The 70,157-nt window shown below is 37.8% G+C and overlaps 3 protein-coding genes and 1 long non-coding RNA gene across 5 annotated transcripts in view; 1 reads left to right on the forward strand and 3 right to left on the reverse strand.

The window, feature by feature from the left end:
- Positions 1-12,393: 12,393 nt before the first annotated feature.
- On the reverse strand, positions 12,394-35,966 carry LOC130235329 (major facilitator superfamily domain-containing protein 8-like). Its single transcript, XM_056465896.1, has 12 exons — positions 35,807-35,966; positions 35,433-35,618; positions 35,287-35,349; positions 31,265-31,384; positions 31,100-31,179; positions 28,501-28,798; positions 28,154-28,227; positions 18,714-18,927; positions 16,627-16,749; positions 16,335-16,465; positions 13,717-13,826; positions 12,394-12,728 (listed from the first exon to the last, which is right to left on the reverse strand). Exons 1-11 carry the CDS (start codon positions 35,880-35,882, stop codon positions 13,746-13,748), a joined length of 1,446 nt encoding a protein of 481 aa, XP_056321871.1. The 5' UTR covers positions 35,883-35,966; the 3' UTR covers positions 12,394-12,728; positions 13,717-13,745.
- A 1,666-nt stretch (positions 35,967-37,632) lies between these two features.
- On the reverse strand, positions 37,633-59,413 carry LOC130240493 (uncharacterized). Of its 2 annotated transcripts, none has more exons than XR_008838773.1 (3): positions 59,126-59,413; positions 38,756-38,851; positions 37,633-38,003 (listed from the first exon to the last, which is right to left on the reverse strand). It is a non-coding gene; the product is annotated as an uncharacterized LOC130240493 (long non-coding RNA). The 2 variants fall into 2 exon arrangements; XR_008838774.1 differs by lacking the exon at positions 59,126-59,413 and adding an exon at positions 40,056-40,110.
- On the forward strand, positions 47,530-59,340 carry LOC130240484 (calcium-activated potassium channel subunit beta-3-like). Its single transcript, XM_056472030.1, has 4 exons — positions 47,530-47,622; positions 50,715-50,927; positions 55,192-55,370; positions 58,932-59,340. The coding sequence occupies exons 1-4, from the start codon at positions 47,540-47,542 to the stop codon at positions 59,330-59,332; spliced, it is 876 nt and encodes a 291-aa protein (XP_056328005.1). The 5' UTR covers positions 47,530-47,539; the 3' UTR covers positions 59,333-59,340.
- A 3,784-nt stretch (positions 59,414-63,197) lies between the features above and the next one.
- Positions 63,198-70,157, reverse strand: part of kcnmb2 (potassium large conductance calcium-activated channel, subfamily M, beta member 2) — a 13,995-nt gene continuing 7,035 nt past the window's right edge. Inside the window, exons 3-5 of the mRNA XM_056472054.1 lie at positions 69,270-69,440; positions 68,553-68,748; positions 63,198-64,774 (exon numbers count right to left, since the gene is read on the reverse strand). Coding sequence (XP_056328029.1) covers positions 64,490-64,774; positions 68,553-68,748; positions 69,270-69,440 — 652 coding nt within the window. The 3' untranslated portion in view covers positions 63,198-64,489. The remainder of the gene's footprint in view (positions 64,775-68,552; positions 68,749-69,269; positions 69,441-70,157) is intronic.

The raw sequence follows: 70,157 nt of genomic DNA on the forward strand, positions 1-70,157 counted from the left end.
AAACATGAAGTGTCCCGAATGGTGGCTGGGCGCCGCGGACAGCCACTGAGTTTAAGCACCGTTGTGTGTACCCTGATAGAAACCTATGTTTAGAATTCTGAAATGCGTGGCGAGACACTCAGCGTCGCGTCTGGTGTGCGACCTGCAGGCAAGTTCGCTATTTACACGTGAGGCAACGCGTTCGCACTTTACAGCTGCACCTAGTTAAGATCACAGGGAGCTTCTGTAACTGCAAGAAATGCAACAGCTGAAGTTTAAGGTAGTGAAAAGTACACATGTATGCAAACCTACCTAAGCGATCATGTGGTGAATGTTGACCTTGTGTTGAGCCCAATTAGCCTTACATCTAAAAATAGAGCAAGGGTGTTCCTTTAGTGACATCGCTTTGACTCACCTGAAAATGGCGGACGTGAAACAACAAACTGAGGATATGGTGATGCGCGCCTGTCAATCAATATTGGTGGGCAGGGGGACCCCACTCCTACGTCAAGCTGCGGTCACTCTGAAAACCGCTCCAATTGGTCCACCGTTTTTATGTTGTTAAAATGAAAAAAAAAGGACTGGGTGTGTTTATATCACCCCAATATGACGGTCTACACACTATACCTACACACATGTCTGTCCAAACAGCTTGAAAATTAGATTTTTCACCATATTTGCCCTTTAAGTTACATTGTATATACATGCCAACTAATTCTCATTAGATTATAAGTAGACTTTTAGGTTAGGGTTAGGGTTAAGTTGACATGTACTTGCAAAGTTTTATGTAGTCAGTTAAACGTCTGTTTAGCAGCAGTATCAACAGATATTAAGCAGACAGTCTACTAATACTCAAATGGCCCATCAAAATAAAGTGTTACCATTATAATATATTATCTTTTTCCCATCACTTCAAACAATACACAGTATTAAAGGGACAGTTCACTCAAAAAGGAAAACTTACTCACTATTTACTCTCCACCAAATGCTTCTAAACCTTTTTTATTATCCTGTTGAACACAAAACAGAAGAAGAAAGCTGGAAACCTGTAACCACTGACTTCCATAGTAGAAAAAACAAATACTATAGAAGTAAACGGTTACAGGTTTCCCGCTTTCTTCAGAATATCTTACTTTGTGTTCAACAGAATAAAGAAAGTCTAACAGGTTTTTGAAAAACGTGAAGGTAGACCAAAAGAATACAATTTTTGGTTGAGCTATCCCTCTCTTATAGTTTTATACCGCACAAATACAGTATTTACTCTTACCGTATCACACCATAACATTCATTTGAGCTTTTATTCAATATAAAACAAAGGATGACTATTATTCTGTTTATTATAAAACCATGCACTTTCTGTCAGCCCTCACTGCAATAAAAACGATCAGTTAATGACTTGCTAATATCATAAAGTGTGCATTTGCCAGCGTTTCATTAAAAAGAGAGTCTGTTGGTCAGTCGAAGGCTTTCTAATATCATCCCACTGGATTTATTTTCGTGATAACATTGGATGAAGGGAAGCGTCTTACTGGTTGACTGGCTCATATTGTCATAATGACTTATCTGGGGTGGATGAAGTCCTGGGCACAAGCCTCGGCAACATGGCTGCTTGGCTCGCAATATGGCAGCGGGGATTATTAAAACTAATAGATTACCTGCCAAACTGAATGAAGACAAATGGAGGCGGCTGCATCACTTCAAGGTTGATTTTTTTGGTAGCGTTTTTCAACTGATGCTGCTGCATAGCTTTTGTGCTCTGCTGTTATCGGTGAGCTAATGAAAGGTCTTGTTTTTCCTCACATGTGAGCGCAGGTAATGTGGTTTAGGATCTCGTTTTTCAAGCCGTCCTCCGTGGGTGTTTGTGTGCCGGTTCTCTGCCCTTCAAAATGGCGCCCTAATACAATTAGTCATCGATCTCTTGTTGACCTCCCATGAAGTCCTTATCAATTTGTAATAACTTCCATGTGCACTTCTAATGCAATCAAGAGGCTCGCTGTGAAAAGCGCAGCGCAGGAACGTCCATCTAAGTTCCCAAGGAAACCAATCAAGGCTAATCAGTAAGAAAAACAACACTGATGACAATTTAGACACAGAAAGCTTGGTTTTCGCTCCAGCTGACTCATCCGTCAGAGGGACCAGACCACACAGCAGAGCTGGACATTAAAAATGAAGATACTTGCTTGAAAAGCATCCTAGAATAGCAAAGACAATTACTGTAGTAAAGATATGATGTATCCCTCTTGAAAAATAGGTTTTGAACAGTTTTGAACAATTTATAGTGTACTTTAAATCTTAAATGTGCATTTAATATATATATATATATATATATATATATATATATATATATATATATATATATATATATATATATATATATATATATATATTGTGACTTGATAGTTGACTTCATTTATCATTAAAGGGCACCTATTTTACCCCCATTCAAGATTTAAAATAAATCTTTTGTGTCTCCAGAATGTGTCTGTAAAGTTTCACCTCAAAACACCCATCAGATTATTTATTATTCACCTTATTCTTCATGTACGAGTGGGCGCAGCCATTGGAATCTTTTTGGCTCGAGACTTCCGGTCTCATTCACTTCCATTCATTTTTAGACGTTAAAAACAGCTCTGTTTGCTGGTTGATGTTGCAAACTGATGTTTTCTTATTATATTATTCTACATTGTCTGTATAGTCATGAAAACACTTGCGTGTAGAGTAAGTAGATTGACCGTTTTGTGCTGTTTATTATTCCTAGTCATTTCTCCCATAGGCAGCTGAGTCGGAAGTTCAAAAACAATCGCAAAAACGAGCGCACTTCCACATTGAAGAATAAGGTCAATACCTTTCAGAAGTTTGGGATTTTCTGCTCTGAATGTAGCTGTTTTTGTTGCCTGTGCCTTTAATGCTAGTTCTCACCCGCCCACTGTTCCCACTTGCCTGTCAGAGTGTTCCTTAATCTCTGCCTAGGCTGCATCAGATAAACTGCACAGTGACAGACATGAAGGAAGCAGATCTCACGTAAAGTCTGTGAGAAATACTACAGTAAGAACTTTACCAATGATTATTTGATTGGGGAGTTAATTCAAGCCTTTCTGCAATGATGAGTCACACACAATGTTGTTACAGAGTTGCACACACACACACGTTTAACTTTGCAGTTTTTGCATGCAAATGTGACAGGATACACGTAAATATCCACTGCTGTATGGATATTCGTTATGTTAATGTACAAATTAACCAGATTTAAGTCCACAAACGGGATTGAAGCATCTTCTTTTATAATTGTAGACACACGGCAGTGGTGATAAAGATGGTAAAATCGCTATAATTTATTACAAACTTGCACTGTTTTCAAAAACGTTGCAAACTTGTAAAACTCATTCTTGATCACATTTGATGATGATTGATGATCACTGAGCGCTGAACAGATCTTTTAATTCCAGTTGCTTTGCGCAAGTTCTGTCTTGTTGATATGATTATTCGCGTTACTATGGAGACATGTTAATATGAGGCTGTCAATCAATTTGGAGGGTGAGGAAATCGCACTCCTACGTCACATTGTGGTTGGCCTCAAAATGGGAGGGATTTGGATCCTATTGTAACATCAGGAAATGTAAAAAAAGAGACTTATTGTGTTTATATCACCCCAATATGACAGTGGACACATTAAACCTAAACATAGTTCCGTCCAAACAGCTTACAAAAGCTTATTTTCATCATAGGTGCCCTTTAAACGAATCAAATAATCAATCAAGCAATCAGTCAATCAAAAAATTGACAAACAAAATTCATGGGAAACATCCCAATTATACAGGGATTGGACAATGAAACCGAAACACCTGATTTTACACCACAATAATTCATTAATATGGTTTAGGGAGGTGGAATTCTTCTTTGGCGCTTCTCCACACCGTAAATCTCCTGGATGCAGGAAAGACAGTGATGGTGGACTCATCAGAGAACAATACATGTTTCACATTGTCACCAACATTTTCACTGCTGGCACTGTTAAAACTGACCTTTAGCATTGGCACATAAGACCAAAGGTTTGGCTAGCCCAGCCCGAGTGGTTCTGAATGGTTGCTAGGTGGCTGAGTTGCTAAGTTGTTGCTAGGCAGTTGGCAAGGTGTTCTGAGTGGTTGCTAGGCAGTTGCTAACATTAATTAGCATGGTTCTAGTATAAATTAGCATTATGCTAGCATGTTTCTAGTATAAATTGGCATGTTGATAGCATGTTTCTAGCATAAACTAACATGTTGTTAGCATGAATTTAGTATGAATTAGCATTTTGCTAGTATTTTTATAGTATGAATTAGCATGTTGCTAGTATAATTAGTATGTTCAATTTATATATATAGTTAGTATGTCCAATATAAAGTCAATGGCAGTTTTTTACAACGGAAGTCTATGGGCCAGTTGCTAGGGTGCTCTAAGTGGTTGCTAGGGGGTAGCTAGCAAGTTAAATTGACATCAGTGATTGGCAGAATGGTAGTCTATATGAAATGAGCTCAACCTTAAGTCTGTATGACAGTCTGGCGCAAAGTTAAAAGGTCACAAAGTTTTGTCCAATGTTAAGTCAATAGGACTTTTCCAAATTTTCCAGGTCAGTTTTTGGATCAGTTGGAATAGATAAAGCAACCCAAGTCAGACCAGTTTGTAGGACTGAGTTATTTTGGTTTTTGTAGCTTGAACAGTCTAGGAGCGCTTCACGGTGGCGCAGTATAGCACAATCGCCTCACAGCAAGAAGGTCGCTGGTTCGAGCCCCGGCTGGGTCAGTTGGCATTTCTGTGTGGAGTTTGCATGTTCTCCCCGTGTTCGCGTTGGGTTTCCCACACAAGTCCAAAAACATGTGGTATAGGAGAATTGGGTATGCTAAAATTGCCCATAGTGTATGTGTGTGAGTGAGTGTGTGTGGATATTTTCCAGTGATGGGTTGCAGCTGGAAGGGCATCCGCTGCGTAAAACACATGCTGGATAAGTTGGCGGTTCATTCCGCTGTGGCGACCCCAGATTAATAAAGGGACTAAGCCAAAAAGAATATGAATGAATGAATGAATGAATGAATTAATTAATTAATGAACAGTCTAGGAGGAGATGCATATAGAAACTAGTCTCAGAAGAAGAAGAAGAAAATTAAGTTTATATAGTATAACAGTATGTTGGCTTTCTTAAGCCGATATAAAAACAATCTCATTTAAAACAGAATGGAGTTACACTAGTTTTTGCCTTGATTTGCTCACCGATGTTTTCTACATAGTCCTCTGTCCATCGAGCGACAGTATTTACATTTCAAAAAATCTGATTCATTTACAACATTTTATAGAATATGTCATTTTAATTACCTTTTTTTGTAGCTCAGCAACAAAACAAACCAAACCTCTGGGCCAAATCAAAGGTTACAATGGGCCAACTTTGGGCATCTCTGCTATACTATTACTAAGCCTCTTCAATCCTTCTTAAATTTTCAGGGATGATTCAATATTTGGACTCTCAGTAGTGATTATTAAACCACACTGAACTGAGCTAAACTGAACTGAACTTAAACACTACAAACTTAACTACACTGTTCCTATTTACTGTGACCTTTTATGTGAAGCTGCTTTGACACAATCTACATTGTATAAGCGCTATACAAATAAAGGTGAATTGAATTGAATTGAATTGATTTTATTGAGCATTTTTCTGTTATTTTGGAATGTAGAACAAAGGCTGCGCTCCACAATGTATTAGCATTATGCTAGCATGTTTCTAGTATAAATTTGCATGTTGCTAACATGTTTCTAGCATAAACTAACATGTTGTTAGCTTGAATTTAGTATGAATTAGCATGTTGCTAGTATGTTTATAATATGAATTAGCATGTTGCTAGTATGTTTATAGTATAAATTAGCATGTTGCTAGTATAATTAGTATGTTCAATATATATATAGTTAGTATGTCCAACCTCTGGGCTAAATCAAAGGTTATAATGAGCCAACTTTGGGCATCTCTGCTACAGTATATACTGTTACTAAGCCTCCTCTATTCCTCTTAATTTTTTAGGGATGATTTCATTGTGCATTTTTCTGTTGTTTTGAAATGTAGAATAAAGGCTGCGCTCCACAATGTCAGTGTAGACTATCTTTTTGTTGTTTTGAGATTAGAGGGTAGAAGCATGTTGGTTTGTATAAGTGTTTGCCAGCGCTGCGCTAGCGCACAGCTAATTGCTCCACCACCCGCTGCAGAAATGTGATTTCATCTCTGATAATTGCTCCAAATGTGCTTCATATACCAATCATAAACCAATTACTAACTATAATTTACCTTAAACTTGATTTTCCTCCTGTACAAACAGGTTTTCACTCATAAGAACGCATCGAGGCTATTTGATGAATGATTTGTTTCCCCTATCTTTTCACTTTGAGGTTTTGGCAACAAATCGGATTTTTCTGTCCAGGCCTCATTTTTCGTGCCTGAACTCTTTCGGGTTACTCTGCGCATTACTCTAAACACGTTTGGCCGACATGTTTAATCCCGAGCCGCTTATGACGTCTGACACATTTGTCAAATAGGATTTGAGAAATGTTATTCTCTGATGTTGCCTTGGCCACAACCTGCTGATTCCCAATGACATTTTCAAATGAAGTGAGAGGAGCTGCGCTGAGATGCCACGTAAGCCTCTTGAACGCAAATGCCAACCCACTGGCAAGCCATTATTCTGATGCCGAACATCCCGCAGGATAAAAGCTGGCATTAATTTACTAAAAAAGCGCTCTCTTTTTCCCTGTCGTTTCTGTCGTTATGTTCTGATGTCCAAGGAATGTGTCTCATTAACATAAAAATCTAGACGGCGCAACCTGGTGTTGTGAAGGAAAAATCACTCATAAACTATTTATAAGCCGTAAACCTATCAGGAAATAAATTCTCCCCTTTAATATTGTCAACAGAGCCAGGCAGCAATCAGAGGACATCACTCAGAATGAGACGGACATCTGACGCCTGACAGATTTATGACAGTGTTATGATTATAACTGTCACGAGTACTCTCAATTACAGTGATTACCACGCCGCCGTCCAGCTCTTCCTGCTTATCATCACTTCTCCACGTATGTGGGATTGGGATTATAATCTTCTTTCACACAAAGCCACCGTGGGATTATGAGATCATCTGGATTGAGGGGTGAATGGTTAAATGCTAATTCTCTGATGCTCAGCAATATAGGTTGATTGGAATGGACCGTTCTTCTATCTTTTGGGATTTGTAAAATGGAGGAGCGTAGGAAATGGAATTGAAGCATTCCCTTCAACAGTAAAATGAATACTGAAGGGGTTGTCCACGAAAAATTTCCACCAAATTTCTATGTTGCCTGTTGTCTCTTTCCCAGTCATCAGCTCTCTCACCATTCCAGTCTCCAATTTTAGGACTCCATTTCCCAACATTCCGCCTAACTAGCTTCACCTAATTGCTATTCAGTACACCTTCCAGTTAGGCTGTATTCGAAATCATCCCCTATACCCTCTCTGCAGGCATAGGACATCAACATGCCATCATATTGACGTTGTCCACCAACATCGTGGGGACTTTTAATTTTGTTTGGAAATGAAAATCAGGTTGACATCAGAACCTAACGTCAGGCTGACATCAGTCCAACGTCCAACCTAAAATGAACCTAAAATCAACTAAATATCAACGTCTATTCATGTTACAACTTGACATTGTGTGGACGTTACCACGATGACGTCTATCAGACGTAAACTTTTGGTCACTTTCCAACATAACCTAAAATCAACCAAAGATCAACGTAATTTGACATTGTTATTGGACTTCAAAATAGCGTTGCCCTTAGACGCTGGCTAGACGTTTAATTTTGGTCACCTAACGTCATGACCTAAATCTTACCAAATAGTAACGTCTTCTGATGTTGTGTGCCTGCTGGGCTCATTCACTGTGCCCTACATTAGTCCACTAATATAGTTATTTTTAAAGGAGTAAAGGAAAATGATGCTGTATTTGCTGGTTGATAAATCCAACAAAGGGATTCGATTTTCAACTGTCTGAAACCTTCTTGATTTTGATTTAGGGGTTAGCACTGTCGCCTCACAGCAAGAAAATCGCTGGTTCGAGTCCTGGCTGGGCCAGTTGGCATTTCTGTGTAGAGATCTGCCCTATAAGTGAATTGGATCAACTTAATTTGCCGTAGTGTATGAGTGTATGTGTTAATAATAGAGTGTATAGGGTGTTTTCCAGTACTGGGTTGTGGCTGGAAGAACATCCTCTGCGTAAAACATATGCCAGCGTAGTTGGCGGTTCATTCCACTGTGATATATCAGGGAATAAGTCGAAGGTGAATGAATAATTCATTTGTTGCTGTTGATGGTTATGTTCGCGTAGTGTTATGTAGTAAAGACAGGAGGGGGGGGGGGGGTGATTATGATAGCGGGAAGTCAAGACTGGAGGGGAGGGGCTGAATCTCGTTGCGGCCAGAGGAAGGAGGAGGGCGGGCCATAAGTGCTTACTAAGTGCTAAACTAAGCGTTTGAGACCCCTGGTATAGGGGGGATTTTGGATATATATATATATATATATATATATATATATATTTATATATATTCACAATTAACTCTGACTTTTGCATCAGCAAACTCCTAGTGTACTGCTTAATTTATAAGGTAGTTGTTTTAGTGGTTAGGAAATTTGGTAGGAGAAAGGGATGCAGGCTCATTCTAAAAACGTACCTCTATATACATTCTCACGCTGTTATTTACTTGTTTATTTTATGTTTTGGATTCTGTTTTTGTCTTACCTGCTTTCTGGAACCGTTCTTCACCAGACTTAAACATCGTAGTTATTGTCATCTCCTCACTGTGTCTCAAGTCCACTAACGTAAATGGTGAGCTAACTGGACAAACTAGTAACAGCAGAAAAGCCGTTCATACGGAGGTAATCAGTCAGCTGGTAAGAGCGAAAAGGGACGGTGTCATACCGCCCTGTAGCATTTGTTTTAACCATACATACTGCATAATTCACAATATCCAGAGTGTGTATAGGGCTATGTATTCAGAATGAGCCTATGTTGGATGCAGTATATGAATAAGGCATTAATATGTAATAATATATGGCCAGTGAGTGTGTATGGGTGTTTCCCAGAACTGGGTTGCAGCTGGAAAGGCATTCGAGGGCGTTCATTCCGCTGAGGTAACCCCAGATGAATAAAGGGACTAAGCCGAGGAAAATGAACGAATATTATTATACATTAAGAATGAACTTTAATCCATTATAGATACATGCTTCATACAATGTGTTACTAAAGTTGTTTCAAATAATTTTGGTAACCAACCTATTTCTAATCCATTTTCATTGGAAGTCAACAGACCCTTTTGGTGTCTGTCAAATCAAATGTGATGATGTGTTTTGTGGACACAGCCTACTTGGTAGCTGAAAGTGATGGTGTAATACTAATAGTCAGATTTAAAGACCAAATATGCGACATCAATCACCCGAATGGCTTTTCCAATTATTTTAATAAGATGGGTTGTCTTGGACTAATAGGCTAGCCAGAGTTTCTTGACCCACACTCACTGTCAGGTCCATGGGTCAAAAACTGAACTAAACCCAGCGCATATAAAAGAAAAGCTCAAGGCATAATAGCCTCTTTATGCTTAATTTCATGCTTTGGGTTCATGGACATTGAATACCAATATTTGTTGAATGATTTTTGTTTATTAAGGATCAACATGCGGCCTAGCCAGCGGCAAGGACACAAAACAGTTGTGTGTGGGCAAGATTATAAACAAGTCAAACAAATATATACTGACACAGAACTGCAATTTCTTTTACATATCTTGGTTAGAATGAACTGTTTTATTATAAAATTACCAGAGAAATGTAAAATATTACAGGTTTAAATTGAAATATTAATACTTTATGCTTTGTATGAATTGCTTATGTATATATATTTATAACATTCATGGTTTTATAGAATAATCATTACAGGTTTAGGGTGATCTGTTCAATCACATGCAACCATGAAAATCAGTGTTTACCCAGCAGACACACAACGTCATAAAATGTTAATATTAGGTTGGATTTAGGTCTAAGGACAATGTTATTTTGACATCCAATAACGATGTGAAATGACGTTGATATTTTGTTGATTTTAGATTGTGTTCGTAAGTCCTACATCCTAAATCTAACGTCGAGCCAACATCTTAAACCAACGTCATATTGATGTCAATTACTGACATTTATTCCTCAGGTATGGCAACCTAAATCCAACATCTGATTGACATAATTTTGGTAACATACACACAACTTCAATCTTTAAAATCATTTGACGTTGAAATTTTGCATTGAAAAGTAACCAAAAAAGTAACCAAAATGTAATGTCTGTCCGATGTTGGACATTGACGTCACCCTGACGTTAGGTTCTCATGTCAACCCAATATTCATTTCCACCCAAAATGCAACGTCCCACGACGTTGGGGTACAACGTCAATCTGACGTCATTTTGACACCCTGTGCAGGCTGGGTAGCTTCAAATAGCATCTTCTAAACTGTTTTTTTTTTTAAGTAAGTGTAACCAACTAAATTAAAGAAGAAAATACTAAATACATGAGTGATTGGAAACTAGTCATCTTTAAAGTTAAAATGGCATTGTAAGAATGAAATCATTTACCTGTTGATAGAGAGTTGACGGTCTGTTTGATTGAATGGTGGCGCTCTAGAAAATCAGTTATGAGGTGCTTGACAGTTACACATTTGAAAAACAAAAAGGCGGGAACTAAAGAACCCTGACACAAAGAATCATTATAAAAAGTGTTCTTGGAACAATGTGATTCTCAATACTAATTAGACTAACATACTATAAAAACACATTTAATAATAAATCATATTTTTATATATGTATGAAAAGGTAGGCTACTCATGTTTGGTATAATGTGAGATCGTAGATGGTGGGGTAACGTACGGTTGGTTATTTTGAAGAATGTTTGTAGCCAAAACGTTTCTATTACCATTCGCTTCTATTAGTATCCAGTATGCTTATATGGAAACATTCTTCAGTAGTCAATTTTTGTATATATCCCCTTTTTCTTTCATTGTAATTTTTTTAAATTATACATATTATTTTGCCGCTTGAATGTTATCATCAACCCATGGGTCATTACATGAAAGTGGTGCTCATTAACCCTACTGAAAAAACCACAGCTTAAACCAGCCTAAGCTGGTCAGGCTGGTTTTAGCTGGTCACCCAATCTGGTTTTAGCTGGTTTCCCAGGTTGGTCATGGTCTGGTTTTAGCTGGTGAAGCTAATCTTAGCTGGTCAGGCTAGTTTTAGAGGGGCTTTGGCCACTTTTTATTTGGTCTTAGTTGGTCAGGTTGGTCTTCGCTGGTTTTAGCGTGTCATTCTGGTCTTAGGTGGTTTTAGCTGGTCAGGGTGGACTTAGCTGGTCAGGCTGGCTGGTCTTAGCTGGTCAGGCTGGCTGGTCTTAGCTGGTCAGGCTGATCTTAGCTGGTAAGGCTGACTGGTTTTAGCTGTTCAGGCTGGTCTTAGCTGGTCAGGCTGGCTGGTCTTAGCTGGTTTTAGATGGACAGGCTGGTCTTAGCTGGTCAGGCTGGCTGGTCTTAGCTGGTTTTAGCTGGTCAGGCTGGGTGTTTTTTTCAGCAGGGAATTGTTTACTTGTTTACTATATTAATTGTAATATTATAAAAAAGAACAGTAAGACATTTAGGTTATACATTAAATGCCCATTAATGGAGAAACAGTTTGCTGGATACTCTGCTATTTCACATGAAACATCACTGAACTGAAAATTGCCCATCATGACAACAATCCAAAATGGCAGTGAAATATTTACGATGCATGAATAAAATATCAACGATAATGTAGCTATTTCTAACATTAAAGAATTGAAGAACAGATTATATAAGGACACCTCAGCAAAAGCAGCTTTACTGAATGACAGAATATGGCACAATGATGTCAGTGTTTATTCATTAATTTAAAGCTCTTGTATGTGGTAAACACAGATTTTAATGAGTTTACAGTAATACTACTGTATTTCAAAACAATCTACAAAAAGCAGATTGCGTGCACCAGAGGAGACATAAATATTCAATTTCCCTCTTAAGATGAATAAATATCCAAAGAAATGACCAATGATCTGTGTAGAATAATTGCATGAATCATTTGCTTTCGAGAAACTCAGTGTCTTTCCCTTTATCATTCTCTCTCTCTCTCTCTCTCTCTCTCTCTCTCTCTCTCTCTCTCTCTCTCTCTCTCTCTCTCTCTCTCTCTCTCTCTCTCTCTCTCTCTCTCTCTCGAGCGCACACACACTTAGACACATACAGAGAAAGTCGTGCAGTTGTTCAGTGTTGATCTCAATAAGTGACAATAGCGCCATCATGTGTTTATTTATTAAAAATATCCATATCAGGGGACCCAATCATATGACATTTACATTAAAAGTGTCACTCAGTAAATACACAATAATTAACAATTAATTCACAAATGATGAGGCATAAATTATAAAATGTTAAAAATATAAATGTGCAACAAAAAATCTAAATATTTGAGAATGAAGGCTATTTATTCCAAGTGGTATGTGTGTGTGTGTTCATGTGTGTGTGTGTTATCTCGCTGTTCGCGGTCTGCTAGCTCTGGCAAGGTCTCTGCTCTCCCACTGCTCCAGCATCTGCTCTGCACAGCCCCACACGAGCGCTAAACTTTGGCAGACACACCGCAGAGAAGAGGGGCTCCTGCTCTGTGCTGAAATATCAAAAATCACACAGATAGATTCATTTAACCAATGACAGCCTTTTTGTCGTGCCGCAGAGAGAATGTGTTGTAATGTTGACTGTCGCTGGCGGATAATAGCATTTCTCATTCAGTGGCCCACTTTTAGCATTCAGCTCCACATTTTGCTCTTTATTTGTTTCATTATTGTGGCTTAAAGCTGCGTAGCAGGAGTCTGTATTAGATTAATTCAGTTGGCTCACACAAAATAAAAGTTATGAGAGGAATTTCAGTCTGTTTTAAAATAACATTATATCACAGTCACGCTAATCCAGACTGAAATGCTAATGAATGCAGTGAGTTTTTCTCTTTAAAGGTGGAACTCATAATACTATTGTGTCTATTTATTTATTTTTTTATTCTTATCCTTGTGAAAAAAGTACACTTTGGTATGGTTTTAAAAATATTAAGGCCTGCTTATGGAAGTATTACTAATATAAAAAGAGAAAGAAATGAGAAAACTGTGATGCGGACACAAAAATGAACATGAATTGTATCTTAAGAGTACTTCAGTTTTAAAGTAGGATGTACATCTTTATATTAAAGCTATCTGTTAGCATAATTGTTATTAGTTTGCACAAGACCCCACAAAGTATGGGATATGAAATAGCCTCTTATTCATTCACTCATTTTCCTTTGGCTTAGTCTCTATTTCAGATGTTGACACAGCAGAATGAACCACCAACTATTCCAGCATATGTTTTATGCAGCGCATGCCCTTCCAGCCGCAACCCATTATTGGGAAACATCCATTCACACTCATTCACACACATACACTAAGGACAATTTCATTTATTCAATTTACCTATAGCGCATGTCTTTAGACTGTGGGGGAAACTGGAGCACCTGGGGGAAACCCACACGAATACGAGGAGAACATGCAAACTCTAAAATTAATTTATTATTCAGTCAGTCATGCAAAAATACATTATACATTTGCCTAATAATTCCAGTGTCTGACCTGGTATCCTGTTGAATGAGGGGTGTTGTTTATCCTCCATTCTCTGAATCCTGCGCGTGCTCCACCCTGGGCGGCTCCACCAGCTTCTCATAGGACAACACCATCATGATCTGACCAGAGCAAGTCAACCATAAGTCTAACTGTTGCAGGATAATTTTACATGTAAATCAAAACAAAGTGTACAGACACCAACCTTTTAAATATGTTTTTTATTTTTCTCTACCCACATTATCCTTTTTTTAAAGGCTATATTTATTGCAAAATCATGAGGTTGATTTTCAGATAATTGAAAAAGTATATTTAGCAAAACTCTAATAAAAAAAACAAAATGGTCACAGTAGCATATTTAAAGGTGCAGTGTGTAATTTTGACACCCAGTGGTTGAACTAGGTGTTGCACCCCTGGTTCAAACACAGGCAAACACAGGTTGCCAGATTGATGACATCAACAGCGTGCCTGACTATTAAGCCTAAAGGCTGATTTAAGTCATGTTCTGAATAAAAGCAACGGCACATGATAGAAGGAATATTTTCCATATTAATAAGAGTTTTTGTTCTTATCAGAACCTGATATGTATATTTTAGAAACGGCTTTTATTTCTTGCAGCTAAACAACAGGATAAACTGACAATGATCACCTTAGGTACACCTCATGAGCTTTATTCAGTGTTAAATGCTAATAATAAGAGTTTGAATGCCATTTTACATGACATTTATTGCCATACTACTAAAAGCAGCAAGAGATAGTTCACCTCAGATCTTGAAAATAAAATAAACTTTACCACTTCATTGGAGTGCAGTGAGTGCACTATTCTATGCTTCTAAATAGCTGTATTTAAATTTCTGTAGTGTTTCGTCTGGTGCAAACAGCCAAATTGCTTATCACTTTAAATCCAATGTAACCTGCTTACCTAATGTTTACGTTCGTAATATTTATATTATTTGATAATTAATAACCACCTCATGTGGAACTCTGAATCTGCATCTCATTTCGGAGGCTGCAACGATTCCCCCAAATGTCGCACCAAGGCAACCCGGGGTGCTGAAATATAATTGGCTAATTTGGCATTGGGCGGGTTAAATGACCTAAATAAAGACAGCGTTACGGCACCTAACACACATTTTTAAAGCAGAATATCTGACAGCATTGTTTTTCAGATAAACAAGAATCAGTGTTGGCAACTATTTTTAATAAAAAGTTGCTAAGCTCTGCCCGAAAAGTCTATGATGCTAGATTGCATCATACGTCAATTTGCATATTACTGACATCCTTACATCCAACCGTTTCTGTTTGTTTAACAGCCAATGGTTAATAAAGGGGAATTTTTATTTGCACAACGCTATGTATGCATGTCAATTGAATTCAATTTATTGCTGTTTGAATACAGTATATCAGATGTGTAGTGATTTTGCAGTAATCTCTCAGACGTAATAAACTCAGACAAGTTCCGATACTGTCACTGTGTCATTGTGAACCAGAAAAGAATAAACAGTCAAATTAAACTGTTAAATTTAAAACAAAGGAGAAGCAGATCGGTTTGACGGTACAAGGGAAATATGTCACGCTTGCATTGTTAATCATTTGCCATCAGTACAAAGGCTGAAAAAGGCCGGCCACTGGCCCTGAGGAAGCCCCGCTTTGGCCCGATCAGGCCCCGGAAGTGACAGTGGAAACTGGCCCTGGCTTGCCCTGGCACGCTCGCTTTAGGCGTGATAGTGGAAACGCGGCTAATGAGAAGAGTAGGAACAGTACAGTATGGACACATGAGAGTCTATAAAAATCTCCATTAACACCAAAAAAAAAAGTCTCTAGATTTGTCGCTAGTTGCTTTTTTGAAAATTTGTTGCTACTGTCTGAAAAGTCGCTAAACGTAACGACAAAGTCGCTAAGTTGGCAACACTGACAGGAATGTTCACTTAGCATGTTTCGTAAATATCTGCAAACATATTATGGTATTTTATGCTTCAAAAGAGTCAAAAACTTACATACAGCACCTTTAAAATTAACATGACCATTTTGTATAGTTAATTTGATGTGATTTAGCAGACGCATATGCAGTGCAATAGGTCCTGAATCATGGTATCAATTTGGCTTCCATTTAGCAATTTTTTGGAAAACCAAATAAGGTTCTGTTTTCAGTAACCAAAATCTAGTTGAAGTTGAAGTTCAAATTGAATGTTGATTAAAGTTCCTTTTAGTTCATTTTGTTTCTTGGACTTATTGGAATACTAGTCTACATAGCGTGACAATGGCATTGTGTAATTAATAATTTAAAATACATTTAAAATGGAAGCTCAAAAGTGCTACTTATGTGAAGTTAATATTACATTTTGAGATTGCACAATTCCTTTTCTTAATACTTGAAAGTAACCTATTCTCTATCTAAAATGTTTAAATCTAACATTTCCAATGTGTCTAAATCACCGTTTCGGAAAAAAAAAGCCACACATCCTAATGGCCAAACAATCGCCTGTAATATCGTTTTTTTTTCAGTTGACTGGATCTATAATAGACATTGTTTGCACAAAGCGATACATGTAACCTTAATTGAGGTGGTCAATGTTGTGTGCTATGATGGCACACCGGAAAAATCTGTCATAACGGGTCTGTTGTCTCACCATGATGAGGGTCAGCAGAAGCATCATCATACCCAACATCACATATAAATTTCCTATTAGACCCCCTGCCCACAGGGGACCAAGAATGGTGGCGAGACCCCCAACTGACCGTCGTACGCCCTGACTAAAGCCTGAAGACACATAAAATACACAATCATTACAATCTGCATGTAGTTTTTAATATTTAAACAGTGACAATATGTAACCCCTACACAAACATGACTGAACTCAAGATCTGTCTTTTTCTTGGGTTTCAGTCTGTTTTCTCTGTGGACTTCTCTTCTTTTCTTACCTTGTGTTTTCTCAGCCGTAACCTTAGAAAAGAGGGACACCTGAGACACAGCAACGAAAGGAAGCCCCAGTAACTGCAGGAAGACTCCGATGATAAACTCGAACAACTCAAACCCCAAACCACCTGATCAAAAGACAAATCCATAGAGAATGAAAGTGAGAATAGCATTTCAACGTCAACAGGAGACAGCAGAACACAATCTCAGATCAAATCTGTTAGCAATTCAGCATGGTGTCAACATGCTGACGGCAGATTTTAGGATTTTGTTATCATGTTATAAATATGTTTCTACACTCTCAGAAATAAAGGTACAAAATCTGTCACCGGGGCTGTACCTTGTTTTACCTAAAGATTTGAGTTCATATTAGTAACATAAAGGTACATACACTACCTGCTAAAAGTCTTGTCTTCTACACTCAAAAAAATTATTTTTTTTGCTCGTTCAAACTACTCATTTAAAATGAGCTGAAACAACACAATTTTTGAGATTTCATTGGGACAACTTAATTTTTTTATGTTCAATGCATATAAATTTGTTAAAAGTGCTAAGTTTACTTAATCAATTTGTGTTGGGACAACATGAATGAATTGTGTGGAACCCTGCGTTTTTTACAGTGTAGTTGTATGAACAACAAATAATTGCTTGACTTCTAGTTGATCATTTGGTATCAGAAGTGGCTTTTATGAATAGTAAAGACCTCTAGATTCCCCTTATTTTACTAAAATAAAATATGATCATGCCTTGATTTTTAATTAATTAATTAGAACAGTGAGGTCTGACTTTGCTTAGACAAAAGTCTTGTCACTTAACAGAAATAATGTCCAGTATAGTCATGGAAAAAGAATGAATATTGTGTATGACTCCCATGAGCTTGGGGGACTGCATCCATACATCTCTGCGATGACTCAAATAAATGACTCATAATAAAGTCATCTGGAATGGCAAAGAAAGCGTTATCGCAGAACTCCAAGAGTTCATCATGATTCAATAATGTTCATGTCTGGTGACTGGGCTGGCCAATCCTGGAGCGCATTGACCGTCTTTGTGCTATTCTGCTGAAGAATTTGCCCTCTCCTGTGGTTTGTAATGTAATGAGCAGCACAAATGTCTTGATACCTCAGGCTGTCGATGTTGTCATCCACTCTGCAGATCTCTCGCATGTCCACATATTGAATGTACCCCCTAACCATGATTTTTCCTTCACCAAACTTGACTGATTCCTGTGAGAATCTTGGGTCCATACTGGTTCCAATAGGTCTTCTGCAGTATTTCTGATGATTGGGATGCAGTTCAACTGATGATTCATCGGAAAAATCTACCTTTTCCAAACGATCAACTAGAAGTCAAATTATTATTTGTGGCTTTTACAACTGGGATCACCAACAAGACTTTTGTCATGGAGTGTAGTATTAATTGTACTAAAAAATTACACAAGTATACATTTTGAAATGGTAAATGCACCACTGATAGCTTTTGTACTTTTGTTTACAAGTATATTTTTATTATTATTATTAACTTAAACTTTGTTTGTATCACTTAAATTCAGTTTAAACCTGATTCACGTATTAAAATAAGATAACTCAACTATTTGATGTCTTGACTTTTTGTCATTACGTTTTTTTCAGACAGACAGACCAATAGACAGATAGATAGATAGATAGATAGATAGATAGATAGATAGATAGATAGATAGATAGATAGATAGATAGATAGATAGATAGATAGATAGATAGATAGATAGATAGATAGATAGATAGATAGACAGATAGATAAAACAATTGATAGATAGATAGATAGATAGATAGATAGACAGACAGACAGACAGACAGACAGACAGACAGACAGACAGACAGACAGACAGACAGACAGATAGATAGATAGATAGATAGATAGATAGATAGATAGATAGATAGATAGATAGATACATAGATAGATAGATAGATAGATGGTCAAATTCAGAGCAGTTCCAAAACTAATAACGCATATCATCGAGCTGGCACCAAACTGAGCAGACATATTGTGTCTGTCCATGCCCAGGTGTATGCCAGTTTCTCTGGCCGTCTGCCACACACACACACACACACACCCTGTGGATTGGCCAGGAAGATGAGGCACCAGACACAGGCCCCGCTGCAGATGAGCAGCCCCACTGCCAGCACCACCCGGTCCTCCAGCACACGGCTCAGCCAGCGCACCAGGAAGAAACCTGCAATTACCTCCACCCCACACAGGCTGTACATCACACTGTTGCCCAGCTCGCCAAAGCCAAAGTACTTCTGCGTCAGCGGGGTCACCATGGTCTGCAGACGAAAACAAGGCATCAGCCGCTCACAACATCACAGCAACTGCATAATAATAACACGAGTCAAACAACTCATGCTAGCATGCTAGCTTTTTCTTCTGTTACCATTTACAAAGCTAGCAAATGCATGATGGCTAGTGTTTTAAAATCTTTTAAAGTTAAAATTTTAAGTTATGTAGTGCATTCAAGCCAGTTATTTATGTTTATGACATCTATTAGACTTTCAACAAATTTAGCCTTTTAGCTAGGACGTCTTTGGTTGGATGTCTAATAGATATCTAACAACAGTCCAAAGATAGACTGGTCATCAAATAGATAGAAACGAATGATTACACATGTGAAGTCTGTCTCATCAGTGTCCTTGAGTTAAAGTAGATATACACATCTGCACAAAGACATGAGTAAAACAACTGATAGCATGCTATTTCCTCTGTTACCATTTACAAAGCTAGCAAGTGCAAGTGTTTTAAAATCTGCACCTGGTTTTTTTATTACTAAAATTGCTAGATTTTAAGTTATGTAGTGAATTCAAGCGTCCCCACCAACACTGTAAAAAATGGTGGGTTCCAAACAATTCCTTCGTGTTCACTAAAAACAAACCGATTAAGTAAACTTCAATGTTTTTACATCCACAAATTTAAGTGGACTGAACATAAAATAATTAAGTTGTCCCCAAATTGTGATGTTTCAATTGATTTTAAAAGAATTATTTGAGCAAGCAGCAAAAATAATTTTTTGAGTGAAGTAATTTATGTCCAAATGACATCCAAACAAAGAAGCCATGCACTGTAAGTGAACATGGGCGTTTGTTGACTTAAAGTACTATTTCTACTTGATTCATTGCAAAAAAAAAATTTATTTTGTTGTATTAACCTACTGTAACTATGTTTATTAGGGACTTGTGTCCCTAATAGAGTTGTGAATCAAGTTATAGAGCAATAATTAATAAAGAGTAATTAATAAAAATAATAATAATAATTATAATAATGGTGGGGTGGCATGGTGGCTCAGTGGTAAGCACTGTTACCCCACAACAAGAAGGTCACTGGTTCGAGTCCCGGCTGAGTCAGTTGGCATTTCTGTTGTAAGAATGGGTTTTCACCACTGCAGTTCAAGCTGTAGTTTTGCCGAATGACTAAATATTATCAGTATGATGGTAAAAAACTGATCATTTCTTGTCAAACCAACCTTTCTGCAATCTTATACCAAAAACAGAAATAAGGGCAGTATTAATAGGTAAAAATGTGGGAGAGCGTTGATATTATGTGATTGTATTGTATTGCAATATGGAGCAATTAAGTGTTAATGTTAAATCAAAAGTAATTCACAAATACTTGATAATGAAATGATTTAATGACGATAATTCTCTTTGGTTACAACTGAATTAATTACAAATAACTGTATAAAATGATAAAACATGAAATGATAAAAACATATGATATTAATTGTACCCAGCTTAAATGTAAAAATATAGTTACTGTACCAGAGGTAGAAGGAGAGACAGGGGTGGGAGGGACAAAGAGAGTAAGTAGGCCTCAAAGAGGCAGAGAAGATAGAATCTAGATCAGGAGAGGAGCAGAGCTGGAAAGTGTAGAGCAGGAAAAGAGACAGAGCAAAGTTTACCAACTATTTTGTATCTTTCTCAACCATGTGAATAAAGCCCAAATAGTGAGACCTTCAAACTGACCAATCAACATGTGACCACATCGTTAAACCCACAAAGTCCACACACACCAGGGCCTGATCTTATCAGTATCTGCCTTTGGAATTTGTGTGAGCCTTCTTTGGTGAAAAAGACATTTTTTTTTGCCATATAAACAAATGCATATGATAATTTAGACTCTTACACTGTGTGGAGTTTGCATGTTCTCTCCATGTTGGTGTGGGTTTCCTCCGGGTGCTCCGGTTTCCCCCACAATCCAGACATGCGCTATAAGTGATTTGAATAAATTGGCCGTAGTTTATGTGTGTGGATGAGTGTGGATGTGTCTTAGTACTGGGTTACAGCTGGAAGGGCATCAGCTGTGTAAAACATATGCTGGATTAGTTGGCGGTACATTACACTGTGGTGACCCCTGATGAATAAAGGGACTAAGCTGAAGGAAAATGAAAGAAGAATGAGTAATAAAGTTAACTTAATCATTTTGTGTTGGAACAACCAACATGAACAAACTGTATTGGTGTAACTTCCTAAGTGAATGGACGCACCGATCCCAGCATGCGTTGCTTGTAAGAGAGCAATCACCAATCGCTTGAAGATTAAGAAGGGTGTGAAGTTTTTGAGTTTTGAGGTTACCACCTTGCAGAAGAGTAGCACTCATGCTCTTGGCAGCTTTATTAACAACATTATTGTTTGTTGCTTCACCTGTGCTAATGCTATGTATTGCTAGTTAGTGCTAATGCTAGTTTTGAAAGCAGTAAACGATTTTAGTAAGTTTGTTCTTAGGTTCGATTTGACTAAAACAAGGCGAAATAATCCAATTAAAATGAGTGTAAATGTGCGTATTGAATAAATTAAATTATGCCTAGTGTATTAGCTTGTGAGATTTACAGCTAATAAAACATGCATATTGACATCAACATAAAAAATTAGGTTTTCTTAGATAAGATAAAACGGATCATTTTAAATGTGCAGAATGATGTAAAATAGCAAGACAAATTAGGGTACATTCACTGACAGTTTTGCCTCAGGTAAATCATGGTAAATTTTCAGTTGGTTGACCTCGGCATTATCAGTAATCTTAACTGATGTTTGTCAGTTAAACAAACCCAGTCATTGTAGATGTTACCACATGACATATATGTTGACCCAACAAAGCATTTTTTCAGTGTGGCTAAAACACAGCTAAATTTGGGCAGTCGTTGAAAGTCTAATAGACGTCTTACTACAGTCCAAAAATAGATAGTCATCAAATAGACAGACTTCACATGGGTAATCATAAATTTTTGTCTTTTTGATGACTTTTGGACTATTGTTAGATGTCTGTTACTGTAGATGTTACTGTAGATCTTCATTGACAGACCAAATTTAGTCTTGTTTTAAGCAAAGGTGTTTATGTTTGGATGTCTATTAAAGATCTAACAAAAGTCCAAAAATAGACATTGTTAGATGTCTGTTACTGTAGATCTAATTTGGCCTTGTTTTATCCAAGATGTTTATGTTTGGACGTCTATTAGATGTCTTTATAGTGGTGGACAAAATACACAAACAAAGTTCTTGAGGTAAAGTAGAGATACGCAACTGCACAAAGTTTTTATGACTATAATTTATAGATTTTAGGATGTGTGGTGTATTCAAGCCCGCCTACCAAGAATTTTGTTTAAATGACATCTGTTTGACATCCAAACAAAGACGTCATGGCAAAAACAAGGCTAAATTTGGGATGTCGTTGAAAGTCTAATGTCTAACAAAAGTCCAAAAGGTGTCTGTTACTGTAGATCTTCACTGACAGACCAAATTTAGTCTTGTTCTAGCCAAGGTGTTTTGTTTGGACGTCTATTAGATGTCTTTTAAGTAGTGATGGACAAAATACACAAACCAAGTACTTGAGTTAAAACAGAGATACGCAAATGCACAAACTTTTTATGATTATAGTCTATAGATTTAAGATATGTGGTGAATTCAAGCCTGCCTACCATGGATTTTATGTTTAAATGACATCTGTTAGACATCCAAACAAAGACGTCATGGCTAAAACAAGGCTAAATATGGGCAGTCATTAAAAGTCTAATAGACGTCTAACAAAAGTCCAAAACTAGACTAGTCATCAAATAGACCGATTAGACAGACTTCACGTGTGTAATCATTCATTTTGTCTTTTTGATGACTTGCCTATTTTGTGGCTATTGTTAGATGTCTCAAGAATTTAATGTTTAAATGACATCTAAAAGACATCATGGCTAAAACAAGACAAAATTTTGGCTGCCGTTGAAAGTCTAATAGATGTATAAAAAAAGTCCAAAACATGTCTGTTACTGTAGCTCTTCACTGACAGACCAAATTTAGCCTTTTTTAGCCAGGATGTTTATGTTTGGAAATCTATTAGATGTCTTTTAAGTAGTGGTGGACATAACACACAAACCAAGTACTTGAGTTAAAGTAAAGATACACAACTGCACAAACTTTTTGTGATTATGATTTATAAATTTTAAGATGTGTGGTGAATTCAAGCCTGCCTACCAAGAATTTTATGTTTAAATGACATCTATTGGACATCCAAGCAATGACGTCATGGTTAAAACAAGGCTAAATTTGGGCAGTCATTAAAAGTCTAATAGACATCTAGCAAAAGTCCAAAAGGTGTCTGTTACTGTAGATATTCACTGACAGACCAAATTTAGCCTTGTTTTAAGCCTGCCTGCATAAATGTTATGTTTAAATTACATCTATTAGACATCCAAAGTTGTCATGGCTAAAACAAGACTAAATTTTGGCTGTCATTAAAAGTCTGATAGACGTCTAACAAAAGTACAAAAATAGACATTGTTAAATAATACTGTAGATCTTCACTGACAGACAAAAATTTGCCTTGTTTTACGCCAATGTGTTTATGTTAAGACGTCTATTAGATGTCTTTTAAGTAGTGGTGGACAAAATACACAAACCAAGAACTTGAGTTAAAACAGAGATTCGCAACTACAAAAACTTTTTATGATTATAGTCTATAGATTTTAAGATGTGTGGTGAATTCAAGCCTGCCTACCAAGAATTTTATGTTTAAATGACATCTATTAGACATCCAAGCAAAGACGTCATGGCTAAAACAAGGCTAAATTTGGGCAGTCATTAAAAGTCTAATAGACATCTAGCAAAAGTCCAAAAGGTGTCTGTTACTGTAGATATTCACTGACAGACCAAATTTAGCCTTGTTTTAAGCCAATGTGTTTATGTTTAGACGTGTATTAGATGTCTTTTAAATAGTGGTGGACAAAACCACCCAGTTAAACACACAGTTAAAGTAGAGACTGCAGAAAAGCATGAGTAAAACATCTCATAGCATGCTTTACATGTGCAAGCACCACATTTTCTTCAGGCAAACTAACGGTAAGATTATAATATATCCAGAGCGTGCTTTTTCAGATAGTGATTTGATTTAGCATGAAAGGGTAAGCCTAAGCAGGACATCTGGAGAAAAAAAAACGTAATGAATTGGAACTCGATAAGCACTTTTTCATGTATCTAGGTCAGGAAATTGTAAAGGTAAATGTGTGTCAATTTCAAATACCTGATTATATTAAATCAAACCTAGATTTTATTAAATTAAATTTTGATGTTCCTACCACTGTGAGCCTTAATCAATCATAATTGGACGGGCATTATTTAGAAGCTCAAATTAATTTAGGACGGCGCGGGGGGTCTGCTGACTGGCTGTGAAAAATTTCTTTGCCCATTCGAAGCACATTATTCCATTAAACTTCAAAATAATGCAATAAGTCTTATTGTATTTTTAGATAGTTCAAATTAATAAGATTGACATTTGTGCTCGCACATGCAGTATGTGTCTGACAAACTGAACATTTTACCATGGTGCTAGCACATTTCTAGCATATAGTATCTTAACTGTTTCCTAACAGTCTTAACATGCCTCTAAACAGATTTCTTCTCTATTTTAATGTGTTGTTAATCAAGATGTTTGCAAGTTTAACATTTCGTCATGCTTATGTTGTGTGTCTTGTCAACACCTTGCAGATAACACACTGATAACATTTTAACATATTGGTTTTGGATCAGTTAGCCAAAAGCTAGGTTATAATAATTTGAGAAAGTTTGATATTAGAAGAAAATATATCTTAACCACATAATCACTAAAGGTGGGAATACACTACTTTTGCCTTGATTGCAACTGACAAGCCAGAGTCATCTAACATGCTAATTTAAATTGACATGTTTCACAAAATTACATGATGTGCACACACTGTGAAAGTTTAGCTTCAGGCCAGGCCTACCATCCTAACATGAAGTGAAAAGAAAACAAAGTTTAATGTGTTTCCATCAGGTTGTTAGAGTGGCTGACTGTAGTATTGGTAACCTAGCAACCAACAGTAAACAAAGCAAGTATAATGGAGACAGCTGATTGGCCACATGGGTGTAATGTTTGCTACTTCAAAGTTGCTACCATGTTTTTAATGTGTTGTTAGAGTGGCTGATTGTAGTATTGGTAACCTAGTAACCAACAGTAAACAATGCAAGTATAATGGAGACAGCTGATTGGCCACAAAGGTGTAATGTTTGCTACTTCAAAGTTGCTACCATGTTTCCAATGTGTTATTAGAGTGGCTGACTGTAGTATTGGTAACCTTGTAACCAACAGTAAACAAAGCAAGTATAATGGAGACAGCTGATTGGCCACATAAGTGTAATGTTTGCTACATCAAAGTTGCTACCATGTTTTTAATGTGTTGTTAGAATGGCTGACTGTAGTATTGGTAACCTAGTACCCAACAGTAAACAAGGCAAGTATAATAGAGACAGCTGATTGGTCACATGGGTGTAATGTTTGCTACTTCAAAGTTGCTACCATGTTTTTAATGTGTTGTTAGAATGGCTTACTGTAGTATTGGTAACCTAGTACCCAACAGTAAACAAGGCAAGTATAATAGAGACAGTTGATTGGTCACATGGGTGTAATGTTTGCTACTTCAAAGTTGCTACCATGTTTTTAATGTGTTGTTAGAGTGGCTGACTGTAGTATTGGTAACCTAGCAACCAACAGTAAACAAAGCAAGTATAATGGAGACAGCTGATTGGCCACATGGGGGTAATGTTTGCTTCTTCAAAGTTGCTACCATGGTGTTGATGTGTTGTTAGAGTGGCGGACTGTAGTATTGGTAACCTAGTAACCAACAGTAAAAAAAACATGCTAATGGAGACATTTGATTGGTCAAAAGGGTGTAATGTTTGCTACTTTGAAGTTGCTACCATGTTTTTTATTTGTTTGTGAGAGTGGCTGACTGTAGTATTAGTAACCTAGTAACCAACAGTAAACAAAGCAAGTATAATGGAGACAGCTGATTGACCACATGGGTGTAATGTTTGCTACTTCAAAGTTGCTGCCTTGTTTTTTAATGTGTTGTTAGGGTGGCTGACTGTAGTACTGGTAACTTGGTAACCGGCAGTAAACAAAGCAAGTGTAATGAAGACAGCTGATTGGCCACATGTGGGTAACGTTTGCTACTCCAAAGTTGCTACCATGTCTTTTAATGTATTGTTAGAGTGGCTGACTGTAGTTTTGGTAACCTAGCAACCAACAGTAAACAAAGCAAGTATAATGGAGACAGCTGAACCCTCTTCACTTTCGTATGCATTAATTTCAGTCTATTTGATGACCAGACAATTTGTGGAGTATAGTTGTCTGTTAGATTTTTCAAATTAAGTCTTGTTTTTCCCAAGAACTCCATGTTTGAACGTCTATTAGATGTCATTTAAAAACACACACAAATGCTTTCAGGGACAAGTTGCTAAAGAGTTTTTATCCTCTTTGGTCATCTGGTAACAAGCGAACCAAAACTGCCTCCAGTGCAGTCCTGACAAAATATGATCCAGTTGTCGACTTTTACTTCGAATACTTAGAGAGACTTAACATGTCTAATCTTTCATTCCTGTCTATTTGATGACCAGTCTATGTTGGACTATTGTTGTCTGTTTGATTTACAAATTTAGGCTTATTTACCCCATGAACTCTAGGTTTGGACATCTATTGGATATCTTTTAAACACACACATAAATGCTTTCTGAGCCAAGTTGCGAAAGAGTTTTTATCCTCTTTGGTCATCTGGTAACAAGCAAACCAAAACTGCCTCTAATGCAGTCCTGACAAAAATATTATCCAATTGTCGACTTTTACCTCGAGTACTAAAACAGATTTCACATGCGTAATCATTCATCTCTGTCTATTTGATGACCAGTATATTTTTAGTCTATTGTTAGATATGTGTTAGATTTTCATTTATCTGAGAACTTTATGTTTGGACGTCTATTAGATGTATTTTAAATATGCACAAAAGTTCGATCTGAGTCAAGTTGCTAAGACTTTCTATCCTTTTTGGTCATCTGGTAACAAGCGAACCAAAACTGCCTCCAGTGTAGTCCTGACAAAAACATAATGCAATGCTTGAAAGCTTGGACAGACTTCACATGTGTAATCTTTCATTCCTGTCTATTTGATGAGCAGTCTATGTTGAATTATTGTTGCCTGTTAGATTTACAAATTTAGGCTTGTTTTACCCATGAACTCTAGGTTTGGATGTCTATTGGATGTCTTTTAGACACACAAAAATGCTTTCTGAGACAAATTGCTAAATACTTCTTATTCTTATTGGTTATCTGGTAACAAGCAAACCAAAACTGCCTCCTTTGCAGTCCTGACAAAATATAATTCAATCGTCAACTTTTACCTCGAGTGCTTAGACAGACTTGACATGTGTAATCATTCATTCTTGTCTATTTGAAGACCAGTATATTTTTAGTTTATTGTTAGATATCTGTTAGATTTTTAAATTTACCAAAGAACTTTATGTTTGGAAGTCTATTGGATGTCTTTTAAACACACACAAAAATCTTTTCTGGGTCAAGTTGCTAAGAGTTCATATCCTCTTTGGTCATCTGGTAACAAGCGAACCAAAACTACCTCCAGTGCAGTCCTGACAAAAATATGATGCAATTGTCGACTTTTACCTCAAGAGTGTAGACAGACTTCATGTGTGTACTCATTCATTCCTGTCTATTTGGTAGCCAGTCTATTTTTGGACTATAGTTAGATGTCTGTTAGATTTTCAAATTTACTTAAGACCTTTATGTTTGGACATCTATTAGATGTCTTTTAAACACATACAAAAATCTGGGTCAAGTTGCTAAAGAGTTTTTATCCTCTTTGGTCATCTGGTAACAAGCGAACCAAAACTGCCTCTAGTGCAGTCCTGACAAAAATATGATGCAATTGTCTACTTTTACCTCGAGAGCTTAGACAGACTTCACATGTTTAATCATTCATTCCTGTCTATTTGATGACCAATCTATATTTGGACTATTGTATTTTTTGATTTTCAAATTGACCCAAGAACTCTATGTTTGGACGTCTATTGGATGTCTTTTAAACACACACAAAAATGTTTTCTAGGTCAAGTTGCTAAAGACTTTTTATCCTCTTTGGTCATCTGGTAACAAGCGAACCAAAACTGCCTCCAGTGCAGTCCTGACAAAATATGATGCAATAGTCGACTTTTACCTCGAGTGCTGTCTGATTGAAGAGAGTGATGAACTGAGCGGTGAGAAGAACCACCACCTCCTCCCTCAGAAACTCTACAGAAAAAAGAGAGAGAGATAGAGAGCTATAGATATCGGGTTTGGCGATGCTGCCAAGACAGGATTGACTATAATTAGGACACTACCCTACACACACACACACAGATACTCTACAATCCAAGAGCAAAGACAGAACGGGGAAATCAATAAAGCGTTTTCAGATCGCCACTCTCTCAGATTAGCACCTCAGATGCTACAAAGAATGAATCGATGCCGCACCAGCTCTCTGCCAAAAATAACAAGAGCAGCGTATGACAATAAATGGTTCACCTCGACTGGCACTGAAGTTTTCAAAGGGGTCGGATGTGTCTGGAGGAGGGGAATCTGGAGGAGATGGTGGAATTTGGGATGACAGCGTGGTCTCGGTCTGTTCTGGGTTGAGCGAGCCATACGAGTCCGCTACCGCAGTCCTGTCATCGTCCTCCAGGCTCATGAGGGGCTCGTCTTCTTCACCTCTGACCTCTCTGAGGGGCATCTGCTGCTCAGCGAAGGAATCCAGTGGCGGGATGTCCCAGTACAGACCCATGACGGCAAACTGCATGAGCAGCCACATCCCACACATGAAGAGCTGGGCCATTAAAAGAAATATTGAGATTTACTCCAATTAGATTTGTATAATACAGGTAAATGTCATTAGTTAACATTTGCTAACTTCCTATAAATGACAAGCAAAATGTTTATTACATTAATACACTTTTATTTGTTTTTAGATTTATCTAAGGTACATGGTTTACTCTACTAAGCTATTGTAGCTGACTAATGTTAACCAACCGAACCTTACTGCAAAGTATTAAGCCTCATTCACACTACGAGCGACTCACAGCAGCAAAGCAACAATCGACCCTTCATTTTAACGGAGAGCGAGCTACTTCCGGCACCCTCCATCTACGTGAGTGACAGCAACCACTGGCGACAAGGTGGGCGTGTTGAGCGATGCGACATAGTTGAGAATGCTTCAACTTTATGGAAATGAAGAGTGGCTTTCTTGAGCGACAGCCAATAGGAGCACCGGTAGAGCTCAAGTCATCCTCTCTCAGCTCACTCGAGGCCGGTTGTATTCTCTGTGCTGTAGACCAACACGGACCTGCGTTTGCAACAGATCGCCACCTACAGCGGCAGGCAGCTAAAAGGTCACTGCTAGTGCGAATGAGGCATTATGCAATATGGAAGATTATATATATTCAAGATATGTACAGTACTATAAATAAAAATCCATAAATTAAGAGTTTTTCCACCGCATCTGTTATGCTTTTGAACTGCATTGACTGTGATATTTCCGTCGACAACGTTTTATGTTATAATGTTTGAAAAGGGATTTTTATTGACATTTATCATAGTTTGAAGTGATATATTGTCTTGGTTGGTGTTGTAAATTATAGTACAAAAACACCGTAATAAACTGCCAGTAGTTTTACTCAACCCAGGCTTATTACGGATATGTACCCATGTCTACATTTTTGGGGACAGCGAAATACGTAAATGGAGGTACGTCTGCTTGCAGTTTTTGTTTTTGCAAATCCAACAGAGGCCGCTGTGTACGTTTAGCCTCGGCTGGGTCAGTTGGCGATTCTGTGTGGAGTTTGCATGTCCTCACTGCGTTTGCATGGGTTGGTATAGGTGAATTGGGTAGGCTAAATTGTCCGTAGTGTATGAGTGTGAATGAGTGTGTATGGATGTTTCCCAGAGATGGGTTGCAGCTGGAAGGGAATTCGCTGCGTAAAACATGTGCTGGATAAGTTGGCGGTTCATTCCGCTGTGGCAACCCCTGTAGTGGCATTTTTGCTTTAAGCCGCTATCGCGGTAAGGGTAAACAATGACACATGAGTCTGCTGCGAATCCTCTTTATTGTATCACATCTTGAAATTTTTTTTTTATTGTATCACATCTCAGTGAAATAGCTTCATTGCTCCTCAGAAGCACCCGTCCCCACACACAAACTCACGTGGCTAAAAATTGTTTCCTCTTCCCTTACTCCTCCACCCACTACCTGGCTTCCTTAAATCCCAATTTTGACAGAATAAAAGTCTTCATTCACAAAATCAAAACAATAAAGCAAATACTTAGACATGAATAATATACAAATACAAAATACAAAATTCTCAAACCTGAATACAATAATTATCAAATTTAAACTTAATATTAATAACAATAATCAAATCATCCAATCAACCTATTTAATCCAAACATAATAATAATAAAAGAAAGAAATGGCTCCAACAACCCCGGATTAATAAAGGGACTGAGCCGAAAAGAAAATGAACGAATGAATGAATGAATGAATATGTGTGTGTGTGTGTGTGTGTGTGTGTGCGTGTGTGTGTGTGTGTTACTTCTTATATGTTATTAATTGTTTCAAAGTAATTGTGGTAAACTGCAGCGATACATTTTCAACATCAAAAGTCGACAGATACACAAACGGAAAAGACCCATGAATCAAAAATATTTGGACACTGTAAATAACGGATTTTTTTTTACAATGTGAAAATAGCACTCTTTGTTTTGTTGCCAGTTTGTTCATTCTTTGAAAAATGGCTCCATTTTTTTTACTCCAAAATACAATTTCCTTGCTGTAAATTCAGACTGAATTATGAACATTTTGTGAGACCCACTGACATCGAGTGTGTTTCCCAGGCCTGTTTATAATGCACCCACAGAATTTCATATTTTGGATCTCTCCCCACACTTCTGAACTGATGCAACCATTTCAGATCTTTCAGGAGCTGAATCAGATGTGTTACTTTCAAGTAAAATCCCAAAACTGTACAGTGTGACCACATACACGCTCTAAACTGCATCAGTCATGATGTGCTGTAAATTCGTGCTTAAGAATGGGATTACATTTATAAGAGATGACCCAAAACAGACTTACCCCAGGTGAGGTGTATTTATTAACTATGAATGGACCCAGTTTGAAATCACACAACCTTAGAAAGATATTGAAAGCAGGACCTGTAAGTAAAATGTACATTATCAAAATAATAAAAGCAATACATATATGGATTATTAACATGCATATGGTGGAATACAGACTCACCGATCAGAAGTCCAGCCTGACGACATGCCATGACAGCAGCAAAGACTCTGGCTCGCTCGTCAGGGAGAGTAGTGCGTGTGAGGAACCCAAAAATGGAGGATCCAGCTCCAGCTCCAATGCCTGATGGAAGAACAAAATCTTCAGATTTTTCTTTTACTTCTAATTTTTAACTTCTTTTACTTCCAACCCAGGCTCAGTAGAAATATGTGCCCAGGGCTTCCTTTTTTAGAATTAAAAAATATGTACCCTGGATTATGTCTTCTGAAAGTTTTTGTTTTCATAAACCCACTAGAGGGCGGCATGTACATTTTTGACAATCTCAAACATATTACTGGGGCACATTTTTTCAAACATGCAATTTCTCGTAAAATCCACCAGAAGGTGCGCAGAAGGTACATTTCTGACCATCTCAATGTCATTCTGGCACGCGTCCGTGTCAGAATGCGATCGGCTTGTTGTTGCGCATAATATATCAGCTTGATATCGACTGACCTACCTGCCACCCTGCCCTAATGTTTTCAAAAGCAAACAAAAAGAGAAAAGATATTGTGCGTGTGTGCTTTTACCTTGTTGTGGTAAATATAAATATATAAACTTTGACGGTATCACACTGCTGTTTTTTTAGTGGAAGGGGAAGGGGGGATGTTGGAGGTGGTTGTTTTACCTATCTTCACCGTCTTTCGCAGGACATGAACCCCAGTCCAGTCCACTCCACGTACCAAGTCTGGCGTCATTCACGATGAAAAAAGAATTACGTTTGCAAACTAGTCATAGGTTTTTCGCCCGATAGTGGATAATGATAATTTAGAATTCCCTCCAGTTGAGAGGGGTCTGGATGCAGACCTGGTGCAGTGCAATCTGAGCTGCATTCAATGCTTTATAATGGGCTCACCTAACCCCACCCCTCACAGAGATGTCACTCTCTCTATTTGAGTACATTGTGTCTGACATTGCATCGCTGAGTGATGCAATCTCAGCTTGCATCATAAAAGCTGCAGCCAGATACTATTGCTCCAGTTTGATAGTGTTGTTAAATATTTATGTCAATATGTACGTAGTTTAGGTTGCATTCAAAATGTTTATTCGTGTTTACAGCTGCCTCCGCAAGAATAAGCAACTTGCTTAATCTGTAATTGTAGCTTGAAAGGCATCTACTATATGCTCATGTTTGTATCTCCTTATGAGGTTCACATAATCTTGGATTCGCCCTGTATCCAGAACAGATGGTTGTCATGGTCATCAAAGAGCACATGATTGATTCCTGCAAGAACCACAGTGATGGATGAATCTCTACATATATTCTGCTGACTAGTCTGAACACCTGCCTAGTTACCTAGTTGGACCTGCACCTTCTCTACGACAGATGCTCCATCGTTTTCAAGCCCTCCAATGTCTTTTAGACTTCTTGTGCCAGAGAATATGTATTCTCCCAAGGTTTGTTCACTTCCGTCAAATGGTGTAGTTTTGGTTTCTTGACACTAGGTGCATTTCCATACAACTATTTTTATGCACATTTTGGAATATCACGTAAAAAAAAACCTGGATGGGGGCTGCACGTTGGTGCAGTGGGTAGCACAATCGCCTCACATCAAGTAGGTCGCTGGTTCAAGCCTCGGCTGGGTTAGTTGGCATTTCTGTGTGGAGTTTTCATGTTCTCCCCATGTTCACGTAGGTTTCCTCTGGGTGCTTCAGTTTACCCCACAAGTCCAAAGGCATGTGGTATAGGTGAATTGGGTAGGCTAAATTGTCTGTGGTCTATGGATGTTTCCCAGTGATGGGTTGCAGCTGGAAGGGCGTCCGCTGAGTAAAACATATGCTGGATAAATTGGCAGTTTATTCCACTGTGGCGACCCCAGATTAATAAAGGAACTAAGTCGAAAAGAAAACGAATGAATGGATAAAAACCTGGATGGAAACACCAAGATGCACATAAACTTTGAAAATGTGCATATAAAATTATGCACACAACTGTGTAGGATAAACTTTTTAACCGATAAGAAAAAATTAGCATAAACTATGATGAAAACGCATTTACTGAATAAATTACAGCATGCGCATCAAAAAAGTCATGTGATTTTGCTTTAATTGATCATGTGATAACAAAAATGGCGTAAAGTTTTATCAGGCAGTAATGATTTTGTTCTCTTGGACTCGTTGGATGGAAACGGTGGTTTATTCGCAAATGTTCTATGCGATATTCCAGTTTTGAGCATAAATTTAATTTGCATCGTTGGATGGAAACATAGCTACTGTCACCTCTTGCTTGGTTGGTTGAAACTGGTGGAGCTGCTTTTCAATTGATTGTCCAGTGAAATTTGTAATTAGCTGAACTGAATTAGTACCACAACACTGCTTCCTGCCTGGTATCCTGGAATGCTCTACAATATTTTCTTCATAAATGTTCAGCTGCGTTTACACCATCTACATTGTAAAATTGCTATAGAAATATAGATGAGTGGACTTGACCTAAGAAAAAATTTGGTGTGAACAAAAATACAATCCAAGCTCATTGTAAATACGTGGCCAGGTAAACACTTTTAAGAACTGAGAAATATGTACCCTGTACTATGTTACTGTTTCTTGCAGTTTTTGCTTTCACAAATCCACTAGAGGCTGCTGTGTACATTTTTGACAATCTCAAACACGTTACCTGCCTGATAAATCAACTTTATATAGGCTGACCAACACACCGCCTGCCTTAAACCCAACCGATTGTGTTTTCAAAAGCAAACTAGGGGTGTTTTCACACCTACCTTATTTAGTTTGGTTGAATTGCACTAGAGTTTGTTTTCCCTCTTAGTGCGGTTTGTTTGGGCAGGTGGGTGCGAATGTAGCAATCATACTCGAGTGTGCACCAAAAGCAGACTACAAAAAGCATACTGAGACCTCCTTGAAGAGGTCGTCTCGGTATGCTTTCAAACGAACCCTGGAGTGGTTAGTTTGTGATGAGAACATGATCCGAACTAAAACAAACCCAACCGCTAAAAGTACTGCACCTTTTTGAACTAATCCAGCTGCTATAGTCTGATGCACTGTGCCATCGTTTGGGATGTGTAGGAAAAATATTTGTTGGCAGCGGTACAATCAGCCAGCGCAGTCGTCCCTCCTTAGTAAAAGCGTCATTTTGTGACTGCCGGTTTGTTTACTTGTGGAAGTTTCATTGGCATTTTCCTGCACGTTAATTCTGACCAATCAAAAAGCAGTTTAGGAAATACGTTCAATAACATCTGGTATTTTGGTTCTTTTCAGCTGGCTCGGACCAAAGCAGTCAGTTTGGTGTGAAAACAGCCTGATCTCATGAGAAAATGTACGTTTTTTACATTTTGTAATTTTAGTGGCTAATTTGTACGAATTTGTGCTAATTCAGTTGTAAGAAATTGGAGGAGGTGTGGCACCTAACCCTACCCCTAAATTGTACGAATTAGATCATACGAATTAGCCACTAAATCAAAAAGTTACGTATTGCCGTGAGATTGTGCTGGTGAAAAGGACCCAAAAACGGCAGAAAATGCTATTAGCTATAATTTGTTGCCCTTGGTCCAGACCAAATGAACCGAACCACAGATGTGAAAGCACCCTAGAAGAGAAAAGCCAACAAAGCCATGCTTTACACGCAAAATGCTGCTATTATGTACCCTAAGACACATATTTCTCTGTTCTCAGAAATGTATCCCTGGGCACATTTTCCCAATGAGCATGTGTTGCAAAAATACCATTTAATGTGGCAGAGATGACTCTAGATCTAGTACAGTATTCACACATTCATCACTTTAATACATATTATTATAGATTTATACACATCAACACAAGTCATTATGTCTGGTCAGGATGCTCCAGTACATGACTTGCAGTAATTACAGCCTAATGAGAACCATCGATCAAAAGCAACAGATCTCTCCATTAGTATCAGTTTGAAGTCTTAAATCACATTAGCACCGATGATTTGCACCACAGGAGCCGAGAAGTTCACAAACAAAGCTCACGATGACAGATTGAACAGCGCAGCTTCAAAATATCCTCACCTGCAACAAGACGACTGGACAACAGAAGCCATTTTGAATACCCCATGAAGTACATGAAGTTTCCTATGAGACAAAAGTGATGAGAGAACATTGGGTACTTTTCAAAGCCAATATTTCATTATAGACATCTATTCTTAAGTACTGACCCACAATTTCGAAAACATTTGAAAAGAGGATGATGGTCTTTGTAGTTCTGGTCTTGTCTGACCAGTGACCAAACACTGGACCTGACACCAACCCACTAAAGCTGAAAGCAGACAGACCCAAGCCAAGAAAATAAGGTGGCGCTTCTAACAACTGCAGATATCTCCATATAGTTGGCAGAATGACAGCTGAATGAAAGAGAGAAGATAATTGAAGCACTAGATATGCAAATACAATCAATGCATTCACCATTTACACAGTCTAATGCTTGTTCGTGAGGATATCAAGCACTATTGATTTAAACAAGCAATCTGCTACATGGAGTTTTTGTAGTATACGGCGAAAAGAAATGAAAAGGAAAGAGACGAATACTTACCATATTCTATGCCGCTCAACAGAAATGTTAATCCAATCGTGATAAAAGACAGTTTCCTTTTTTGTCTGTAATCCATCGTCGGGTTTCTGTAGGTTATTTTCTCAGCTCTTGATCCTTCCTCTTTCTCGTGGTCCAATTATTGTAATGAGAGGGATGCTGTTCTCCGTTAGCGACTCTGGTATGTACCCTTGATCATCTTACAGTAGGCCACGCTTCTCTTTTGTGCAGTTTTTATCAGATTTATACAGAATATAACACATAAACCATATGGTGCAGATAAGTAGGGGAAATTCTAATTTAATGATTTTATATACACAGATTCCCATTTCCTTGAATATAATCATTCATGCCCCCTTCATGAGCAGATGATCAATGCCTTTTATTTAAGTTTTCAAGCGGTGGAGATAAACAGAGCTCGGACACTTCCACTAGTCTCTACACAGCAGAAGCAGGAGAGGTTTAGTATTACCTGTAGGCTTACATCCATTATTTATCATGTTCAGGTGAAGTGGACTGTAATTCTACTCCCTTAAAGCAGTATGCTTTGAATGGTTATAAGAGCTAATTCCTGACTGAATAATATATTATGCATACATATGGTGATATTTCATAATAACTATGTTTAAGGGATAGTTAAACCAGAAATCTGTATTTACTCATCAATTATTTACCCTCAAGTGGTTCCGAGTCTTTATTTTCAAGTTGGCTTTATTGTCATTTCAACAATATACAATGCAGTATACAGTGAAACAAAACAATGTTCCTCCAGGACCAAGGTGCTACATCAAACAACATAAATGGACAACATGACACAGGACTGTGCACTACTATAAAAAGTCTAGAGAATGAAATAAGATAAGATACACTAAAATGAATAAATAAATAAAATAAGACTATGAATAAGAGCGCAATGACATTCTTCTGTTGAACACAAAAGAACATATTTGGAAAAATATTGAAAAATGGTGGCCGTTGACCTTCATACCACAAAGAAAATATATTATGTATACTGGTTTACAGTACTCAAACCATTTAGTTTGAAAACTTAAATGGTTTGCCGCAATTGGTTTCCTCAAACAGTTTGAATTAACTCACCTTACAAATATATTATTTGTGTTTATATCATTCAGCAGAATTAATTAAGTCCAAACAACTATATAGCTACTCAAATGGTTTGGTATTGCTTCTAGCATTAGAATTAACACCTCAAGCCCGGGGCTCCCTCCCGTTTGCAAGGCGAGAGGGGAGTTTGAGCTCAGGTAGATCTCGAGAACTCCCCTGCTGCAGTAGCTAATGAACATATAGTGACTGCTCTTAAGAGATAACTACTTACTAGGAGCATGTCTATGGTGCCAATTTGAATTAGTCAATTAACTAAAGCTGCAGGTTTTTGGATGGTGAGAGGAAACCAGGGAACCCGGGGGAAGCTCACGTGAGCACGGGGAGAATGTGTAAATTCCACACAGAAACGTTGGCTGGCTTGGTAAGGACTACAACCAGTGACGTTCTTGCTGTGAGGCAACAGTGCTAACCGCTGGGCCACCGTGCCACCCATCTAGGAAAGGAGGAGGAGTAGGGGTGGAAGGGGGATTCTTCTAAACGAAGATGGCTGTGATATGGAGCTTAGGGTATTTATAGTGGCTTAGGAATCGTCTTATTGGTGAATCATGAATTGGATGATGCGGTGCCAACTGCAAGCAATCATAAGCACGTGATCCTCTCGAAATTAGTTTAGAAATAAACTTCACTTAATTCATTAATAACTCATTTGGTTTGGGTTCTGCTAAATATAATCAGTTTATAACTCACCATAACTCTTTTTCATTTAGTCAAAGTAACTTTTTTTAAATTACAAGTTAAACTAAAATGTTAGGCTTTACAGTGTGTAAAACAATTAGTAATGTGTAAGGTTAATAACTACTGTTTTCTGGTGGTCATGTCCAAAAAACTTGAACACAATTATTTTTTTTTACAAATTGGTGCTTACTATGTGCTTGTTACAACCTTGATGTATAATGATAAATGATGGTGTAGTAGTGATGTCCCATTTCTTATGCTGCTATTAAGATTCTTATGCTGCTCCCAATTAAGCTTGGCTGCAGTAGAGGAATCCCAGTGACTACTGGAGAATGTTCACAGTCATTCAGGAAAGAAGATGAAGGCAGTGTCTGATGACATCAGGATCTGCTGGCCAAGGCTAAATAACATAAAAACATAAGTTGAGAACAAGACATTTGTATAAATTTTTGGTTTTTAGGTTTGTCTTTAATTTCATTGCATTTATGCGTAATTAAACTTCTGACAGCATTACATTCAGGTCACACTTTGGACATTAATTTACACAAAGTATTGTTTTTCGAGCCTGAAAATGCTATTTCAAGAGTTCACACCTAGGCTACGTTCTTGCTTGATGCTATTAGCAGGTTTGGCATACTGTCCCGGGACAGAACCCTGAGCTCGGAGATAATTGAGCGCAGGGAGCCCAGGGCTCAATTTAGCATACCCAATTCACCTGTACCACATGTCTTAGGACTGTGGAGGAAACCGGAGCACCCGGAGGAAACCCACGCAAACACAGGGAGAACATGCAACTCCACACAGAACTGACCCAGCCAGCGACCTTCTTGCTGTGAGGCAACAGCACTAGCTACTGCGCTACTGTGTAGCCCCTGCAGAGGATAATGATGAACCATAATAGACACAGGTGAGGAACACAATAAGACATAAACAAGGGATCAAAGGAATACTTCAGAAGCAAAATCTGCAAATGACACCTCTGTCAAAAATGAGTGACATCAACATAGGCTTGTGAAAACGTAGCCCTATATACATTTCTGGAGATCGTGAGTTATGTAGCCAGAGGTAGGTATGGCTGCATTTCATCTTTAAAATGAAAACTACTGGGTGGTATGACGTCGTTCCTTTTCATGCTACCAGCTGACCACTTACCTCCTTGTGGACGGCTTTCCTGCTGTTTGTTGAGTGGCTCAACGTGTATGTCGGAGGATTTGAGACACAGAGTGGAGTTGGCTGTGACGATGGAGTCTGGCGAAGACGAGTTCCAGAAAGCAGGTAAGACAAAAACAAAAGTAAAAAAATAAAACAAACAAGTAAACGACAGGGTGAGAATGTGGTAAAATTTGCAAATGTAAAAATCAGGCGAGGGCTTTTCTTTTACTGGATTTTTTTTGAAAACTGAAGGTCAGGTTTAGGGAAGTGGGTGATGCTTTTCACTTTCATTAACCAGAGGCTGAGTTAGAGGCTCAGAACATAATATAAGTTTAGTTTAAATATATACAGGTATACTTTTAGGCCCAAACCCAATTCTATTTTTGTACCCCTACTCCTTCCCCTTGGCCCTTAAAATCGAGTGTGAAGGGGAAGGGCTTCAAAATTTACCCCTAAGAATTGTGACAACACTACAGCACGATTGCGACTACTGTGGTTATTCCAGTTGCTTTATTTTTTGGTATTCATCTTCAAGAAATCACTGAAGGCAACGATATCATGTTATCATAACGATAAAATATGGCAATAAGATCGTAATACTGTGCATTTACACTGTGGCCATATTCACCTATATAAACACACGAAAACAACACTAACATTATAGCAGACACTGTAAAAGGTCATTCCCAGCCACTAGACTTTTCTGACAGGGTATTCGAGCGTCATCGAGTGAGAATGTTGTGGGACTGCTGTACAAGAGATATTACTATGGATTATGGATTGCGAAATTTTGCCGTTTTATTTTAGCGTTTTTTTTTAAAGCATGACGGTAAAAGACGAACGCGGTAATGAATATATTAAAACATATGCTTGTTTGTTGTAAAAACTTGTAATAATGACAAAAAAAAATTACTAATTTGTTGATCTCCTCACTTCCGGGTTCAGCAATACTGCCATTGTGGCTGGTGTATTGTGGGAAAATTTCTTACCCCTTGGTTTCAAGTGTGGTCCTGAAAAATCTTTGTTCGAAGGGGTATTCACCCCTTCCCCTTAGCCCTACGCCTTCAAGCTAATGAGAATTGGGACACCCCTACCCCTTGACATGAACGCGCAAAATGAGGGGTAGTAGTAAGGGGAAGGGCTAAGGGGTAGAATTGGGATTGGGCCTTACTCACTGACTCTTGAACACATTGATTGAGCATTTGAGAGCTTCACTTTGTGTGAAGAAAAGTGAGTGCTCTAGTACTATTCATATCAACTGGATGTGCAGTTTATTACACACAATAACCTCAAGTAGTACCTGAATAACATTCACTTGGCAGAGAGCACTTGGTTTCTTCAATACATGCAAAGAGAGAAAAAGCAAGTTTTACATGCCATAATGCAAATTGACAATTGTTTTTGCAAATAAAGGCACACATGGACTTTACTTGATTTGCAGCAAAAGACCAGTAAAATACCAATGAATTTGTCTAAAAAGGTACAGTTGAAGTCAGAATTATTAGCCCTCCTGAATTAGTAGCCCCCTGTATAGTTTTCCCCAATTTATGTTTAACAGAATTAAGATTTTTTTTCTAAATATAATAGTTTTAACAACTAATTTCTAATACCTGATGTTGGTAATCTTTGCCATGATGACAGTACATAATATTTGACTATCCAAAACCCACCAAAATGCAAAAAGACCCGCCCAGTCATCTAGAAATCGTGCTAAGTTCACTAGCCGCCTATGTCCTTTTTTACCCGCAAAAATAAATTTGCAATTCCACAATATGGCAACACTGCTGACTAGATATTTTTCAAGATACTAGTATACAGCTCAAAGTGCAATTTAAAGGATTAACTAGGTTACTTAGACAAATTAGGGTAATTAGGCAATTCATTTTATAATGATGGTTTGGTCTGTAGACAATCAAAAAAAATATTGCTTAAGGTGGCTAATAATATTGATCTTAAAATGGTTTTTAAAAAATTAAAACTGCCTTCATTCTAGCCAAAATAAAACAAATAAGACTTTCTCCAGAAGAGAAAATGTTATAGGAAATACTGTGAAAATTTCCTTGCTTTGTTAAACATCTATTGGGAAATACTTTAAAAAGACAAAGAAAGTCCACAGGAGGGCTAATAATTTGATCTCAACTGTATTTTAATAACTGGCTAATTTAATAAGTACTAAACACGGGAACCATAGAGTGAAATACATTTACATGGAGTGAAGTCCCTGAGTAAAAAAAGTAATGAACAAAAGTAACAAAGAACTAATAAACAGAACAAAACTAGCAGTGATGCATTATAATTATGTATAATGTGTACTGTGTAGGGTCATGAGGGTCACTTTTCTTTTGCAGCCATTTTGTTTTCGATGGGTTTTAGACACCATGGCTGTTTCTCAATTTCAAGAACGCAGACAACGGACTTGCGTTCTTGTGGAGATCGGTCTTGCCAGGTGTCCTCGGAAGAACGATCTCGGGAGACCACGAGAACAGAGAACGTGTCCTTTTGAGAAATGAGATGCTGCGTTCTTCCTGATGGTCACGTGACCTTTACGCGTTTTTAATGGAAAATTATTTAAACATTACAAAATTCATACAACGATTTATTGTTTTTCCCCATTTCAAAATAAATACTCTGCATAAAAACATTATAAATATACATTACACAATATAAATAAAACAGATTTTTATACGAATTTCGGTAAACAAACACCCTTAATGTTTTTATTCCTTTATTAAGATGTCCATGGTAATGTTTACTTTTACCATTTCATTTAGGGAAACTCCTGAGGTAAATAAGTGATCTCTCTGAACTTTAATAATTAATCTATATAAAATGCTGCGCATCCCACCTCTAGTCGCAATGACTTCTGGGACTTCTTGTGCGAGATCAGTGCTCAAGTCTGCATCGGTGCGTCCTCGATATCAAGAACACATCCTGGAATTTTCGCGCATCGTCCGTTCTTGCAGTCATGATTATTGGAACTGAACTTTGGCAGCTGATGATGACGTTACACGAGAACACGAGGACGCAAGACCGCTGAAGAACGCATATTGAGAAACAGCCCATGTTCTGTTTCAGTATGGCCTCTGAAAGTACTTTCGTTCACCCACTAGATGTATCCAGGTTACTGTCTAATAGTCATTTAGTGATTCAGAATTCAATTCAAACATGCATGCATAGCACCATTACGGGAGTCACATAATTTACTTTTAATGCCTCGGACACCTAAATATGATGGTATTGCGCAAACAACTGAAGAAACGTGCAGCAAATTGGTCACAACACAAACAACTGAAGAAACGCGCAGCAAATTGGTCACAACACAAACAAGTGAAGAAACGCGCAGCAAATTGGTCACAACACAAACAAGTGAAGAAACGTGCTGCAAATTGGTTACAACACAAACAAGTGAAGAAACGCGCTGCAAATTGGTTACAACACAAACAAGTGAAGAAACGCGCTGCAAATTGGTCACAACACAAACACGTGAAGAAACGCGCTGCAAATTGGTCACAACACAAACACGTGAAGAAACGCGCTGCAAACTGGTCACAACACAAACAACTGTAGAAACGCGCAGCAAATTGGTCACAACACTTGCAAATATCCATGTAACACAACGGAAATGTTTCTAGGGGACCCAAAAACATGACGGACCCTGCTGAGATATGGATGTGTTATTATGTCGTGTAATCAAGATATTAAAATAAACGAAAAACAACTCACCTTTCAAAGACCACCAACCACTTCACTGAGCAACAGTTCATATCCCGAAATAAAATGTTATATAATTCATTGAATAATTTAAGAATAAACATTAGTGTAATGTGAAGTGACGCTGACAACAGGAAGTGAGGATCCAAATGCAGGGTTTATTAGCAGGATGGTCAGGCAAGCAATGGTCAACACAGGGGCAAACAGATGTGCACAGGAAATCCAGAATCGTTGTCAAATAACAGGCACATTGCCAGTACTAGCAGGCAACGTAAACAAACAAAACAAAGATCGGTACACAGCAGGACTAGGCAAGGAAACGTGTTGTCATGTTCACTATTCAGTTTAACAAGACTCAGCACTGAAGTGTGTGTGTGTGTGTGCTGTATAAATAGTCCTTGTAATCATTTCATGAGTAGCTTCAGCTGTGTCTGTGTGCAATCATGGGGATCTAGGCCAGGTGTGTGAGTGGTGCATGACTGGACCTTGTGGTCTATATAATGGCGGATTTGTAGTTCTCTGCAATATTGTGTGTTTACCAGCGATCAGCACAGGCTTGAATCTGGATCGCTGGTGATTGTGACAATTAGTAAGCAATAAAAAATATTACTGTATGCCTGAAATATTAGACATATATTTGAATAGTTTATTAATTGTTTACTTACTTATTCTGAATTATATCCATGAAGCTCGTCCTAAATAACTGGTTTGTTAATAATGCTTAACCCTCTACGTATGGTGTTGCCATATGGCAACATATTTATGTTCCCAAGACCAATGTTCTAATTGTTTTTTGGAAAGAGAAGACCTTAGTTTAGCCAATGATGTGCTTTGGTTAAGTTACATGCAGTGAGCGTGGACGGTCCTTTTCAAATTAATCCATAGATTTACAATGATGTTCAAGCCTGGGGAGTGGGATGGCCATTTTAGAACATAGTGTCATGTCTAAGCATGAGTTCCTTGGTAGATCTGCAAGTTAGGAGCTATTTTTAGCTTTCAGATATTTAGAAAATATGGCCCCACAACATTGTTGTTGACTTTTTATATACAGTAAATCATTCATTAATAATTCAAGTTATTTTGGATGAAAACTCATTAATTATTGATACACCGTTGTGCTTATAAAGCTCAAACGTACCTGAGTTTTATCAATTGGTCTGCAGAATGTTTTTTCAGAGCGCAGTTTAGCAGCTAAAACTATCATGCACAGAAGAACGCATGTTTTGAGGTAAGATAGCATTCAGAACTCATAATTACTCTGATTTTAGATTAATTCTGGATATTAAATCAATGTATATTAGATATTCAATTGATGTATACTGTGATGTTTTTAACAAGACCTTTTAGGATAAGAGGATAGTGTTTCTACATCAAAATGTTCACAGTTAATTCTCTGTGACACTTGCTGTTTTTTGTAATAACTATAAAATTTAGTAGGAAGATAGCTAAATTTTTTTAATTGTCAGTCAAATTAAGTCAAAATAATAACATTGGAAACCCAACAAAAATGTTATGATGGCTGCAAATATGAATCGAATTGAATATGAATATGAATTTAAAAAAATAAATAAATATATATATATATATATATATATATATATATATATATATATATATATATATATATATATATATATATATATATAAAATATGTATATATATATATATATATATATATAAAATATATATAAAAATAATATATATATAATATATATATATATATAAGGGATAATCAACTGCTTGTCATGCGTTAAAGGATTTTAATGCATGACTTAGAGGCGAAGGACCACACGACGCACAACTTATTCCATGGTCATTTCCCAAGGTAGGCATAAGTTTAAAATAGTTAGTACCTCCACTGAATCTGCTGTGACAGGCAGACAGGTGCAGAGAGCGAGTAGTTTACACTTGTTTATATTACGCTTGTCTTACACCTGTTAATATTAAGATGCGATTTCAACAATCCAATCACAGGTGGACAAACAAGACATTCCCAGTCACACATGGACTGTGTTTCCAGTCACATGTGTTTTTTTCCTTTTGTTTACTTTCTACCACCTCTTTGATGAGGGAGGATCTACTGTATATTGGCTTTCTCTTAACATTACCTTAAATGCTGCCAAATCTGGACTACCTGTAGCAGAATTTCCGCGATTTACATTTTAAAATAAACATACAAATCTTATTTAAAGTACCATATCAATTAAATACGCTTAGGAAATATGTTGCTTTGTGCATTGGCTGATGAAATTAAAGATAATTTATTTTATTTCCTATCAACTTTAAGCCTTCACACTTTATTCTGTTTAGTTTTAACGTGCTGTTTTTATAAAATCAGTTTAACAAATATTTTTGAACATCTTAAGTAAATTATGTAATTATGTGTAATTATGGCTCCTTCAAATTAAATTATTAATTGATATCATGGAATTGATCTAACAAAAGACCACGATCAGTGCTTTGAGTAGAATAACGTTACTATTATTAAAAATACATTAATCTATACACATGAAATTAAACATTCACAAAGTTGTATGAAACAGCAATTCAAGAGCACAGATGCATTTTGAAGAGAAAGCAGCCAAAGCCTATTTCAGAAATCTCTGCTGTTAAATATGTAAGTTAGTGAAATTTAGTAAAATAAAAAACAAAAAGTTTTGTGAAGTTATTTTGGTTCACTGTATTATACCGGTGGCACAGTGGGTAGCGCTGTCGGCTGGTTCAGTTGGCATTTCCTACTTGATCTCACAGCAATTCGTAACTTTTTGATTTAGTGGCTAATTCGTATGAATTTGTACAATCTAATTCATACAATATAGTACGATTTGCTCATTCCCCAATGACGGTTGGGTTTAGGGGTGGGGTTAGGTGCCACGCGCCTCCTTTTGTAAAATCGTACAATTTCGTACGACTGAACTCATTCGAATTAGCCACTAAACATGACAAAACGTAAAATACTTACGTTTTCTGGCATTTCTGTGTGGAGTTTGCATGTTCTCCTCGTGTTCGCGTGGAGTTTGCGTATTCATTCATAAATTAATGAATACTCCTAAATAACTGGTTTGTAAATAATGCTTAATTTAGTCATTAAAACTATCATTAACAAAGTATGAAAACCAAGCACATTACAAGAATACAGCATTCGTAGCTGTATTTATAAACTGCTTACCGATGTCTAATAATACAGATTTAATGCTTAGAAAATTATTAACTAGCTGAGGATTGGAAAATGATTCATAGTGTGCAGTTATTAAAAAGTGATACCAAAAATTTTCCATATCAAAATCACATATGATTCCATGCACTTTATTGTTTTGTTCAGGTCAAATGTAAAAAAAAAAAAACATGCTGGAATAGTTGGCAGTTCATTCCACTGTGGTGACCTCTAAAACAGACACTAAGCTGAAAGAAAATTAATGAATAATTTCCTGGGCCCATAAAAATATTACTACTAAAAGTCACACAAAATATGTTATTTTGAAAAATGCTCGAAACGTAACTATTGACGTCAATTGTTATGATGGGCCATGGCAATGGAGGAGGAGTTCCACATGCAGCTTTTTATACATAAGGGATGATCATAGAGGTAAGGATCAACAGGAACAAACAGCGCATAAAAGGTCATCCAAAAAGCAAAAATGGGCAGGGCAGACGGCAAACAATCAATAATCCAAAATCAGACGCAAACCAGAAACAGGGAAAATGCTTTAAATTGCACTCTAACAGAACTAAAAGACTGGTTAAGAGTGAATGTAGTGCTAACATAGTTGGGGGAGTGTGTGTAATTAGTGTAAATCTGTATGTGTAAGTCAGTGTTCAGATTAATAAGTGTTTCAGCTGTGGGATGCAATACATGATGGGAGGTGTAGTCCGGGTTAATGGCTGGAGGGTTTATATCAATGGAGTGCCCTCAAGTGAGTCTGGTTGGGTACTAAAATGACTGTAACATCAATAGTATTTGTTTTTCCTACTGTGGAAGTCAATGATTTCCAACATTTTTCAAAATATCTTCTTTTTGTGTTCAACAGAATAAAGAAACTCATTAACGTTTGAAACCACTTTCAGATTTCAAACCACGTATGATAAAGTACCTTCAAAATAATCATTAACATTCATAGCTGTATTTATAAATGTATGTGTGTCTAATGTATAAAATATTTAATGATTTTGCACCACCACCCCTCAAACAATGTGTGATTGTCGGCAAGGAGAATATAAGACAGACTAGGTCATCAGTTAGAGGTGATTGTTCAGTTAAGCTTAGGAGAACTGCTTTTGGACAATCAGTTTTTTCACTTAAAGCAGCAGAAAGATGGAATAAAATACCAGTGCATATCAGAGAGAGTACCACTTTTAATCATTTTTAAATTGTTCTTAAAATTTGGCTTAAACAAAATCAGATATGCAGCCACTAATTTGATTTTATTTTATTGACAATGATGTATTGTATGTATTGTACTGTAAGTGTATATTGTATTATTTTTTTACTGTTAAATTTGTTACAACTACCTGCCCAGGGTCTGCAGATGTAAATTAGCTTTATAGTTAACTCTGGTACAACATGTCATGTTCTACATTGTCCCTGTATAAATAAATTAAAAATAAATAAATAAATAAACTGCTTACTAATGTTTATTAATATGGAGTTAATGCTTAGCAAATGATGAACTACCTTAATTAAATTAGTATTAAGTGAAAAGTTTTCCTTAAAGCTTTATCAAAATCACACATGATTCCATGCACTGTTCAGGTCAAATGTAAAAAAAAAAGAAAGAAAAAAGTCTGTTGTGTTTACAGTCCCATAGGACATAATTATGGTCTGGCTGTAGGGGTTCCTATAGAAACCCTCTGTGACCTCCCAGTTCAGGCAGAGGAAAAATATTCCGCTGATCTCATCTGGATGCGAAGAAAACAATCCCTTAAGTGCACTCTGTTGTGCACTGCACGTCTGACGGCCAAACTGCCTGCTGGTTCTGTGTCTAGATGTATGGGACATTGACCTTGTTGAAGTGGGGTCGGTGTTGTGTTAATTTAGTGCTGTAACCCAGTTAAGGGTTACTTAGTAAGACAGAAATGCTGCTGAATCAGTCCCCTCGGGGGTCTTTCAGTGTTCCTGTTAACATCACCCTGCAGGGTGCGCGGCGGCGACACATGCGGTATGTATGGAGATCAGATCCACCGTGTCAGGCTTGATTAATGAAGGTAATAGTCAATAGTTGGGATGTTAGGACGAGATAAGGGTTTTGTGGTGAGACTTTACAATTATAACACAAGCATCAATGAGTTTTTTAAGTTCGGATTGTTGTTAGCTAATGTGATAAAGCTTAAACTAATTATAGTTTTGAATTAACTGGTGTAACATTCGTAAATCTTTAATGTATATTTTCTGTGTTCTGTGCTTCTGTGTTCAATTTGTTTGGACAATAAGGTCGAATTTAAATGAAAAAATTTTTGTAAATGCATGTTATGGAGTCCAGTGAAATAATCATTTTCCTTTCGATGAAGCTTTAGATTAAATTTAATATGGTTATAAATAATGTTCAGATTCTTGCACAGATTGATTGTTTCTCTTCGTAAAAGACCTCAATGTGTCATCAGGAATCACAGGTATTAATTTTGTTTTTCCAATATATATAGTAAATATATAAATATAAAACTATGGGTTGAACGTTCGCCTCACAGCTAGAAAGTCACTGGTTCGAGCCTCAGCTGGGTCAGTTGGCATTTCTTTGTAGAGTTTGCATGTTTACTCTGTGGTGCTGTGGGATCCTCCGGGTGCTCCGGTTTCCCCCACAAGTCGAAAAACATGCACTATAGGTGAATTTGGTAAGCTAAATTGTCTGTAGTGTATGTGTGTGAATGGATGTTTCCCAGTGATGGGTTGCAGCTGGAAGGGCATCCGCTGCGTAAAACATGTGCTGGATAAGTTGGCGGTTCATTCCGCTGTGGCGACGTCAGATTAATAAATGGACTAAGTCGAAAAGAAAATGAATGAATGAAAAATTGTTACATTATTTCACTGTTTAACAGTTTCATGTGAGCAATGTTTTTGTTCTGCAAACTGCTCAATGGCATTTATTCTAAGAATAATGTAAAAATATCAAATATTAAAAATACTGGGAAACATCCATACATGCTCATTCACACACACATACACTACGGACAATTTAGTTCATCAATTTACCTATAGCGCATGTCTTCGGACTGTGGGGGAAACTGGAGCACCCGGAGAAAACCCATGCGAACATGGGGAGAGCATGCAAACTCCACACAGAAATGCCAACTGACCCAGCCGGGACTCAAACTATAGGGTCCTTCTTGCTGTGATGTGACAGTGCTGACCACTAAGCTAACGTGTCACCCTAAAAGTGTAACAAAAATACAAAAAAAAACTAAAACATTTCAGGTCTATCACTATATAAAAACAGCATTTTCCACCTTTTTAGCAGTTATAGTGTGACTAGTTGGTTGAAGTTTGTCAAGCTTCTTTTGAAATACAGTAGTCAACATCTGAAGTGGATCAAAACCTTTAATCAAAGTTGTCCTAAAACTATTCAACAATACCCATTCTTATCTTAGGACCATTTTGCAAAAACATTTATGATCCACTTTAAATGTTGACTACTTTACACTTACCGGCCACTTTATTAGGCACACCTGTCCAACTGCTCATTAACGCAAATTTCTAATCAGCCCATCACATGGCAGCAACTCAATGTATTCAGGCATGTATACATGGTCAAGACGATCTGCTGCAGATCAACTGAGCATCAGAATGGGGAAGAAAGGGGATTTAAGACGTGGCTTGGTTATTGGTGCCAGACAGGCTGGTATGAGTATTTCAGAAACTGCTGATCTACTAGGATTTTCATGCACAATCATCTTTAGGATTTACAGACAATGGTCCGAAAAAAGAGAAAATATCCAGTGAGCGGCAGTTTTGTTGACACAAATGCCTTGTTGATGCCAGAGGAGAATGGCCAGACTGGTTCAAGCTGATAAAAAGACAACAGTAACTCAAATAACCACTCTTTACAACCGGGCTATGCAGAAGAGCATCTCTGAATGCACAACACATCCAACCTTGAGGCGAATGGGCTACAGCAGCAGAAGACCACACTGGGTGCCACTCCTATCAGCTAAGAACAGGAAACTGAGGCTACAATTCTCACAGGCTCACCAAATTTGGGCAATAGGAGATTGAAAAAAACATTGCCTAGTCTGATGACAGTCAGACCATAGACTCGATTTCTGCTGCGACATTCGGATAGTAGGGTCAGAGTTTGGCGTCAACAACATGAAAGCATCAATCTATCCTGCCTTATCAGCGCCACAGCCTACCTGAGTATTGTTTCTGGCCATATCCATCCCTTTATGACCACACTGTACCCATCTTCGGATGGCAACTTCCAGCAGAATAACACACCATGTCATTAAGCATGAATCATCTCAGACTGGTTTCTTGAACATGAAAATGAGTTCAGCGTGCTCAAATGGCCTCCACAGTCACCAGATCTCAATCTAATAGAGCACCTTTGAGATGTGGTGGAATGGGAGATTCGCATTATGCATGTGCAGCCGACAAATCTGCAGCAACTGCATGATGCTATCATGTCAATATGGACCAAAATCTCTGATGAATATTTCCAGTATCTTGTTGAACCTATGCCATGAAGGATCAACACAAAAGGGGTCTGAAAGCAGTTCTAAAAGCAAAAGGGGTCCAACCCGGTACTAATATGATGTTCTTAATAAAGTGGCCGGTGAGTGCAAATATAAATTTATTCCAATTGGACCCTGTCTAATAGGTTCTGAAACTTCACTGGTCGATGGTGTCTGTATTTCTCATGATATGTCCTGAAAATAATAATGCCCTCATATACATAAGTGCCACCTTGGACAAAAACACAACATGCCAATTTTCGAGTCAGTCGGACCAGCGGCCCCTTGAAGCTCCATGAAGTAGTTGCACCACTAACTATACTAGCTGCACTATTTTTTTACAGTGATCTGTGTGCAAAGAAATCCACAGATTTCCAGCCCATCATTGAGTCTATTTACTTATGTAAATGTGTGTAAATATATTCCTTATGCTTATCTATTATTTTACTAATATTTACTAATTTGAAATGAAATGTTTAACAGTTTACTGCATTGTAAATGATGACGGTATGTCATGTCAACAACCCATATACATTGGTGATGAAATGAAGTGTAGTAATTGAGTTATTCTCCTGCTGTTTCTTAGGGATGTTATCCACCAGCAGGCCCAGCTGCAGGATTCTGGGGGGAACTGGAGGAAAGAGAGGGAGCTGAAGTGCAACGAGAAAGCCCGAGCTCAAATCCCAGACTCCAGCGTTGGAGAAGACAGAGCCGTCCTCCTAGGCTTCCTCATGATGGCCTGCTCCATCCTCATGTACCTAATGGTGGGAATCTTGATGGTCAAACCGTGCATCCATAGGTTAGTTTCAGCACTAGACAGCCCGTCAGTTTGAAAACAACTATTACGATGATAAAAATTATTATAAATAAATGTAACCCAGGATCACAAAATCAGTCTTATGTTGCTCGAGTTTTTTTGACAATAGCCAGAAATACTTTCTGTGTGTCAAAAATGATTGATTTGTATTTAATGCCAAAAAAATCATTAGAATAGACACTGTAAAAAGCAATTAGTTGACTTTACTTAAAAAAAATTAATTAAACGCTTCTTTAAGTAAATGAACTATGTGCATAATTGTAAAAATTAAGTTAAGGAAACTAATGTAAGCTAAACTGTCCGTAGTGTATGTGTAGTGAATGTGAGTGTGTATGGGTGTTTTCCAGTGATGGGTTACAGCTGGAAGGGCACCCGCTGTGTAAAACATATGCTGGATCAGTTGATGATTCATTCCGCTGTGGTGACCCCTGATTAATAAAGGAACTAAGCTGAAAAGAAAATGAATCAATCAATGAACTTGTCATTTTTAATAGGTTCACGCATTTTTTATGTAATTGCTCTTTATAGTGCAGTAAAATTAGCTAGGCTCCACAAAAGTTCTACATGTTGTCCCAACACAAATCAAACAAATTTGGATTTAGGGGATTGAGCATAAAATGATTAAATTGTCCCAAAAAACCTTAAGATTTGTGTTAATTCAACTCATTTTATATAAGTAGTTTGAACAAAAACTTGCTAAAAACGTAAAAAGTTGTATCTCGACCAAATATCGTTCAGAATTATGAAATAATTTATGTTACAAAACCCAAAGTAATGGGCTGTAATAGAAAACATGATTGTGTTGTGGTTAATCGCATTCAGTGAAAGAAATGTCATTATATATATATATATATATATATATATATATATATATATACAGCAGTTCTGTCTGGTTCTTGAATCTGATTGGCCGTGCGATATTCTGCGAGTAACAGCACTTCTTCACCCTTCACCCTTGTGTATTATTCTGCCCACATACAGCAACAAGCAGAGGACACTCTACAGATTGACAAATATTGCAGCTGTTGGGCAACATAAAGTACTTTTGGGGAATTTTTGTCAAGAATGTAGTTGTTTAGATTGCATCTTTGCAGTTTATTTATAAGGAGAGTGCCTATTTTATTTAAATATTTATAATTTCTGAGAGACAGCAAGTTGGCGGCCATTAGCCTGTCTTTGAGCAAAGACGGTTGACGATGTTCACAGATGGCCACAGAGAACGCATAATAAGCCCTAAGAGAAAACAGCATAATTCAAATACAGCTGATCAAATCATTATTAAACAGGTAAATTACTTTCTAAGTCGATCTCTCTGTTTTGTATGTTGTAGTGCTGTATTTATACCATTGTAATATTGTGATCTCCCAATTGCAACAGAGAAATACTGGGGAATCTCTGTAGACTGATGGCGTTTCATGCTGTTCAGCCTTATAATCTCAAAATGTGAGCAAAATCCCGTTTTGTCATCATTTTTTGACATTACGCTAGAGAATCATTCAAACACTAGCTCTAAAATGAGGTTGGTGAATTAGTAATGGTTTCTGCTGTTCTGACTTCAGCTGCAGATGTGAATGTATGGCGGAAGAAAGTAGTTCCTCTTACAAAAGGGTTTTGAGACTCTCTGTGTTTGATTTGCTTTTTTATATAAACGATTATGCCGTCCAACTGTTGTATAAACGCAATATCACACTCATAGCAGTACGATATGGCTGTATATCGTGGCTGTATATAACACATATCTGCGGCCAACGCACGCCTCCCACCAGAGCCGATATACAGCCACAACGCATTGCTACTCATGTGATATTGCTCATATGTATATATATATATATATATATATATATATATATATATACACATATATAGTTGAAGTCAGATTTATTAGCCCCTTTGTTTATTTTTTCCTCAAATTCTGTTTAAGGGAGAGAGGATTTTTTTCAAGACACTTCTATACAGCTTAAAGTGACATTTAAAGGCTTTTATTATGTTAATTAGGTTATGGTAAGGCAGGTTAGGGTAATTAGGCAAGTTATTGTATAACAATGGTTTGTTCTGTTGACTATCGGAAAAAAATTGCTTAAAGGGGCTAATAATTTTGACCTTAAAATGTTTTTTAAGAAATTAAAAACTGATTTTACTCTAGCTGAAATAAAACAAAAAAGACTTTCTCCAGAAGAAAAAACATTATCATTCATACTGTGAAAATTTCTGTATATATTTGTATATATATAAAATATAACATTGCTATTTCTTGATCTTATTTAGGCTATTTTAGCATTCTATGTATTATAATATGATATATCTACACATAATATGGATATATCTAAAATAGTAATCTTGACTGATTTTTTTTCTGCACACATTGCATTTCATACACTGAATGAAAGGAACAGTAGTTTCACTTTTTTCAAAGTATATCTATATATTGGATTAAGTGGATTATTACTTATTGGGCCAAAATCCTGTACACAGCAGATCTCACAACTCGACCTACAATTAGAGGGATACAAAGTTAGCGTTAGCTCTACTATAAAAGATCTGGGTGTCATATTAGACAGCAATTTAACAGTTGAATATCATATATCCCATATCACAAAAACTGCTTTCTTTCATCTGAGAAATATCGCTAAGTTACGAAGTATGCTATCCATCTCAGATGCAGAAAAGCTAGTCCATGCTTTTATGACTTCTAGGCTGGACTACTGTAATGCACTGTTTGCTGGCTGCCCAGCATCCTCTATTAACAAACTTCTATTAGTACAAAATGCAACTGCCAGAGTTCTTAACAGGTCTTGAAAATATGATCACATCACCCCAATTTTATCCTCCTTACACTGACTGCCTGTTAAGTTTCGTATTGAATTTAAAATATTGCTTCTTACATTTAAAGCTTTAAATAATCTAGCTCCTGTTTATCTAACCAATCTTCTGTCTCGCTACAATCCAACTCGCTCTTTAAGGTCTCAAAACTTAGGGCTTCTGGTAGTACCTAGAATAGCAAAGTCGAGTAAAGGAGGTCGAGCCTTCTCATTTATAGCTCCTAAACTCTGGAATAGCCTTCTTGATAATGTCCGAGGCTCAGACACACTCTCCCAATTCAAAACTAGATTAAAGACCTATCTGTTCAGTAAAGCATACACTTAGTGCACCACTTAGGGGGCTTCCACACAGGTTATGCATCTTGTTGATATACACTGTGAACATCAGCTACGCTAATTATTTTCTTTATTCTCCATTTCCACCTGGGGATACTCATCCCGAGGCCCTCAGACTATGCAGAGTCACTGATTCGATCCAAGACCAACGTTCCTGTGACGCTCCAGAGACAGACGAGTCTTCGCTGAGGCCAGCTTCCAGCCTCCGCCACTGAGACTGCAGCTCTGCACAAGACGTTTGGCCAGCGGAGAAATTAAAATGGTCGTGCCCAACTGAGTCTGGTTTCTCTCAAGGTTTTTTTTCTTCACTTCTGCCATTAGTGAAGTTTTTTTTCCCTCTCCGCTGTCGCCACTGGCTTGCATGGTTGGGATCTGTAGAGCTGCACATCGTTGGATTTGCTCTTCAATATTTGGACTCTCAGTAGTGATTATTAACCACACTGAACTGAGCTAAACTGAACTGAACTTAAACACTACAAACTGAACTACACTGTTCCTATTTACTATGACCTTTTATGTGAAGCTGCTTTGACACAATCTACATTGTATAAGCGCTATACAAATAAAGGTGAATTGATTTTAAAAAGTGGTTTCTGACTGCAACCTGTTTTATTCATTTTGCTTTAAAGCAAAAAGTGAACCGGCATGGGGTCCCAAAATAATATTTGAACTTTAAACTAACAGTAAAAACAGGGGGGGGAAGGTACTGCTTATGTGCTATTAGGTTTTCATAGATTTCTAATGTGAATTTGGGGCCGCACAGTGGCTCCAGAATAGTTATTTTGATAAAATTAAATTACATTTTTCTGTTTCAACCCAAAAGGTTGGCCCAAAGCAATGCTATACTTTGATAGATGGGTAACTAAATATAGAGATTTTCCATAATAAAAATCTATGTTGTACCAAAGTAAAAAATAATTAATGTATTTATAGTAAAAATATTAAAGTTTTAACCAAAGTTATATTTAATGTAACAAATTTAAAAAAATAATTTTAAGTTGGTTCAAAGTACACTTTTTTCAGTGTATTTCAAATCAAGCATTGAAAACATTCACTATAATAAACCATTTAATGTTTTGTGTTTGTAACAGTGATTGGATAAGTTCTGTGAACTGCTCACTGGTGCAAACTGAGTTGTCGGATGAAGTGATGGACTGCCGTGGCATTGTTAACTTCAAATGTCTGCGTGCTTTGGTAAACATCACAACCTCTGACAAAACGTCCTCGCTTCAACTTTACTACGATGAAGACGCTGTGAATTCCAGGCTAAAGGTACAACTATCAGTGTTATTCACACATCACACATTCACACACATTATTAACACATCTTCATCAATGTGACAACACACGCACATAAATTCTTATAACACATGCAAATACAGAAACGTGCTGCAAATAGCACACAGCACGACACAACAGAAATGTGTCAGGGGACCCTAAAAAGTGATGAACCCAGCTGCTTCCTCTTCCTGGTTAGAGTCAGAGGTGTTGTCAGAGATCTGAGAGGTGAGATTTTTGTTTATTTCAACACCGTGATTGTACGGATCTGTTGTTTTTTTATATTTTTAGCCTTAATAATCTAACGAATTGCACAATTAGAATTAAATGAAGCATTATTTTAATGCCATGTGAGTTGCTCTCAGTAAGAACTAAGTTAGTGGTATGTTAAGCCATGTTCACACTAATACCCTTTTGCTATAAAACACATTATTTTCTCTTCGTTTTGGTCTTTTGGTTTACACTGAGAAGGCGTTTTTAGGAATTGAAAACGTATCTTTTTTAAAAAATGCTGTCCAAACTGTATGAATGCGCTATGGGTGAAATAAATAAACTAAATTGGTCATAGTGTATGAGTATGTGTGTGTGAATGTGAGTGTGTATGGGTGTTTCCCAGTACTGGGTTGCGACTGGAAGTGCATTCGCTGCGTAAAACATATGCCGGAATAGTTGGCAGTTCATTCTGCTGTGGCGACCTCTGAAATAGAGACTAAGCCAAAGGAAAATTTATGAATTATTGTTTTTGTGCTGCAATGTGAAGCTTTCGAAAACGATGACGCATTTAAGTTATGTGACGCAGCTAACATGGCAGTCTACATGAACGACATCGTTTTCAGTCGTTTTCAACACAGGCTCATTCTGAAAACGTAGCCCTACAGACGTTTCTGGAAACCGCGAATTTTGTAGCCAGAGGTACGTATGGCTGCATTGATTTTTTTTTTTTTAAACAAACGCTACGGAGCAGTGTGACGGCGTTCCTTTTTGCGCTTACCAGCTGACCGCTTACCTCCATATGGACCGCATTCCGGCTACAACCAGTTTGTCCCGTTAGCGCGCCATGTACGCCGGCGGACTTGAGGCGCAGAGAGGTGTTGACCATGATGACGGGGTTTGAGTCTGGTGAAGAGCGGTTCCAGAAATCAGTTAAGACAAAAACAGAATCCAAAAAATTAAACAAACAAGTAAATAGCAGGGTGTGAATGTGGACAAATCTGAAAACGTGGTAAAAAAAATCAGACGAGGGCTTTTCTTTTTTTGGATTGTAATGGAATAAAATTGTTTGGGTTTAGGGAAGGGGGAGGGTGGGTCAGTCGATAGTTCGCTCAGTCAGTCAAAAGGTCTGTCAGAAAGTCAGTCGACAGCGGCCTCTGGTGGGTTTACGCGAGAACAGCAGGCGCGAATGGCACTCGCGAGGGAAATTTGAGATCTCAAAAAGAGTACATAGTGGCCTCTCGTGGATTCGCGAAAACAAAAACAGCAGAAAAACGTGCCGCCGGGACGTATTTCGGGGTCTCCAGAAACGTCTGTAGAGGTATGTTTTCAGAATGAGCCTGGGTTGGCCGTTTTAGAGTGGATGACCATTTTTTCAGAAAGAATTTAAAACGATAGTGTGGACATGGAGCTTTTTAAGACGAAAACACCATTTTCAAATGTATCTGGATTGGAGTAGACGTAGCCTTAAAAAAAAAAAAAAAACTCACCTCTCAGATTTCAGGCAGCACTTCTGACTCTGTGTTGGCATCAGAATAGTTAATCTTTCAAAGACATTTTCAAAGACGAATTTAAAAGACAGTATAACTTTAATTAATTCTACAAAATCAGCATATTTACATTTTAACATTGTAAAAATAATAAACTACAAAAATTCTAAACACAAATGATTTTATAATGATTTATGTTTTTATTTTAAGAAAGTGTAAAATGTATAAAACATGTATATTGTGGCAACACTGATTTAAGTTCATTAAACTTTCATGAAACCTTTATTAACATGATATGACACGTCATCTTTAATCTGAAGTAGATGTTATGCTATATGTTTATTAACTATCATTAAATGCCATTAGCTTTGTTGTGCTATTTTAAATGCAAAAGTGATATTGTTTGAGATGCCATTGTCATGAAAACTTGACATTACCAACATAACTTTCATAGATCCATCATAAGCATGACTGTCATGAGGCCATCATAATGCCGAGTTCAGACTGCATGATTTTAGCCCCGATTTTGAGACGCCGACAGGTTTTGAGAAATCACCGACAAATGCCTGAAGTCACAGGCAAATCAGTGTTCGTTCACATGAGTGACAATCACACAGTGTGAACTATCAAAGACGCGATCTGAGAGAATCGCTGATGAGCAGTGTTGAGGAGTAACTAGTTACATGCAACAGCATTACGTAATTTACAAAATCAAAAAAACATAATTCGTTACAGTTACTGAGAAAAAATGTGTAATTAAATTACAGTTACTTATGAAAATGTTAAAGATTACAGATGGGGTTACATCTAAATATGTTGAATAATATTAATCTATTGCTTTGCCTGTTTTTGATATGCACGATGCCTTCTGCTAAGACCATTTATTAAAGCGCTGCTATTCTGATGCTTTTGATTGTCAGGTTTGATTGCAGCGCACAACGTCTACCAGTTACATTAATCCTCTCTGAAAGCATTCGGCAACTACAATCAGTCTGAGAGCTGCAAGTGGTGACGCTACAAGTAGTGACGCTACTTGCTTAACTAAATTTCTAAGTAGCATGTCGGTAGCGTCACTACTTTCTAAATACGCTAGCCCAGATGGTGATGCAGTGTGAAAACATCTGTGACACGACTATATTGAAAATCATGCAGTCTGAACTCAGCATAAGTGTGTCAAGATTGTTATAACAGTGTTATTAACATGTTTCATTTACATCAATTAGTCATTAAAATGTCATTAAATGTTTATAAACACCCATATAATGTTATTTGACAGAGTATTGACACTTTTAATGAGAAACTTTTTTCATCAAAATATTAATGACAATTATAATAGCGATCATGTTTATTCCAGATTTATGACAAGTTATGTTGAAACTAATTGTAATTTCATTTAGTCAGAAATTGTGTATTTTGCAAAAATTTTTTGTTTCTTTTACTACTTTTTAATAGGGATTGGCAGCAGTAAGATTTTCCAAATTGAAATAATTCTAAAATTACACATATTGTTCCAAGTTACGCACAAAGACGTATTTTAAAACATTTAGAATTTGCATTTCTATCCAAAAGTGAGTTACCATACAAACGTCCAGCCTAATCTTCTGAGGAAACGTAACTATTTTACGTTTTGTCAGTTTAGTGGCTAATTCGTACAAATGAAAATGTACAATTTAAAAAAGGATGAGTGGCACCAAACCCCACCCCTAAAGCCAACCGTCATTGGTGGGATGAGCAAATCATCCTAAAATGTACGAAAGAAATCATACAAATTTATACGAGTTAGCCACTAAATTAAAAAGTTACGAATTGCCTTGAGATATCATTGAAATGTTTCTGTTATCTGTTTCAATTTTAAACAAACTCTTTCTCCCAGTGTTTCTACACTCCCAAATGCCAACGAAACAAGACGGAACAAGAAACCGAGGCCCGTAACATCAAAGAAGCGTTAATTACGCAAAGGGAAAACATGACATGCTTTATCAGCCCTTCACACCCAGAAGACGCCATCTGCAGGAGGAAATATAACATAGAAATGGCCCTGTATTACCTGCTGTGGCCCAGCCTCATGTTGTTCGGCGGGATCGTCCTGGTGGGACTAGTGAAGCTCAACCAGCATCTGGCTTTCCTCTGTTCTGATATCAGCATCAGGGATGAGTATCTGGACAATCAGAGTAACCTGGTGGAGGGAAGGATCTACCGGCTCTTAAAATGCAGATCTGGAGAACCCACAGAGCAGCATAAACCACTTAGCTAGAAAATTACCCAATCCAAACACTACTGGAATGGGAAATTTAGCAGTTATAATGGCTTTATTCTATGCCTTATGATAGTAAAGGGATAGTTCACACTAAACTGAAAATTATGAGATAATTTAATCCAACCCAGGCTCATTCTGAAAATGTACCCCTATATATATTTCTGGAGAATACTAAATACGTCCCAAGAGGTTTTTGTTTTCGCAAATCTGCAAGGCCGCTGTGTATGCTTTTTGAGATCTCAAATTTCTCTCGCAAGTGCCATTCGTGCCTGCTGTTCTCACGTAAATCCACTAGAGGCTGCTGTGTACGCTTTTTGAGATCTCAAATTTCTCTCACAAGTGCCATAACTCTTCTTGCGTAAATCCACCAGAGGCCGCAGTCAACTGACTGACTGATCGATTAAACCACCCTCCTCCCTTCCTAAACCCAACCGATAGTGTTTTCAAAAGCACCGATTGACCAGCGCCCATGCATTTCCCTAAACCCAACCGCAGTGTTTTTAAAAGCAATCCAAGTTTGGCCTTTGTTTTTGTTTTACTGGTTTCTGGAACCGTTCTTCGGTGCACTCGAACCCCATCATTCGTGGTCAGTTCTGCTCCAGGTTACAAGTCCACCAACGTACGCGGCGAGCCACCGGACAAACTGGTAACAGGGGAAATGCCACCTATGTGGAGGTAAGCGGTCAGCTGGTAAGCCCAAAAAAGAACGGCATAATACCACCCCGTAGCGTTCATTTTAGACGAAAGGCAGCCAAACATAGCTCTGGCTACATAATTTACAATCTCCAGAAATGTATATTTTCAGAATGAGGTTAGTTTGATTTAATCACCTTACCAAATCTTTATGAGTTTCTTTCTTCTGTTGAACAGAAAAGAAGATATTACGAGAAAAAAGCATTGACTTCCATAGTATTTGTTTTTCCTACTATGAATGTCAGTGGTTACTGGTTTCATTCTTCAAGTGTACAGAAACTCATAAAGGTTTGGAACCACTTGAGAATGAGTAAATAGTAGGTAAATTTCATTTTTGGGTGAACTGACCCTTTAACGCTAGTGCCTTAAGCCCTGACTGTAGCTTTTTATATGGTTGGGATTGTTTCTTATATTTTGAACAACCAGTAAACATTTTAAGTTATAAACACAGTTGTGTGCTTGGTCATTTCACTAGGCTTTAGGGTATGTTTACATATTTAACACTTTTTCGACAAAATACCATAAAAACTTTCATACTTTTGATGAAACTTATTTTAGAGAAAAATAAAGAGAAAAAACTGCTTTTGAAAATAAGTTTTAATACTGTTTTGTATGAAACTTTGTGATTAAGGTAATTAGGGTTGGGCGATGTCGACCAATTTGGCATTGTCGTACAATGTCTAATGTGAAACATTGCGATGGACAATGGCAATGTCGTCGTAGGCAGTGGTGATTTAATTATTTATGAATAATTAATTAATTAATAATGAATTTATTATTTGTAGCCTACCGTTTCAACTACCATGGTCTTTGTTTTACCCATAACCAAATCATAAATAAATAAAGAGAAGTTACACACAAATTACCACTTGTCAGTCATATTTTCTGCGGGACTCTGGCATGAATAGGAGTGATCTGTGTTTTTATAATGGCGTCAACAAACTTGGTTGGTAAAAAAGGTGCACAACCAACTGGAACCAACCAACAGTATCTGAGGTTTTCCCCAAAATTACTAAGTACAAGCGAGTAAGCGAAAGTTTGAAGCAGTGTACTGACGCTGTGACACGTTACCTGATAGATTCAAAAGACCGAAGAGTCATTACATAGAGACAAGATTAATTAAATATCATGTTTAACAACTATAGTGAGACGTGATCCAGCGGTACATCCTTGATAAACTGTCTGACGTGCACAGCTCTCTGGGGTTTTGTGTTTAAAGCACCCGCTGACTGCTGGAGCTTGGTTATGGGTAAAACTAAGACCATGCGGGTCAGGTAGTTGAAACAGTAGGCTACAAATAATTAATTCGTTATGAATTAATGAATTATTTTTAAATTAATTCCCCGCCACCTACAACAACAATGCCATCGTCTACTGCGATTTTCACATTAAACATCGTGCAATGCCAAATTGGTTGACATCGCCCAACCCTAGTGGCCATCTTAATTTATTGGCCCCACCGTTGGCTCTACCAAATCAAAATGCTATACCAAGATACATTTTCACTCTATAAAAAACATTTCCCCTCTCTTTTACGCAGGGCATAAAACATTTTACAATATGTGTTCTAAAACAATAGCTGCATATTATTTCATGTTATCATCAGTAAAAACAAAAAAAATCTATGTAAATGTGTGTGTGTGTACATGCAGATTTATGTGGTTTACAGGGACACGAAGTTGTATAAAGACATGGGTATATGACTTAAACCCTGCGCAGATCACACGAATTTCGGCACGATTTCCTTGACGTAGAATGTTGTGAGGGTTCGTAAATGAAAAATGAGTACCATGACACAAGAATCAATCGTTTCTTCTCTTGGAATATGGCGTAGTTCCTGACAACCGATACTATGTCTGCTAAAATCTAGTATGTTTCATTTTTTTCTCGTTCTTCACGACGAGTTTCGTCATGTGGGTGACAGTGGACAATAGGAGCACATCATTTCTCGGTTATCTCAGCGGGTGCTGCTGTTAATGCGCTGCTCAGGTAATCAAACAATAGGCGGCATATTTACTTATGGGTGGGTCACAAGTGGATAAGATCAAATATTGGTTATGCAAACTTTAACTACATTTTCTAAAATATTAAGGTGTTTTAAGCAATTTTACCTGACAGACTGGCCCAAATATGCAGACGTCTCCATTTAGAGTTTGTTCTTCCGAGGTAATCTGGGAATGTTCAGTGTTGCGAATACATTGCAAAAGCATTTCCTGCTTATTCAAATTTGTCATTAATAGTGTAAACAGTTTAATATAAGTTTCTCTGAAACTTTTTATTTTTAATTTTATTTAGGCTAGATTATTATTTTATTTAACAAACCAACACAATCTCACAGTAATTCGTGTTTTGGTGCATATAGCGGACTTGTTTTGAAGCGCATCACCTCAGATGTTATTCGTTATTCTTGTTTATCTAGTAGATAACTGACCAACAAAAGATACATTAAAATGAAGAGGTCCCACTTTATATTAAGTGTCCTTAAGTACTATGTACTTGCATTAAAAAAAAAATACAATGTACTTACTGTGTTCATCATGTATTTGAGAACACTTGTGGTGCATTTGAGTTGGGATAGGGGTAGGGTTATAGACAGGTTTGGTGGTATGGGTAGGTTTAAGGGTGGGTTAAGGTGTAAGGGATGGTCAACAGTGTATTTACAAATGTAGTTAAAGAGTGTAATTACAGATGAAATTACATACAGGTATTTAATCACAGTACATGTATTTACACAATAAGTACACTATAACAAATTATTAATTTCTGTGTAAGTAAATATTAGTTAAGGACACTTAATATAAAGTGGGACCAATTAAGATACAAATTATAGCAAACGAAATTCGTTTCAAAATTTTATAAATAGAATAATTTTTTTGTTTGTGCCCCTCCACTACTCAACTATGCGTGTGGATGATTTGTTTCGCTCTGTGGAAAATAAGGATTTGTGGAATGCTTCAATGTGATTGTTGTATCACAAACCTCAGTTATATGTTTGCAAATTTTTAATATGTTATTATTTTAAAGATTATGTCTTAAGCATTTAATTTTTCCTTGCTGCTGCTGATGTGCTTTCATTTTCTCCGTCTCACTCACGGCAAGTTCGGGCAAGAGTGTTTAATAAGCAACCCTGGCAGGAAAATATACATTTAGATTTCAAAGAAAATATCTTAATATTAAAAAAGAAATCATAAGTTTGATCCTATCCATGTCATAAGGAATGCCCTTAAATAATGTAGTATAAGTTGTCGGCAAGCATCAGTGTTTATTGAGATTGAAAGCAGAGGTGAACTCCAATTAAGCTGCTGAAACATCTCAAGAATGATCAGCGGAAACACAATGTACCTGAGCTCAATTTAGAGCTCACGACAAAGGCTGTAAATACTGATGTACATGCGATTTTTCAAGTTTTTTATTTTTAATAAATTTGCAACAATTTCAAAAAATCTTTTTTTACATTGTCATTATGGGGTATTGTGTGTAGAATTTTGAGGAAATAAATTAATTTAATCCATTTTAAAATAAGGCTGTAACATAAAAAAATGTGGAAAAGGGGAAGCGCTATGAATAATTTCCGGATGCACTATATATGTCATGATTACCAGCGATCTCTAACCACCAGAGGTCGCTGGTAAGCACTCACCCTCACAATAACCTATGGACTACAAATCCGCCATTCGTGGACTACATTTTCATACATGCACTCCGTTCCACAAACACACATGCTTCCTCATTTTCACTGATTACACTTGCGCCAGCTGAGGATTGTCAGAGACTGATTACACACACTATTTAAACAACACACACACTCCCTGCCTTGGCCGAGTCTTGTTTTACTGTAAAGTGACATTACAACGCGGTTCCTTAGTCTTGTTTCTCCGTGTGTTTACCCTAGCCTTGTTTACCTAGTTATCCTTGTCTGCCGCCTGCCTTCCGACCTCTCGCCTGTGTTTGATTACGATTCTGGACTGCCTTCATACATCTGTTTGCACCTGTGTTGACCATTGCCTCCCTAATTTTGAATAAACCTGCATGTGGATCCTAAACTTCAGTTGTCTCTGTCACTCCCCGTGTTACAATATATTCCCTAAAAAATTGATAAAAATATTCATTTTCAAAATGTACTGATTTATACTGAGCCCTGAATTTATAATTTACATTATCCATAAAGCACATGATTTATAAAAGATTAGTCAAAGGATGTCAGACGCTGCGTCAAACAGCTGCATACATATTGCATTGTTTATATTTTTAATACCTTTATCCCAAAAGCACTATAAGCCCGTTTGGCATACGGCAGCACTCCAGAGATATGATTTGTAGACACAATATTGCTTAGTCATGGAAGACTAACATCAATCTCCGGTCAATCCTTGAACAGCAGGAATCCGAAAAACCATTTGAAGGAGAAATGAAAAGCTCCCTCCGTTTACCTCACCGAGTCAGTCGATGTCTGCGCGGCTTTCACTTCGGGGCTTTGTCGATTTGTTCACACAGTATGGAGAGGTATTGCGTGAGTTTGACCATGAGGATGATGAGCGTTCCTCCGGATAACAAGCAGGAGGGCCAGAAGAGCGAGTGTAAAAGCGAAGCGCTGCCGTAGAGCCGCTTAAGGAGGATACTGGCCTGATGCTCGCTGGGGTCGTGGAAACACCTGACCTGCTGCTGCATCTTCAGGTGATCCGAAATATTCTGGATCAGAACGCGCACGGCGGTGTGGTCCTTCTGGCATTTTGGCACATAAAAACACTGCGAAAAAAAAATCTATTTTAAACACTGACAGTAAAGGCATGAGTTACTTCTTTATCACGTTTAAACTCCTAAGCACTATACCAGCTTAGTTGACCTAAGACTTTGGCACAATATATAATCAATCAGTCTCTTTATTAAAAAACAGAAAATATAAAAAATATGTACAAAACAACAGCACAACATTTCCTCTTCAAGCAAAAGTATGTTTAATTTGGCCTCCTTTGACACTAAGCACAGTTTGAACTGTTTTGTTCTAATTGTCCTGTTATTTTCTGAAATAATATGCTGTGTAATGTCAGGTTCTTTTAGCACTTTCCAGAGATCTTCTTTAGATTTAGAGTGCTGTATCTTTCTTTTTCTGTCCAGGTGATCTCATTAGCCTCTATAATATTCAGGTCTGGACCGTGTGGAGGCCATTTCATGACTGTCTGTGTTTCATCCAACCCAGGCTCATTCTGAGAACGTAGTCCCGGGGACGTTTCTGGAGACCGCGAAATATGTCCCGGGAGGTACGTATTTGTGCCGTTTTTGTTTTCGCGAGTCCGCGAGAGGCCGCTGTGCGCGCTTTTTCCCACGCCGTTCTCGCGTAAACCCGCTAGAGGCCGCTGGCGAACGACCTTCCGCCTGTCTGCCTGGATGACGGAATGATTGACCGTGCGACCGGCCAATCGGCTGACCCACCCTCCTCCGTCCCTAAACCCAACCAACGACGATTCACAAAAGCCGTCCAGAAAAAGAAAATCGTCCGATTTTTACCACGTTTTCGGGTTTTGACCACATTCTCACCCTGTGACCAACTTGTTCGCTTCATTTTTTGGATTTTGTTTTTGTTTTCTCACCTGATTTCTGGAACCGCTCTTCCCCGGACTCGAACCCCGTCGTCGTCGTGGTCAGCCCCTCTCTGCGCCTCGAGTCTGCCAGAGTACACGAAGAGCTAACCGGACAAACTGGCTGCAGCGGGAAAGCCCTCCACACGGAGGCGAGGCTGGCCGGCCGGCGAGCGCCGAAGGGAACGGCGTCACACTGCCCCGCAGCGTTCGCTTAAAAAAATGAAATGCAGCCGTACGTACCCCGGCTACGTATTTCGCGGTCTCCAGAAACGTCCCCGGGACTACGTTCTCAGAATGAGCCTGGGTTGGTTTCATCAGCTGTTTTCTTTCTCCAAATAGGATTTCACTGCAATTAGCGGATCATTATCATGCAAAAAATTAAATCTGTTACCACTCAAGTCCTTTCCAGAAGGAATAGCATAATGGATTAAAACCTGTCTGTACTTTTCAACATTCACAATTCCATCAGTTCAGATAATATTGCAAACCAGGACAAACAGCCTCTCTCCAACATTGTCTTTCACATGTCTCAAACAATTAAACGAAAATAATTCAAACTCTAACCTAAACTAACGGGTTTTTAGTTTCACCTCATGTACAAACATTGGTTCGTTTTATGCAACAGGTTTCCATGCAATTTTCTAGTAAAGTCAACTAGTTGGTTTACAGACTACCTGTCTGTCTACATATTTGTAATCATACTGAATTTTAGAAAACGATTTCAATTTTATTTAAAGAACTCCTATTATGCATTTAAAAGGGTCATTATTAAAGTTTGGAGTTGGGGATCTCCAACAACAGGCTGATATGCATGCAAGGTCAAAAAACACTTTCATTGTCTTATAATATGTTTTGGATGGCGGGGCGTTGGACGAAAGTGAAGAGGGGGAGGGTTGTCGCCGATGAAAGTGAAGAGGGTTAGGAAGTCGCAGAAAGAAGTGAACAGCAGACAGGGGAGTAGGGCGGTTGAGGAGGGGGATCGGTAAAATGAGGTCCCGGATCAGATTTCAGAGGTGCCGGATCCGGCGTGTTCCGGCACAAATTAAGCCCTGGGGAAGTAACACTAACTTTAACTCACACTTCAGAGCACAGTGCTTCGCAACATCATTCAGCCAGGATCTGCTACAGAGTTTGTCTTCCGCTTTTTCCTTATACAGTGTTTGAGGGTGGGGCCGGCGGTTTAAATTTTCCCATGTCCAGGGGCAGCACCCCCCCCCCCCCCCCTTCTTCACTTAACGATCACCACAACACCCCCATCCCGCCCCCTGCCCTCTTTTCACTTACTGATCGCCCCCCATCCCCCACCCGGTTCTTCACTTTTCGATCGACTAACCCCCTATCCCATCGCCACTCTTCACTTAAATGCTGTCCCAGTCCGCCAGTGCTCGCAACAAATGGGTGAGGCTTGAGTTCCGAATCTAATAAAGATTAGTTACCTAGACAGTTCATTTGAACCACTCTGAGTCGACTCTTTTATAGATGAATCAAAAGTTTTAAACACGGTGCACTTTCAGATTTAAGCCTTAGCTGGATATTTCACTTTACTTAGAGCTGTGTTACACACTGCATGGAAGGTCATTTTCAAAAACCCAAAATAGATGCTCTTTAACTAACTAACATTTTTTTTCTATTGTTTTTGTCTCAAAAGCTGCTCAAGATTAAGAATTCAGTTTAGTACTGCTGTTTTAGGTTAAAGCCAATTTGTTGACTTCAACCCTTTTATTACGTCAATCACTTTTTCAGCAACCCTGCCTTCCAAAGTCATGTCAGCCAGTCCAGCATAAGCAGATCTGAAAAATAGTAAATGACTGACAGACATACTTTCCAAGCCAATCTCATGGGAAAACCAACACATTGAACATTATTTTTTGATGGATTATATGAGACTGAATACTGGAGTAAGAGCTTATAAATTTATATGTAATAATATTTCTCAATGTATAATCATTTATATCACGTCAGCCGTCGCTGGTTTGAGCCCCGGCTGGGTCAGTTGGCATTTCTGTGTGGAGTTTGCATGTTCGCGTGGGTTTCCTCCACAGGTCCAAAAAGATGTGGAATAGGTGAATTGGGTAAGCTAAATTGTCCATAGTGTATGTGTGTAAATGAGTGTGTATGGATGTTTCCCAGTGATGGGTTGCAGCTGGAAGGGCATCCGCTGCATAAAACATATGCTGGATAAGTTGGTGGTTCGTTCCGCTGTGGCGATCCCAGATTAATAAAGGGACTAAACAGAAAAGAAAATGAATAAATGAATGCATCATGTCAGCCAATCTAGTGTCAGCTAACCTGAAGCTGACACTAGATTGGGCTAAATAATAATCACAGTTGAGCTAAAAATAAGCATGGCATCTAGAAGTGCAGATTGAGTGTCAATTTCTGGGAAGATGTATAGTTTTGATCAACTATTTGCAAGTTAGGGTAATTAGGCAGGTCATTGCATAATGATGGTTTGTTCTGTAGATAATCAGGGGGGGAAATGCTTAAGGGGGCTAATAATATTGACCTTAAAATGGTTTTAAAAAATTAAAAACTGCTTTTATTCTAGCCAAAATAAAACAAATAAGACTTTCTCCAGAAGAAAAAATATTATAGGAAATACTGTGAAAAATTCCTTGCTCTGTTTAACAAAACTTGGGAAATATTGGAAAAAGAAAAGGAGGGCTAATAATTTTCGACTACAGCTGGAAGTTAGCATTGTGGTTATTCCCTTAGCTATCACCAAACGTGATTATTATGCTATCTTTTACAAGGTGCCTTTCATGCGCAAATGCTGCCTCCAGATTCACTGCCTGATTGGGCAGGGAGGCAACAAACCAGCTGCCTAAACACTTACAAGTAGCCAATATAATCTTACTTCTGTTTAGCTTTTGATTTTCTGAACGTTCTTGATTTTTTTTCACTCCTCTGTCTTCTTCAGAGTGTTGAATGATAAATGGATTCACCTCAGAACTGACATCCAGCATTTCCTCATTGTGAGAGAGCAGGCCGATGCGACCGGTGGCGTTCAGGCTGACGTAGACCTGCAGACAGGGGTATTTCGAGTTTCGCCAGCAGTCAGAGCCACAGTTGTAGGAGCAGTTGATTTCCTTGGTCAGAGAGGAGTTCAGCACAGTGCAGGTGGTCTCATCTATCAATAGACTGCATTTGGCAAATGAAAGCACATTTGAAATTACACATAAAATTAAAGGGCACCTATGATGCAAAAATCAACTTTTGGAAGCTGTTTGGATAACTATGTGTAGGTATAGTGTGTCCACTGTCATATTGGAGTGATATAAACACACCAAGTTTCTTTTTAAAAATTTCCTGATGTTAAAATAGGATCCAAATCCTGGTGATTTGGAGGCGCACCACAATGTGATGTAGGAGTGCGGTTTTCCCTGCCACCGAATTGATTGACAGCTGTTTATTAACATGTCTCACGTATAATCATGTCCACAGAACAGGATTTGCAAAGAAACTGGAATTAAAAGATCTGTTCCAACTCTCTGTGATCAGCTGCACATCAAGAATGAGTTTAAAATAAGTTTAAAATTCAATAGTTTTAGGACAACTTTGATGAAAGGTTCTGATCCACTTCAAATGTTAGCTAGTGTACATTGCTGGCATAGTCATTATCCTAGTAAATTGCTATTGAAGCAGTCATGATATAGCACTACCTGTCTGCATAAGCACGCACCATGGTGATACAAATCACAAAGTACATCATGACTGAGCTGAACACCATGCCCAAACCCAGAAGAATGGCCCTGTCCTCCCCAGCCTTCAGCGCCGTCTCTGTCCTTTTTTTGTCCTTCAGCTCATGTCCCCACAACCGCTTATAAATCACCCTAGAAAAGAAAATCCAAACAGCGTAGTGTTTTTTAGTCATGGATGCTAATGGGCTACATTTAATAATGTAAACAACTTTCACATGAATTATATTTAAAGGTTCAGTATGTAGGATTGATATTATATATGCCAGTTTGATAATAGCTAAAGGAGCAAGAAAAGACTATAGAATACACAAGACTTGTCACTCATATTGTTTTAAATGGTGAAAAGTGTAAGGTCAATATGATGAATGAAGCCCCGCCATCTAGTACAGGATCCAATCAGCGATTGTTATAGACTGAGGATCCTCAAAAGATTAGAAATTAAACTAAAGGGACAGTTGTTGTTTAATTTTATTGTTGTTTCCTTATATGAAAATCAATCGTAAGCTTGGCATCAATTTTGGAGAATTTTATGTTCCCTATTCAAACAGAATGCCCAAGCATACTGCCCGAGAGGCATTTCAAAGATTGAAATAACTTGCCTTAAAAGGACTTTGATTGAACCTTAGCTGTGACTCAGTGCAAACCAACACATCAGTGATTCGTTTAATAATGTTAAAGAGGTGTAATATGTATTAATTAGATTGTAAACCTTGTTGAAGTGCAGTGAGTGCACTATTCTGTACTTGTTAATGGCTGTATTTAAATTTCTGTCGTGTTTCGTCTGGTGCAAACAACCAAATTGCTTATCACAAAAATTTCGTCATGTAGCATGTTGTTAGGACACGGGGT

Source organism: Danio aesculapii, chromosome 2, assembly GCF_903798145.1.
Source record: "Danio aesculapii chromosome 2, fDanAes4.1, whole genome shotgun sequence".
In the NCBI taxonomy this organism is placed as follows: domain Eukaryota; kingdom Metazoa; phylum Chordata; class Actinopteri; order Cypriniformes; family Danionidae; genus Danio; species Danio aesculapii.

Coding starts and splice junctions, on each gene's coding strand:
- LOC130240484 (XM_056472030.1), top strand. CDS start 47,540: ATGCTGCTGAATCAGTCCCCTCGGGGGTCTTTCAGTGTTCCTGTTAAC. Junction 47,623..50,714: donor GCGCGGCGGCGACACATGCG/GTATGTATGGAG, acceptor GCTGTTTCTTAG/GGATGTTATCCACCAGCAGG. Junction 50,928..55,191: donor GTCAAACCGTGCATCCATAG/GTTAGTTTCAGC, acceptor TGTTTGTAACAG/TGATTGGATAAGTTCTGTGA.
- LOC130235329 (XM_056465896.1), bottom strand. CDS start 35,882: ATGGATTACAGACAAAAAAGGAAACTGTCTTTTATCACGATTGGATTA. Junction 28,799..31,099: donor ATAAATACACCTCACCTGGG/GTAAGTCTGTTT, acceptor TTAATGGCCCAG/CTCTTCATGTGTGGGATGTG. Junction 16,750..18,713: donor CTTCCTGGCCAATCCACAGG/GTGTGTGTGTGT, acceptor TCTTTTGATCAG/GTGGTTTGGGGTTTGAGTTG.